At 38.7% G+C, this 72,089-nt stretch overlaps 1 protein-coding gene across 1 annotated transcript; it reads left to right on the forward strand.

Moving 5' to 3' along the window:
* Window positions 1-14,808: 14,808 nt before the first annotated feature.
* Window positions 14,809-48,471, forward strand: LOC149163022 (uncharacterized). Its single transcript, XM_089437502.1, has 4 exons — window positions 14,809-14,850; window positions 41,170-41,495; window positions 42,244-42,279; window positions 48,129-48,471. The coding sequence occupies exons 2-4, from the start codon at window positions 41,195-41,197 to the stop codon at window positions 48,260-48,262; spliced, it is 471 nt and encodes a 156-aa protein (XP_089293628.1). The 5' UTR covers window positions 14,809-14,850; window positions 41,170-41,194; the 3' UTR covers window positions 48,263-48,471.
* The last annotated feature ends 23,618 nt before the right edge of the window (window positions 48,472-72,089 follow it).

Here is a 72,089-nt window from a genome sequence, read left to right on the forward strand (position 1 = left end):
AAAATGGGGTGTTCGGATCCTCCTCTACAATATGAGGTGCTTCATGATCTGGAAGAGTTGGGTAGGAAGGGAAATCAGGAGGTTCATCGTATTGAGAACTATGAACCAAGCGTTCAAACTCTTCTCTCAAAAAGTCAAAGATCACAAGATGTTCATGAATTTCGAAACAGAGGTGAAGGAAGTGATCAACAAAGTGCTCAAATTATTCGTCAGGTTCCATACTTAAACAACATATTTTTTCATGGAAATCACGGTGGCTATACTTATTTAACATTTTAATCATCATTTCGGCAAGCTAAATATATGAATCAATCGAGGCAAAGGGTAAGGTGTAACACCAATGTTGATCATGACCTTCGAATGTGAGGGTGAGTAATACGGTCTAGACATCTTCATACTCTATCTTGTGGAATAGGAAAAAGTTTATAACTTGGCACACATGTGCAAGAAAAGATGGTTCACCCTCACCACTGAACTTTAACTTGGACAGGTCATGGATAACTGTAGTGGGGATAGTACATTCTAACTTTGTAAAAATACATCCCGGGATTATGATGTCAGGAAAAGCCATTTTTAAATAAGAGATTCAAACCATACTCTATGGGCGCAACTTGTCATTTGGCCCACCTTGTAGCGCCATTTTGTTGATGGTGATGGACCCTCCAACAAAGGGAATCTCCCCGATGTGAATTCCCAACTATACCTCACACTGTTTTGTGTCGGAGTCTCATCCAGTATGAAGTCTCGATTTCCATATACTTAGATATTTTCCTTGGCTCTAGCTGTCAGCACATAAGAATGTTATGTTGGTATCTTTAAACAACAAGGTACGTATGCCAGGTGAGTGTGTAATATAACTGTGTCAAGGTTCTCTTACTACAAAAGGGAAGAGTAAAGTGAGCCTCTAAATGAGAGGTAGTAGTACCACCCAAGAAGAGACACATGCAAACCAGAAAGGTCTGTCCAACACCCAACGGAATGGTCCATAACGGATGTGGTAGTCATTAAAATTGAGGTGAAGGGGACAACATGTACACCACCCAACGGAGTAGTCCACATGGATGTGATGGTCGTTATAGCCAGAAAGCAAATATGGTTTATCGAGTATCCCGTAGAGTAGTCCACTAGGATGTGACAACAGGGATAGCCAATACATAAAGGTGGTATGTCTAGTATACCACAAAGCAGTCCATAGGGATGAAACATCGGTGATAAGAAATACAACACATATTCAACAATGTAACTAATAAAATAACCAAAGTAGTTCAACTATCTTAGTACAGGTTAAGAAAACATCCATTGCAAATGTTTAAAAAGTAGTCTTACAAACATCTACAAAATATGTGTGAAAACATGCTGGTATTAACATGCTTTTGAATTAAGAAAAAGTCCCAAGACACATATGTACACCATACATCACTAATCCTAATAGTGGGAAATTTGAGCCACTCCTCGTTCCTCAAAGAATAGACTATTGACTCTTAAGGCTATGTGGGAGGATCCAAGGTGAAAATTCCTTGCTCATACAATAAGGGGTGTATATATAATAAAGGGTGATGCTTGACCCTTGTGACTCTTGGACTACCCTCATGACTGTTCAACTTCCCATGACTTTTCAACTGACATGACTCTTCAAATTCTTTTATGTGTCCATTGGACTTCTCTTTACATTACATTCAATGACAATAGATATGGCCCATGGTGGTGATGTGGCGAAGATAACTCGACATGACACTGCTGACATGTACTGGCTGACTGTGGTGTCCATGTCAAGTTGTTGCGCTATTGAGTGATGGATGTACTCTTGGTGTGTTCTGTCTTCTCCTCCACATGGCATAGTGTTGCAGGGTCTTCAATGGTCTTGGTCTTGCATGATGGTTGAATGCCTGTGTTCCTTTTGCTTGTTGCTTGATATTCTTTGTATGTTCATCCAACTGCAAGTAAGTCTTCTAGCATGTGTGCTCCTTCTTCATCCCGTTCATCGTCTTGCCATGATCCATTGGTGTACCTATTTTTGCAATTCATTCATGATGGAATGACATCAAATCCAAAACCTCCTAGTCTAGCATGATGCATTTTTCTCATGTTTCGGTGACAGGGAGGGAGGACAACTCACTGAAATAGCACAGAGCGCAACTCAAGATGGAGTGAGGAACTCCAATAGGATAGCCTGCATTTTCGGGAAAAAATGTGCAGTGGTCATTGGGAGGCAGAATTGCGCACTGAATAACACCAGTGGTAGCTACAATGTGGGACCTTGCTGGGAAGTTCTATGCAATTTTTGGAGGGAAGACAAGACAAGGTTGCAGGGGACTAGCTGACCAGTTCTTGGGAGGAAGACAGGATAGAGGAACATGATATTTTTGCATAGTTTCCAGCGGGAAGACAGAGTGGGGCAGCAGGACAGTTCTATGTAGTTTCTAGTGGGAAGACAAAGCAGGGCAAGAGAGGAGCAACTGTGGAATTTTGTGTAGTTCTGGGGAGCCATGAGTCCCGAATGAGGGAGCTCACTAGGAGGACATGTATGCACAATTTATGAGAGAAGTGCAGGCCAGACAATAGAGGATCAGCTGGGCATGTGTGAGCAATTCCTAAAAGCAGCACATGACAGGGCTGCAAGGGACCTGCTTAGCATGACTATGCAATTTTGGAGAAAAGTACAAGACAGACAATGGAGGGCCTCATAGACATGTCTGTGTAGTTTCTGAAGGCAGTGCCGAGCAAGGCAGTAGAGGATCAATAGGACATGTCTGCTCAGTTTTGGAGATCAATGTAGGCCCAGGACTTGGTGCAGTGCAGGATTCCAACAAACTAGAAGGAGGTTTGATGACTGTGCTTGAGAAATGCGTAGTTTAGTTTGGACATGGGGGCAGTCTTCTGTGTAGTTCTAGGAGGCGGACACGCTACTCACCTCCTAGATTGCACAGTGTAGTTGACCTAGAGGAAAACCTCAAGCACTGCGCAATTCTGGGCAACAAAGCAGGGTCACTGAGGGCTAAGATTGGGTAGTGCAGGTCAATTAGAGTTCGATGGAAGAAGGTTGTCTGGTTGAACATATTTTTAGGAAAATGGCTAAGTGTTGAAATCAAGGGAACTTGTGCAGACTTGACATTGTGAACCCACACTTAGCATACTTTGATGACAAGACAATATAGACCACCAAGACAACAAGACAAAACATGCCCTCGGCGAGACTGTCTTAGAGTAGAGAGTGACAAGCGTGACACTTGAAATAGACCTTTGGATGACCGTGACGACACTTGCGCGATAATGCTTACAACTTTGTGTGTGATTACGACATATGTTTACATAGAGAAGACAACCCAAACACACAAAAACAAACCTTCTAACTCACCAGAACAAGATCGCAAGCATGACAAAGCAGTCAATATGCCAAAATACGATCGCTAGTCAAACAAGTAGATGGGTGTAAAGAATTCACAAGAGCTCATGTGGTGAGCTCGAGTGTTTGCAACCATCAAAGGAAAAACCAAGAAAGGCTCCGAAATTTGGATGCAAGCCAAAATTTTGAAAAGTATTCTAGCCAATACAACAAAACTCCAATACACAATGTCATCATATAAGTATGGCCTAAGTTCCTTTGCCTAGAATTAGTTATTTCTTGAAATAGAAATAACCCTCTTGTTTAACCAGATCTGCTGTGGTTCCAGCTCTGTGGTAGAATGGTTTGCATCTGCGGTAGAATTTTTCTGTGGTTCGTATCTGCAGTAGAATTTTTCTGTGGTTCCAGACCTGCGGTAGAATGGTTTTCATCTGCCGTGTGTTTCGAATTTGTGGGCGAAGCATTTTTATCTTTGCGGCCTCCAACATTATATCTTTGCGGAGTCCAACAACTTAAATCTAATATCTCTGTGGTGGAAATAAAATAACTCTGCGATCTCAGTGGTGGAAATAATATACATCTGTGGTGTTTTGTATATGATCTGTATTTGATATCTCCGGTGGTTCGAGGTACATTCAAGGTGTATCAGTTGTATAATTCAGAATTCCCTGCGACTCTTGTGAAAGAATTCTAGATCTGCGGCTCTTCTTCGATTTCTTGTGGTTGCCGGAGATCTGCGGCTCGTAACCAAGGCGTGATATAGATCTGCGGCTCTTCACTTCTCTTCTCATTGATTGGGCCTTCTGCAGTTTATAGATCTTCGACTCTTCTTTATAGATCTGCAGTTTTTCATTTCTCTTCGGCAATATTTTATACTCAGCAGGAGAGCATTCTCTAGATGGCTCCCAGCTTCGTGAAAATAGTTGCTGGCTCAGTTTCGTCCGCCTTTGGGGGGCAATTTCCTACCCATATCGTCAGTGAAGCGCCAGCTCCCACTATCCAGGTGGTCCAGGCCTCACTCGATGAGGCTTTGAAGTTCTCTGAAAGTTCCCTAATCTGTCGATTCAATGGATTTCGGCTGTGGCTGATAGCGCTCCACAGTTGGATCTCGGAGGTATGGAAGCCTCTAATTCCTGATGCAATTAATATCTACCCCTGTGCTAGGGGTTTCTTTATAGTAGATTTTGAAAAACTTGAAAGCATACAATGTATTCTAGATTCCGGCCCTTGGTTTTGGGAAAAATCAGGCCTATTCATGAGGCCATGGAACCCATCATTTGATCCCTCAACAACAGTCATAACCTCAGCACCAGTTTGGGTGAGATTGCCAAACCTATGCTTGCATCTCTGGAATTTCTCTTCGTTAAAAGCCATTGGAAATGCAATTGGGAAATTTTACTCCAGGTGCCTAGAAACAGAGGAATATGCCAGAACCACATATGCACGCATCTGTGTGGAAATGGACTTCAGTGTCGGATTCCCAGCTGAAATACACCTAACAAGTAAAGACTATGTGTGGAACCAGAAACTCAATTATGAAAGTGTCCTCTTCAGATGTCGATCCTGCTTTGAGACATGCCACCTAGCCAAAAATTGCCCAAAAGCCTCCCAGAAAAATTCTGCTAGAAAAAATCACCACAGATCTACATGGTGGGAAGGAGCACAAAAACAACATTACACTGTCATCTAAGAAGAATACTCTCGAGAAAACTTTGAATCACAAGAAATCGGGCAAGAAAGAAACAACTCTCAAGACAAGTAGGGGGAAAGCCCCGCCCAACAACAAAAGAGTGAACTCGAAAACCCCTCAAGCATCAACAGTTATGAGGATTCGAATACCACACAAAATAAATCTTCATTTAATAGCAAAGCAGATCTCCTAGACCAAACTTCTTCTCTGACTATCTTCAAAAGGACGAACACAATAGATCGCGAAGCTAAGACACCAATGTCCCAAGAACCAGAAGAGATGAAGGAGATGCAAGATAAAGAAAGTTGGAAGACCGTAGAGAAAAAAAAGAAAGCTACAACACCAATCTCGCCAAGAAAGATGAGGAGCCAAACAATTAGAAACTAAGAAAATTATAGGTCCGATAGACCAATTTTGGTCTTAATAGACGTTAACCACCACCACCACCATCATCATCATCAAAAACTCATTAAATCTACACCATAATCTTCAATATATCTCTTCAATTTTAACATATAAAATTTCCTTTCCTTTTATTTATATAGATTTAATTTATAAATAATTATTAAATTATATATATATATATATATAATTCAACCTTAACTTATATAAAAAGTTAAATGGTGAAGGGAGACAAATGCATAGATAAGAGTTTAAATGAATAAGCTTTCGCATCAATCATATCCAATATAAAGGGATGTATTTCAAACATAAAATAATGGTCTTCGGTGCCCACTTGATCTGCTTCTCGAGAAGAGATATTATAAGGCATTTAAAAAACGTTGTACATTATAACAGGATATTCAGGTTTTTATACTTCAAATAATTCCAAGTTTTGGTTTTTAATTTTATAATTGAGAAATATTTATTAAAATTTAAATAATTTAAACGTCTTAAATTTTTTTAATATTAAAATAATTTATTTATAAAATTAAATTTAAGACTGAATTTATTTATTTATATAAATATATTTTGTGATTTTGAAGAATTTAATAATTTGTTTGACACATAATTATTAATAAATTTTACATATCTCCGATTACCCATTACATTATCTAAGTAATTTATTTATATATTTTAAATAATAATAAAAAATCTAATTTTATTAAAAAAATATTATTAGTTTTTTTCCATTTTCTTTTATAATATCTTCCCACTCAGCTAGCTCAAACTATGGAACCTAATTTTAATAATGGAATCTTTGTACGGGTACATTACAACTCAATTCATGTAACCTAACTCTAATAATGGAGCCTTTGTAGGGGTACATTACAATGGGATATTCACTTTTTTTATATTTCAATTATCCCGTACATTACAACTCAAACCATGGAGCCTAAATCTAATAATCTAGCCTTCGTAGGGGTACATTACGATGGGATATTCATTTTTTTATATTTCAATTATTTCAAAGTTTTGGGGTTTTAATATTTTTTAAAAATTTAAAAATATTTATTAAAAGTATAAAATTTAAATAATTTAAATGTTTAAAATTTTGTAATATTGAACTTATTTATATATTTCAAATAATAAAAAAATATGTTAATTTTATTAAAAAAATTATTATCAGGTCTTTTTTTTTCCTTAAGGTTAACCTTGATGGACCCAAAAGTCTTTACATTCAATTGGCTCAAACCAAGAACCCTAACCTTGATAGACCCAAAAGAAAATTGAGCCCACGCCTATAAAAGAGGGGTAAAGACTTGACGAGAGGTTTGAACTAACTCAATCACCCATCAAAACTATTAAATTATAACTTAAAAAAGTTACGACGTGCCTTTATTTTTAACACGTAATTTTTTTATTTTTTTTTACAAAAGAAAAAACCACCATCTTTCATTAATCAAAACAAAACAAAAAAACGACCCTCTTTCATTAATGAAAACAAAAGGGGTTACATAGTCAATACATCTGTTTTGGAAAACACAAATATTACCACATAACAGAAAAAAAGCAAATATTACCACCTAACATAAAACACTTAATAAACACAAGAGAACATGTCGGAGGCAACAACAAAATCAGGAAAGGGGGCGGAAAAAAAGAGTCCCCTACATACTGAAAATGACCAATACAAAAAAAAATTCAACATATCGACGGATCCAAAACGCCACATACACCGAAAACGAAAAAACATGTTAGATCAGACAGGGGATAAATCTAAAATCCACATGTGAATGTAAAAGATCTCCCACCAAATATCACTGCAAAAAAGAGACATAGGAGGTAGATCAACGAGACCACACCAGGCCTATACTAAATGCAAAAGACCCCGATCCACATGCAGCTCCATTGAAAAAATAGTCAATTGCATTTTACTTGGCAACATGGAAGCCTCGCGTTTTGAGAGGGCATCTGCCAAAGAGGCCCCACTTTTTGAGAGGGCATCTGTCAAAGAGTTCTGCTTTTGGTAAACATGTGAGAAAGAGATATCAAGGAAAGAGACTATCAATAATTTAATATTCTAGATCCAGTGAAATAAAGATGGAATGTCTAAAAAAATTCCAAGCTTGTGGCTACTCAATAACCGTCTTGGGATCACCCACAATCAGAATACTTTTAATGACCGTCTTGGAATCACTCATAATCATAATAATTTTAATGGCAACTACATCACCCTATAGAGCCACCACCCCATAGAGCCACCACCTCTACCCTGTAACTAAAACCAGATCTCTAACACCAAAAAAATTGAAAAACCTGAAAAAGAAACACCACATCCATACGGGCCAGAAGAAAAATCCCATCAAAATACCCAATGAGGAAAGAGCTCCCAAAATCCTTAACGGTAACACAACGTCTACGAATCTTTGGTCTCCATGGGCCAATCTCCCATGAGATAAAAGTAACTCAGTTACCTTATCTCATAGGGCACTTGACTGTTGTTGGAAATTTTCTGGTAATTTCCAAAACACAAATAATTCGAACAGAGAGTAATACTCTGTTTTTGAACGCACAGGATCTTAGCACAGCGGAAACAACAAAAAAAATTGTTTTGCAGGAGAACAGGGTTTTCAACAACACACACATAAAAACTTGTATTCATTAAAAGATTGCTGTTACAAAAGATTTGTCTTCCTCTATCAGAGGGATTACAACAACACTGCTGTGTTCTCTTTTCTTTACGCTGTTGCGTTCTGCACTGTTGTGCTCTAACTCTCATCCGCTCTCTCTCTCTCTCTTTTTGTTACATTGCTGTTCTGGGTATATATATCATCTATTACAAAAAAAATCTCTGCTAGGTTATGCGTGGAGGTGTCTTGATGAACCACCAACCACATTTACAATCTAAGATGGGCCTCTAACACAAATCGGCCCTTTCTGGTGCTCTGCTGGGGTAGACGCAGTAAACAGTAAATGAAACCCATAATCTGTTAATGCTTTTAGCTGCTCAAGATGCGTCCTTCTTAGTCTCGACCATTCTTCTTCTTTAATGCTGTTGGAGAGCAGTTATGGCGTAAAGCTTTCTTTCTTCTTTGGGAACACAAAAGGTAAGTTTAAAACATAAATGGGCATGGCGGACGCGTGTTCAAGGCGGGAACAAAAATGGCCCATTGGTAAAAGAAAATGAATGGACGGCGATGATCAACTTGGTGAATGGTGCAATGTACGATGATATCGCATCGTAATATCGCAGTCGGCGGATGCAGAGTGGAGGGCTTTAACGCGCAAAGGCAAAAGTTTGCGATCTGCGATTACATCGCATCGCAGGAAAACAAAGGGAGCAGAATAAGGTAAGGGGATCAAGGATGCGATCTGCGATCAGATCACATCACAAGGGAAAAACTGTGTGGTTTCGACCTGCAGTTGGAAATTACAATTTCAACACTCCCCTTTAATTTCAACTGCTGGGTTATCAGTCATACCCAGACTTTTCCTCAAAAGTTCGAAACTTTTCTGATCCAATGGCTTGGTCAGAATGTCTGCAACCTGCTCCTGAGTCCTGCAATGTTGTAAAACAATTTCACCATTGTTCACCAATTCCCTGATGTAGTGAAATTTTGTATCAATGTGTTTCGTTCTCTTATGAAACACAAAATTCTTGGACAAGGCAATAGCTGAGAAAGTTGTCACAAAAGATCATTGTTCCTTTTTCTTGCCCTAGGCATAAGCTTCTTAGCATTCTTCTCATCCATACTGCTTGACATGCTGCTGATGTAGCTGCCACGTACTCTGCTTCTGCTGTAGACAAAGCTACAATAGGCTGTTTTTTAGAAGCCCATGAAATGGCTCCTGAACCCATGTGAAAAACATAATCGGATGTGATTTTCCGATCATCTACGCTTCCAGCCCAATCACTATCAGTGTATCCAACTAAATCTAAACATTCTGAAACAGTATATAAAATGCCAAACCTTTTAGTACCTTTAACGTACCTAAGAATTCTTTTTGTTGCCTGTCAATGTGCGTCGTTTGGCCTCTCCATGAATCTGGAAATTAAACTAACAGAAAACATTATGTCCAGCGTAGTTGCAGTTAAATACATTAGGTTGCCAACTATGCTTTTGTACAAACTAGGATCGAAATTCTTGCTGCTGTCCTCTTTGCTGAGTTTTAATCCCATCACCGTGGGAGTGATAGTTGCCTTACTGTCGTGCATGTTAAATCTTTCCAACACTTCATTTACATACTTTGCTTGTGAGATAAAAATTCCATTTTCATTTTGATCTACTTCTATTCCTAAGAAGTATCTCAGCAAACCCATGTCAGTCATCTCAAATTCTTCTTTCATGACTGCTTTGAAATTTTCAATAAGGCAATCATCATTCCCTGTAAAAATTACATCATCAACATATAACACAACAATTAAAATTTTACCATCCTTTTCTTTGATGTAGACGGTGGGTTCTCCCTCACACTTCACAAATCCATTTTCCAATAGATAGGAATCTATTCTACTGTACCATGCTCTTGGTGCTTGCTTCAGCCCATAAAGATCTTTCTTCAATCTGCACACTTTGTGCTCTTGGCCTTTCTTCTCATAGCCTGGAGGTTGTTCAATGTAAACCTCTTCTTTTAACACTCCATTTAGGAATGTTGACTTCATGTCCATTTGGTAAACTTTCCATTTGTTTTTTGCTGCTATGGACATCACTGCTCTCACGGTTTCCATTCTTACAACCAGTGTGAAAGTCTCCTCATAGTCTCTCCCATACTACTGCAGGTATCTCTTGACAACCAGCCTTGCGTTGTGTCTTTCTATTTTGCCTTCAGCATTGCTCTTAGTCTTGTAGACCCATTTGACTCCAATGACTTCTTTTCCTTTTTGTAGCTCAACCAAATCCCATGTCTTGTTTCTTTCTATGGCATTAATCTCCTCATCCATAGATTCTATCTATTTCTTATCATTGATTGCATCTTCGAAATGAACATGGTCATCAACATGACAATATAAAGCAAACAAGGAATTCATACCTTCATCATATATGTCACTTAAGTTTCTGAATTTCTTACCTCTTTCATTTGGTGTGCAAGTGTTTGAAGAAGCACTTGAATTTCCTCCTTGTGGTGTGCTTGGAGAAGCACTTTCATTTCTCCTCAAGGGTGTCTCTTGCTGTCCTTGTGTTGGCGTTGCTGTTTGGGGATGTATTTCAACCATCTCCTCATCATCTTCATCACGAGACAAGCAGTTTTTAACATTCACTGTTTTCTCTATGCTTCCATCTCAAGCTTCCTCTTCAATGAACTGAACATCTCTGCTCACAAGAAACTTCTTGGTAGATGGGATATACAACCTGTAAGCTTTGGATTCCTCACTGTATCCAATGAAAATACATTTCTCCCCTTTGCTGTCCAACTTCTTCCTTAGCTGATCTGGGATGTGTGCATAAGCCACACATCCAAAAACTTTCATGTGGGTGACTCCTTGCTTTCTCCCACTCCATGCTTCTTCCGGCACTTTGTTCATCACTGCTTTTGTCGGGAATCTATTCAAAATGTATACTGCACAATGTACAGCTTTAGCCCAATAATCATTTGGAAAATGCTTTGCCTTCAACATGCTCCTCGACATATCCATGATTGTCCTATTCTTCCTTCAACAACTCCATTTTGCTGCGGGGTGTCCCTAGCTGTAAACTGCTTATGGATTCCATTTTCTTGACAAAACAGTAGAAAGTCTTTGGAGATATACTCACCTCCTCTATCAGTTCTCAGAACTTTGATATGCAACCCGCTTTGATTTTCTACAAGTGCTTTGAATTTGCGAAATTTTTCAAACACTTCACTTTTGTTCTTTAAGAAATAAACCCAAGTCTTTCTGGTGAAATCATCAATGAATGTTAAAAAATATTGGCTGCCTGCAAGCGATGGAGTTTGCATTGGTCCACATAAATCTGAGTGGACAATTTCTAAGGGTGCTTTTGCCCTTATGCGTTTCCCTGATGGAAATCTTTCTCTGTGTTGTTTCCCCAAGATACAACCTTCACAAAGGCTGTCTGGTTTCTCTATCAATGGTAATCCTCTTACCATTCCTTTTCTACTCAACAAGTTAAGACCTCCAAAGTTGAGATGTCCGAATCTCAAATGCCACAACCAATTTTCATCTTTTGGTTGGCTTTGGAAAGCCTCTTGGGTAACTGCTGCAATTTCTTCTTTGTTTTTCAAATTTGCCTTTATTCTGAGAGGGAACATCCTGTTCCTCATCATCTTCACTTCAGCAATACATCGTTTGCTGGGTGCTCTATCCATGATGGTGCATACATCGTTCACAAAGAAAACATTGTAACCTTTTTGAACAAGTTGTCCAATACTTAAGAGGTTACACTTCATTCCAGGAACATAATAGACATCTGCTATGGTTTTCTTCTCTCCTTTCTTTGTAAATATTTTTACTTCTCCTTTTCCCATAATAGAAATTTTAATATCAGTCCCAAGTGTGACTTGTGACTTCACACTTTGATCTAAAGCAGAAAACAGGGCTATGTTTCCTATCACACGGTTGCTGCAACTGGAGTTTAGAAACCATATATCTTCATTGTTTGTTTCAGCCATGTTACAAGCTAACAGAGCATTATCTTGGCTGATATTTTCTCTAGTGATATTCGCACTAGATCTATTACTCATATCATGCTGCTTCTTCCTACATTCATTTGCATAATGCCCATATTTTTTACAATAATAACATTGGACATTGGATTTTTCATACCTTTGTCCTTGAGCATGATGTTGTCCACTTTGTTGGCTACTGCCTTGGCCTTGGTACTGATTTGGATTGCTGCCTCTTCCTTGAGCATTTGCTGGATTGTTCCATCCACCTCTGTTTTGGCTTCTGCCTCTTCCTCTCTTGCTTCCTCTGCCTTGACCTCTTCCTCTTCCAAAGGACATCTGGGTCTTGAAGGCTTGCTTTAGAGATGAGTTTTCATTTCTACTCAATCTCTGCTCATGTGTTATCATTGATGCATGTAGTTCAGCAACTGAAAAATTTGAGAGATCCTTTGTCTCTTCTATGGTGGTGACTATCACATCAAACTTTGAGGGTAGGACACTCAATAGTTTCTCTACTATCCTTCTTTCTTCAAGAACTTCTCCATGAGATCTTATTTGTTTGACCAGACCAATCACTTGTGTGAAGAATGAGTCAATATTGTCTTACTCCTTCATGCACAGATTCTAAAAATCTCTCCTCAGCTTAGCTTTGTTGTCTTCACTTTCTCCATGCCTTGATAGGCTGTCTTAAGAGTTTCCCATGCTTCTTTGGATGTCTTAGCTGCTGCTAACCTGGGAAACACGCTTCCATGCACTGCTTGATACAAGAAGAATAGGGTTTTTGAATCCTTCTTGTAGCTCTTCAACAGATCCTTCTCTGCTTGAGTTAGATTATTAAACTCATTTTCATCTGCTGGTTCTTTAAAACCATCTTCAACTATTTCCCATAAGTCTTGGGAAGCAAACAAGGTTTTCATTGTTATTGCCCAATAGTCAAAATTTTTGCCATCAAATAGTGGGAGCTGCATACCCATGCTACTGCTGGTGTTGGCCATTCTTGCACTCTAAACTGTGCTTCAAATATAGTCAAGTATTTAAATAACTGGCTTGAGGAATACCTTGTATTTTTGACTGAGTTTTCACTCTGCTGGAGAAGTTGTTGCAACAAGAAATCATTCCTTCAGCTTCTTTGACGCCTTCAAAGAGCCTGGACAAGCTCTGATACCACTTGTTGTTGGAAATTTTCTAGTAAATTCCAAAACACAAATAATTCGAACAGAGAGTAATACTCTGTTTTTGAATGCACAAGATCTTAGTACAGCGGAAATAACAATTTTTTTTTTTGCAGGAGAACAGGGTTTTCAACAACACACACATAAAAACTTGTATTCATTAAAAGATTGTTGTTACAAAAGATTCGTCTTCCTCTATCAGAGGGATTATAACAACACTGCTGTGTTCTCTTTTCTTTACGCTACTGCGTTCTGCACTGTTGTGCTCTAACTCTCATCCGCTCTCCCTCTCTCTTTTTGTTACATTTTTGTTTTGGGTATATATATCATCTATTACAAAAAAAATCTCTGCTAGGTTATGCGTGGAGGTGTCTTGATGAACCACCAACCACATTTACAATCTAAGATGGGCCTCTGACACAAATCGACCCTTTCTGGTGCTCTGCTGGGGTAGACGCAGTAAACAGTAAATGAAACCCATAACCTGTTAATGCTTTTAGCTGCTCGAGGCGCGTCCTTCTTGGTCTCGACCATTCTTCTTCTTTAATGCTGTTGGAGAGCAGTTATGGCGTAAAGCTTTCTTTCTTCTTTGGGAACACAAAAGGTAAGTTTAAAACATAAATGAGGCATGGCGGACGTGTGTTCAAGGCGGGAACAAAAATGGCCCGTTGGATAAAAAAAATGAATGGACGACGAGGATCAACTTGGCGAATGGTGCGATGTACGATGATATCGCATCGCAATATCGCAGTCGGCGGATGCAGAGTGGAGGGCTTTAACGCGCAAAGGCAAAAGTTTGCGATCTGCGATCGCATCGCATCGCAGGAAAACAAAGGGAGCAGAATAAGGTAAAGGGATCAAGGATGCGATCTGCGATCTTCGATCAGATCGCATCGCAAGGGAAAAACTGTGTGGTTTTGACCTGCAGTTGGAAATTACAATTTCAACATTGACTTGGGTTTATCCCTACAGTGCCATAAAGCTAATCTTGCAATAATCCAACTATAGTGCAAACGTTTAAATTTAACATAAATAATATACTAGCTGTTATCATTTCAATATTCCTGAGATTTTTACTCGAACTTATTCTAAAGTGGACAAATTATCACTTTTTAGGTGTTGGATAAGATTCCAGTCAAACAAGGTGACGGGTATAATGTCTGATCTAAATTAAGATTTAAAGCCAACAAACCGAATCCAGCGCACATTTTGTTTTTCAAAAGACAAATGTAGTCAACTTATCTTTCAACCATCTAATTTGGATCTAAGAAATAATGGCAAACCTAAAAATTGAAATTTGTTGTAAGGTCACTATATATATAAGCAAGCATGGAATTCCAAGGGTTGCAAGAGAAAAAGACATTCCCACGACAAAAACATTCCCACCCCCAACAAATTCGGAGTATAGACAAAATTGAATGTATTATTCTCTTCTCTTTAAGAAAAGAAAAGAGAAGCGAAGAGCATATATCATTATCATAAGGAATAAACCGACCTCAACGAATTCCAACCACATAAATCTACTTCACTTTACTCCACAGGTATTTTCAACCGACTTCACGTATATAAATACATGCAGAGTGAACGAATGTTATTCACTACAAATTGCTCAGTAGCAGCAATATAGCAAAGAGATCGAGCTGGTTGAGTCAATTAGAGTGAGGTCTCACTGCTCCTCCTCTTAGTATCTTAGTTATGATACTGTTGAAGTTAAATTGAAAAATATTCCATTTTTTTTCACATTATGCACTAAACTGAAAATTATTTGTACCATGGATCAGAATATTTGGTGAAGAAGAAGAAGTAATGGCAGGTGTGACTAAACGACGTGAGCCACCTCCTGGATATCCAAGTGGAGGAGTAGCAGTAGAGGAGGAACAAGTTCCTCAAGTCGTTGATGAAGCCCAACAAGATGGGGAGGATGATGAAGCAACCGATCAGGGAATAAGCGCAGGCTTCACAATCGGTCGCTCTAAGCGTCGCGTATATCAAGGCGGTTACCCTGCCCCTGTCCTTTACAATCCTTCTCTCTATGATAGTTCTCAAGGCGGTTAACCTGGCCCTGTCATTTACAATCCTTCTCGCTATGATAATTCTCCTCAGCAGAGTAAGTAGTATTATTATGGTAACGTTCTTGAATTGGGTTAAGTATTTTGAGTGTTGTAAGTCGAGTGGTGGGATCGATTGTTGTAGTCCTCTCTACCTAGTTTCGATTCCCGAGTTATGACATGTTTGCTGGATTTAGTTTGTTGGATTATTGTTGTATTTCCTACTTAGTTTTGATTTTCAAGTTGAGTTTCTTGGATTGTTGTTGTTTTGACATGTTCGGTGGATTGAGTTTCTTGGATTGTTGTCGTCTTCCCTATCTGGTTTCGATTTTCAAGTTATCCCCCTCCCTACCCAGTTTCGATTCTCAAGTTTCTTGGATTGTTGTTGTTCTCCATATGTAGTTTCTAGTTTGAGTCTCAAGTTATCACCCTCCTTACCCAGTTTAGATTCTCAAATTAGGACATGTTTACAGTTTCGATTTTCGATTTTTATGTTATGACATGCCTATTCCATCTGGTTTTTTGGATTTTTATGGTTTTCTTACCTAGTTTTGATTCTCAAATTATGACATTTCTACTTTTTAGATGATTGTCATTCTTCCCATCAAATTTCCATTTTCAAATTATTACATACCTGCGGACTCAATTTCTATTCTCAAGTTATGACATGTCTGCTCAATCGAGTTTCTTGTAATGTTACAATGTTACTAGATTACCTCGATTTCTCCGTAGCAACAGGAAGGTGTTTATTGAAAAAATGTATTTTGTCGGTCGTTGGCATCAGCGCATGGCCATCCTGGTTACCATCCGCATCTCTATGGTAAGGCTCTGTTCACAATGCTTTACGCTCCGGTAAAATTTTACTGTAATACTAGAATCAGGGTATAACACTTTGGTATGATAATTATATTTTGGACTGTGTCAATGAAGGGGACGATTATGATGGTGGATATCAAAATCGAATCCATGCCTACATGAATAACAGGCCTCAGCAAATGTATGGACAACCACCTCCTCCATTTCCTCGTGGGCGTTACTATTATAGGAATGATTATGGGCATTAACTCACATATTAGTGGTATGGACGCAGCGCTAAGGTGGCGACTAGACCGTAAACAAATAGATTGAGATAGGTTAAATATGTGCATGAGCAATGGCCCAATATCCACCTAGGTCCGCACGTGTCAGCGTGATCTGTAATGTTGATATTTGCTAATATCTACGTAAACAGATTTTACCTTTTTAGTATTTTTTTCCTCCGTATAAACAAGTGTATTTAAATATAGCTAAATTAAAATAAAAGATCATAAAATAAGTTGAATTTGTGTATAGTTAAAGATGAATTTGCCAGATACAATATTTATTTTTTAGAAAATGTATATTTGTTAATTTAGTTTAATTAAATAAGACTTCTACTTTGGTGGTATTCTTTTTAATATCTTATTGGTTATCTCTTTGCTATTTCATTTTGTCAAATATGATTAATAATTTTTAGATAAGCGTATAAATCAAGACAACATTCATATACCAACATTTCCAACCCTCCAATTTCAAAAGAACAATAGTATTGAACTTTAAGGTTCAAGTAATTGACGCGCTGTGTTGTTCCCGCCTTGGCGATTTCAAACTCTAAGCGTGCCTCCTTCCCTAGGCTCCCGGGGCTTGCTGCCTTTGACTGGACTACGATGGCCCATACAGAGCCTCCCTTTGTGGGTGCATCGATTCCTGCCATAACTCCTGAAACTATAGCTCAGTTGGGAGAAAATGCGGAAGATTTTGCCTCTCTGATCTCCTCCCTTGGACCTTCACGACCTAGGCTGTCAATATCAAAGTTTGTTAAGAAGATTGATGAAATACCTGAAATAATCCTCCCTCACTCCCTTGCTTGTCGCGCAACACTGTCTTTCTCTGAACGATGATTGGTTAGACAGTTTACTGGACTTTGGCCCTCCCCCCAATCAGTTCTAAAATGGGTGGAAAGAAATTGAGCCTCCTCTATCATGGGGAAAATCTCCATTAGGTTTTGTGGAAGAGGCTATTTCACCTTCCACTTTGAAAAAAAAGAGGACAGAGACTTAATCTTTAGAAATAGACCACATTTCATGGACTTGAGAGGGCTCTGTTTGAATAGATGGACTCTGGACTTCGATCCAGAGTTAGATATACCAAATGCAATGCTAGTGTGAGTGAGGCTTCCCCAACTTCCTCTGCACTGTTGGGGAGATGAATATGTTAAAGAAATTGGAAACGCAGTGGCAAAATATATCGACAGAAGTGAGCCAAAGGAAAACATACATGCCTGCACGAGAATATGTGTGGAAGTAGACCTAGGGAAATGACTACCAGAAGCAGTCAAGATCAAAGTTGATATCTCAGTTCACATTCAACAACTAAACTATGAATAAATTCCGTTCAAATGAAAGGTATGTCATGAATATGGTCATTTTTCTAATAAATGTGTTAAAAAACAAAAACCAAAAGAAATAGAAAACCAGGTGCCAAAATGGTAGCAAGTCAAGAAGAAAAAATTTGCATCCAAATCCTCTTTCCATCCTTCTTCTGTCTCCATTCACTCCTCTTCGACCCTTCCTCACCTCTCCCCTTCCTCCTCGGCTCATTTTCCTATTCCTTCCAAAGATCCCCCTCTCCTTCCTCGTCTTTACCTCCTTCTACTCACGGGGGCTTCACTCAATGAACTTTTGACATATCACATGCGTTTGTGGCAGATTAAACAATACCCTTAATTTGACTACATATTGGAAAATACCTCTAGAATTCACATTATTTAAACCCCTACCAATATTAACCCAATACACCTTCCCAATTTAAAAACCCCTACTTTCACTAGATATTGTAGGTATCCATTTTTTCATTAACATTTTTTATACCCCTTTATATTTTTTCATTAACTTTGAGCTCCAATTTTTATACCTACCAATATAAAAACCCTTTACCCTTTATATATCCCCCAATATAATATGTCATTTTTTCCTCAATATATATTCCCCAATATGAACCCACTTGGTATGGTATTTCTCCGCCAGTGAAGCCCTTGTGCTTCTATTACCCCTTGTTAGCTTTGTTGGCGTTTGGCCCAAAAATGGATCCAAAATACTCCCAAAGTCTCCAGAGTTTGCTTAAAATCATGCAAAAGGATCCAAAAATGCTCTTCAAATCTTCAAAAGTGTTTAAGATCATCCCAAGATCAAAACAAGCAAGAGAGGAGAGCCCTTGGAAGGGAAAAAATGCACTATCGGGAGGCTAAAACACTTCAAAATCAGTCAAAAACCCTTATCACAGGCTTAAAACCCAAGAATGCACAGCTATCGTTAGATCTGGCCGATCAACGATCCAGATCTAAGCGGAAAATAAAAAATCGGCGGTCCTAGGTAGTGGCAATTGGAGCTGGACATTGCCAATCAGCAATCGCCGATGATCGCTATCGGCGGGTCGCATCAGTAGAAGTATCAACAGAGGTTTCGGTGGAGTATCGACGCAGGTTGTGTGGAATGAGCGATAGCGATTGTTGATTCAACATGGATCGTCAATCGCACGCGTAGATCAATGGCCCACATTGCATCGGCAGATCACTATCGGCAGAAACCATGGGGCAGGGCCTTTGCATATGTGTGCCGATTGCGATGAGACTCAGACCCGATGGGTTTTGGAACCAAAATGTATAATCTTTCAGGTTCGCGCCAAAGCCATTTTTCAAAGAATTTTAGTGTATTTTGTTATATAACAAAATGCAACGGGAAGCAGGGCAGCGCCGATTGTGATGTTTCAGGTCCGGGAAGTGAAATACATAAAATTTGAGGTCCGCGAAGGGCCCATTTTCAATGTTTTTTTTTTTGCAGTTTTAATGTATTTTCGTTGTTCAACGAAATACAAAGGGCGCAGGCCAAATGCGACTTGCGATAACCCAAAGGGCGGACCCGATAAAGGAATTAATCATCTTTGAGGACTGTTGAAGTCCGGAAAGGACAGAGAGGGGCCGGAATTCTCAGCGCTACTATGTTTTCTGTTTAAAGCAAAAATATTCATTATTTTAACAGACGTCCACAAGAGGGAAACGTTGTTCTGCTTTAACAGAATGTACGCATTGTTAAATCATAGAAAGGGCCACAACACGTGCAACTCCCCCCAAACTAACATAGAGGCCGAGAATAAGCACAACGCATCAATAGCCCAGCATAGCTCATCAAACAAACATCATGGAGCATCAATAGTCTTACCAGCGCAGCCAAAATATCTGAATGCATTTACTCTGCTGTCCGAAGAATGATCCTCCAAGCCATGCTTGCTTATAGAGGGAATCAAATTAGTTAACAATGCAAATTAGACAGATTAAGCCTCAAGCCTCTTAAAGTTCAGGAGCATTGTAAAGAACTATAAATAGTTGAAAGTAGGATGTAATACAGGTTCAACTTCTGGAGACTAATGATACTTTGCTACTCAAGCTTCTCATCTTCATTCATTAGTAATATAAGCTTCTTTTGTTGTTATATGTTCAATGTCCATTTTCTCTTCTATTCTATGCTTGCACTTGAACAGGTTGTTTATGTTCCTTCTGTATCTAATTCCAGATAACTATCATCTTATCTCTGCGTTAATAAATTAGATTTGCAAGTTTCTTTTACTGCCTGTAGCTAGCCATTCATATGTGTTCATATATGCATCTACTGGTACAATTAGTATTCTCATTTGCTACCTGTAGCTAGCCATTCATTTATGTTTATGTATGCATCTGCCGGTATGGTCAGTATTCTCCATCCATTCATTGAATCTACAAACTATTGAACATTAGTGGTCTAAAGCCTTGTAAGCTGAGGGTGTTCATGGATGTCTTGAGTAAAAGCATAGTTGAAATGGTTATCTGGCTTGATCCAAACCATCATTTATTCCAATAGTTCAGAGAACAATATTGAAGATTACATGTTACCAGGAATCTCTGGTCTATAATCTAGGAGAGTTCCCTGGAATGATAACATAATTGGCACCGCTGCCGGGGAGAGGAAACTGAGGCTCAGCCTCCCTGGGAAATGACACAGATCCAACTTTGATGATAGACAAAGTCTGGCACATTTTTTGTTGTAATCATCTATCTGGCAACTCTACTGGAGGTTGAACCTCTTGGTGACTCCACTTCATAGTTCTAGCTTAGTTTGTGAGGCATACTTGGAGAAATCCTCAAAAGCTACATGCTAACCCAATACCTGATCCTGAAAAAATCATCAAAGAGAGAAAGGTATTGTAAAAAGAAGCACCAGGTTCAGGTAAACCTAAACAATCTCCTATATCTCTACAAGAAAGGCTTGTAATAGAACAAATACATGTTGAAAGTATAGCATCTAATACTAGCAGTGAAGAAAAACTCTTAGAGATTCATAAAGCTCCTTATTCTTTAGGTTCTCCTTTTGTTGTAAGCCCAAAGGAAACCACACCTCCTATCCATCATACTCCTTTAGTCCTGTCAGTCACTCCTCAACCCTCTATCATTCAGACTACCATTACTCTTTTAGCCACCATAACTATGGCAGGTCCACAAGCACCTACCAAAATGGAAAGAATCATAGATGCTAGGTATGGACCTCTAATACTTCCCACTCCTTTGAATGCTATGCTTACCGGAGAGTATCAGAAGTATATGCCTAAGTTCACTGGGACTGAAGTTGTTTTAGCTGAAGAACATCTTGAGTCATTCTATAGCTATGCTGATAACCTGGACATTAGTGAAGATGATGTCTGGATGAGAGTTTTTGTCCAAAGCCTAGATGGAGAGACTAGAAAATGGTTCAAGGAATTGACCCCAGCAACTATAGCATATATTGAGGCCTTATATGATGCATTCCTAAAGCATTGGGGGGTAAGAAGGATCTCCTTTACTATCACACTAAGTTTGGGAACTTACAAAGGGAAAATAGTGAGCTGCTGTTTGATTTTAATAAGAGATTTAATCGCATGTACAACAAGATACCAGCTGAAGTGAAACCCACCACTACCCTGCTAGACTCATCTATGCAACACCTTCGATTCTGACTTCTGTTTACTATTGAGGGAGAGGCGATGTGCTTCTTTGGCCGATATGCAAGATGCAACCCTGGAAATGGAATAAACATCATGGTTGCAGAAAAACTCAAAGGTAATGATGATAGAAGAAGACAGAGGGATGAGCCTTCATCATCTTTAGATCCCAAGATTGAGAAAATGACCAAGATGATAGAGTCATTAGCCTCTAAAGTTTCCAAATTAAAGGTTGAGTAGCATTCTCGGAAAGGAAGGTTCCTAATACCTTTGCTCCTCCAAATCCAAATCCATATAGAAGAGCAAATGAGCAATTGCAGATTTTGCAAAGAAACAAAGATTCCAATGAATACCAAAGGGTGAAGACCCCTTTTCAAAATGCAGTCATGGAAGAAGAGCAGTTTGAGGAAGATGATGAGATCCATTGTATGGAAGACAAAGGCAGCACCAATTTTTTAACCAAAGCTGCCTATGAGAAGTCATTATTCAATGGCCAGATCAGCCAAGAATGGGATGGTGAAGCTATTCTACAAACTGTAGATCAACACCAATATAATCTGAGGTCTATGATGAATAATGTCAAAGAAACTCCTGTTCATAAAGTTGTTGTCCCTGCAGAACAACAAGCTAATAAGCAGAAGCAACCAGCAGTTGATCCTATCATCCTCAAAGCTCCAGCCATAGAGGTAAGAGGCCTTGACAAGTCCCCTTCTTCTTTCAGTTTTCAATCAGAAATCCAGAAGCCAAGAATACCTATGCCCCTGATTGAACCAGTGAAGAATGAGTCCTTCAAGAAATCTATCCTTGAGGCTCTTGAGCCTAAAACCATCCAAGCTTCCACTGACTATGTAAATCTGCAAGATGACCAACCAGTTGTTATTCTCAGCCCAATGATTGAAAATTGTGAAGACAACTCCCCATCATTCTATGTTTCTCTATCTATTCATGATGAAATCATTCACAATTGCCCTCTAGACACTGGAGCCAGCCATAATTCAATGCCAAAGGCTGTCATGGATAAGCTCGGTCTTGACATTACCAAGCCTTATCAGTTGGCCTCTACGCAACTTAAAAAATCAGTTTGCCAGATCACAAAGGAAGAAGGCCCACAGATTTGGGACATGTTCTTTGATGGGGCTTGCTCTGAGGAAGCTGTAGGAATAGGTGAAGTCCTTGTGTCCCCCACACAAGAATTCATTGATTCATCTTTCATATTAACTTTTTAGGTCACAAATGACATAGCAAAGTATGAAGCAGACCTTATTATTCAACAGGTGTACACAACCTCCCTATCAAAACATCGAAGGCTGAAATAATACAGAGAGGAGGTGAAATATAGACCATCTCTACCTAATAATATCAAATGCTGGAAAGATTTTGAAGTAGAGGATCAAATCAATAGGCTTTTGCAAGTCTTTGATGAATTGGCTGATATACACATTGACCAAGAGAAAGAAACCTTTCATAGAAAGGTAAAAAGGGTCAATTTTTAGTTTGGTGATTTTTTTCTCAAAAGGAATGCATCAAAGGAAGGAGGAGATGTTTTTGATGGCCCATTCAATGGGCTGTTCTTCGAACTTTATTTCAGTTAAGGCTTTCAAGCCTTGGTATTGTAAATATGTTGTTTTCAAGTTTTTATTTCATGCTAAATAGAATCCATGCCCAATGCAACACTAGGAGGAAGATTTGATCTTGTTTTTTACAGGAAAGGCATTGATATGTAGTTCTTGAAACCTCACAGGGAGGCTTTCATCCCCAGAAGGAGCCAATGTTAGCTTTGTTGGCGTTTGGCCCAAAAATGGATCCAAAATACTCCCAAAGTCTCCAAAGTTTTCTTAAAATCATGCAAAGGGATCCAAAAATGCTCTTCGAATCTTCAAAAGTGCTTAAGATCATCCCAAGATCGAAACAAGCAAGGGAGGAGAGCCCTTGGAAGGGAAAAAATGCACTATCGGGAGGCTAAAACACTTCAAAATCAGTCAAAAACCCTTATCGCAGGCTTAAAACCCAAGAATGCATAGCTGTCGTTAGATCTGGCCAATTAACGGCCCAGATCTAAGCGGAAAATCGCAAATCAGCGGTCCCAGGTAGTGGCAATCAGAGTTAGACATCGCCGATCAACGATCGACGATGATTGCTATCGGCAGGTCGTATTAGCGAAAGTATCAGTGGAGGTATCGGCGAAGTATCAACCCAGGTTGTGTGGAATGAGCGATAGTGATCGCTGATTCAACGTGGACCGTTAATCGTGCATGTAGATCAACGGCCCACATTGCATCGGTGGATCGCTATCGGTAGAAACCATGGGGCAGGGCCTTTGCATATATGTGCGTCGATTACGATGAGACCTGGACCCGATGGGTTTCAGAACCAAAATGTATAATCTTTAAAGTCCGTGCCAAAGCCATTTTTCAATGAATTTTAGTGTATTTCATTATATAACAAAATGCAACGGGAACTAGGGCAGCGTCGATTGCGATGAAGCCTGGACCCGAAAGGGTCCGAGAAGTGAAATACATAAAATTTGAGGTTGGCAGAGGGCCCTTTTTTTTTTTTTAAATGTATTTTTATTGTTCAATGAAATACAAAGGGAGAGGGTCGAATGCGACTTGCGATAACCCCAAGGGCGGACCCGATAAAGGAATTAATCATTTTTTAGGACTGTTGAAGTCAGGAAAGGACAGAGAGGGGCGGGAATTCTCAACGCTGTTGTGTTTTCTGTTTAAAGCAGAAATATTCATTATTTTAACAGAGGTCCACAAGAGGGTAGCGTTGTTCTACTTTAACAGAATGTATGCATTGTTAAATCATAGAAAGAGCCACAACATGCGCAACTCCTCCCTAAACCGACATAGAGGCCGAGAAGAAGCACAGTGCATCAATAGCCTAGCACAGCTCATCAAATAAACATCATGGAGCATCAACAGTCCTGCCAGCGCAACCAAAATATTTGCATGCATTTACTCTGCTGTCAAAAGAATGATCCTCCAAGCCATGCTTGCATATAGAGGGAATAAAATTAGTTAACAATGCAGATCAGACAGATTAAGACTCTGAGCCTCTTAGAGCTCAGGAGCATTGTAAAGAACTATAAATAGATGAAAGTAGGATGTAATACAAGTTCAACTTCTGGAGACTAATGAGACTTTGCTACTCAAGCTTCTCATCTTCATTCATTAGTAATACAAGCTTCTTTTGCAGTTATATGTTCAATATCCATTTTCTCTTCTGTTCTAAGCTTGCACTTGAACGGGTTGTTCATGTTTCTTCTGTATCTAATGCCATATAACTGTCATCTTATCTATGCATTGATAAATTAGATTTGCAAGTTTCTTTTACTGCCTTTAGCTAGCCATTCATCTGTGTTCATATATGCGTTTGCTGGTACAATCGGTATTCTCATTTGCTGCCTGTAGCTAGCCATTCATTTATGTTTATGTATGCATCTGCCGGTATGGTCAGTATTCTCCATCCATTCATTGAATCTACAAACTATTGAACATTAGTGGTGTAAAGCCTTGTAAGTTGAGGGTGTTCATGCATGTCTTGAGTAAAAACATAGTTGAAATGGTTATCTAGCTTGATCCAAATTGTTAGACAATTATATATTACAGAGCAATGGAACACATAGAATATTGCATAAATATAAACACAGAAAACACATTAAAACAAGAGAGACACAGATATACACGGTTCGCCTAGTTTTGGCTACGCCCACCCCAAATAGCAGTCCTTCCTTTCTATTATCTAGCAAAATGAAGAAACACAACCTACAACATATCTGTTGTAATATCCTCTGTTTTCTCTCACAGTCTCACCTCTCTGTTTTTTGCTTGGAGAATACACATATATTACACAGCCTCAATACAATGCCCTCGTGCAAAGAGAGGGGTTTCCTTCTAGGGAAAAAATCCCTAAACTAAACATAAGTTCTATTGTTAGGTCATCTGCCTAATGAACGACCCAGATTGATTAGAGTTAATATACTTTTACAAGGCAATTTTACATCTGCCCCCAAAACCCCTGCCAGGGGACCACTGGTCCCCGGACCTCGGAAAACGGGGGGGATGGGCCCCCCCGAACCCCCGCGGGGGGGACAAGTCCCCCCCCACACCCCACCGCATGGAGGGGTGTACAAACTTCATGGGGTATACATCCGGCTGAAACAAAGACCTCTAAATAATCATGCTCCACAGCCAACAATCTTCCACTTGGAGAATGATTGTAGCAACTCCACTGCTGCTTCATTTGCTAGATAATGACTCCTCTTTGGACCTGGCTGTTTCTCATATTCATCGTCATCCATGAAGACCAATTAAAACTAAGCATATTCTTAGTTTCTCCCTGGTTACAACTTTTGTTAACATATCTGCAGGATTCTGGCTAGTGTGTATCTTTTTTAGCTTCAACTCTCCATCTTCCAACACTGATTGTATGAAATGGTACTTGAGCTATATGTGTTTAGTCCTGGAATGAAATGTTGAGTTCTTTGCAAGATGAATGACAGTTTGGCTATCACTGTATAACGTGCCCATATCATGCTTCTTACCGAGTTCACCCATAAACCTATGTAACCAAATCATTTCTTTACTAGCCTCTGTAGCAGCAACATACTCTGCTTCTGTTGTTGAAAGTGCAACAACACTTCGGATTTTTGAAACCCAACTGACAGTTGTTTCACCTACAGTAAATACATATCCTCTAGTGCTCCTCTTGTTATCTCTGTCACCTGCCATATCCCTGTAGAGAAATGTTTGAACCACCAAAGCATAATGCTTGATTTGTGGTACCTTTCAAATATCTGAGAATCCATTTCACTGCCATCCAATGTTCCTTTCCTGGATTGTTCATGTACCTGCTTACAACTCCCACTGCATGTGCAATATCAGGCCTTTTGCAGACCATTTCATACATTAAGCTTCCAACTGCTGATGCATATGGAACTTTATACATATAATCCATGTCTTCTTGGGTCTTTGGGCACATTTCCTTACTAAGTTTGAAATGGCTAGCAAAAGGTGTATTAACTGGTTTTGCATTGTGCATATTAAATATTCTCAACACCTTTTGTATGTACTCATTCTGAGACAATGTTAATTTGTGGTTTTTCCTGTCTCTAGTTATTCTCATACCAAGGATTTGTTTTGCAGCTCCCAGATCCTTCATTGCAAATGAATTTGCCAATTTTCTTTTGAGCACATTTATTTCGTGAATGTTAGACCCTACAACATGCATGTCATCCACATACAATAACAATATAATATAGTTGCCTTGGAGCCTGTTCTAAGCCATACAAGCTCTTCTTCAACCTGCACACTAGTTTCTCCTTCCCGTTTACCTCATATTCGTGTGGTTGCTACATATATGTCTTTTCCTCCAAATCCCCATGGAGAAAGGTTGTATTTACATCTAACTACTCAAGATGCAAATCTTCAGCTGCTACTAGACTTAAAATAGTTCTGATTGAAGTCATTTTAACTACAGGAGAAAATATTTCATCAAAATCAATACCTTTCTTCTGTGCCAACCCCTTCACCACAATTCTAGCTTTGTACCTTTGTTTTCCTCCATCTTCTTCCTTCAGCCTGTAAACCCATTTAGTCTTCAATGTAGTTTTTCCTGCAGGCAACTTGACTAAGTCCCAAGTCTGGTTATGCATCAAGGAGTCCATCTCTTCTTCCATGGCTAGCTCCCACTTCTTCCTGCTTTCAACCTGCATTGCTTCTTCATAACATTCGAGTTCACCAGAATCAGTCAACAATAAATAATATAATGAAGGAGAGCATCTTTCAGGGGGTATACTTATCTTGGTAGATGTTCTAACACCACTTTCAGGTGTTTGGGGTGCCTGTTGCTATTGTGGTGGTTGTTGTTGTTGTGGTTGTTGATTATTATTATTTTCAGGCACCTTTACTTTTTCAGTGATCTCATCAAGAATTATGTATTCCTTGTTTTGATTTTCCTGTTTCTTTTCCTGAAACTAATTCTTATACAAGACCTTTTCATTGAATATTACATCTCTGCTCCTAATGATTTTGTGATTTTCATAGTCATATAAGTGATAACCATAACCATTAACACCATATCCAATAAAGGTACATTTCTTTGATTTTGCCTCAAGCTTTTTTCTATTTTCTTTATTAATATGGACAAAGGCCTCACAACCAAAAGGCTTTAAAAAGGAGTAGTTTACCTTTTTACTTGTCCATGCTTCTTCTGGAACACCACCATCCAAGGAACTTGAAGGCCCTCTATTTATTAGATAAATAGCAGTATCTACAACATCTGCCCAAAATTGTAAAGGCAATCCTGCATGCAATCTCATGCACCTTGCACACTCCATGATTGTTTTGTTTCATCCTTTCTGACACACCATTTTCTTGTGGTGTTCTTGGAACTGTCTTCTCTCTACGATTTCCATGCTCTGAATAGTACCTATCAAACTCTTTGCTGCAATATTCACCTCCATTGTCTAATCTGAGACACTTCAATTTCTTTCCTATCTCAATCTCAACCAAAGATTTCCATTTCTTGAAAGTATCAAATACATTAGATTTATTCTTAATACAATAAATCCAAGTTTTTCTAGTTGCATCGTCAATAAAAGTAACATAATAACGAGAGCCATAGAGAGATGATACTTGAGCAGGTCCCCATACATCTATATGCACAAGCTCTATCTTTTCGCTCTTCTTTTCTTTCCCAACTCTAATAAATCTGACTCTCTTCTATTTTCCATAAATGCAATTCTCGCAGAAGTCCAAATCAACATTCTTCAAACCCAACAAAAAATTCCTTGAGTGAAGAATCTTCATCCCCTTCTCACTCATGTGTCCAAGCCTATGATGCCATAATGCTGCATCTGCTCCTTTGGAAGTTAAAGCATTAACAGAGTTAGAAATACCATTGCATAAATACAATGTACCAACCTTTTCGCCTTTTGCTATTACCAAGGCTCCTTTGGTGACCTTCCAATATTTATCTGTAAAAGTTGTCACACAACCTCTATCGCCTAACTGCCCTGTTGAAATGAGATTTTTCTTCAGATCTAGAACATGCCTTACCTCCTTTAGTAGCCATTGGTTTCCATTCTGCTGTTTTACAAGAACCTTACTCATTCCAACAATTTTACGAGGTTTATCATCACCCAAACAGAGTTGTCCAAAATCTCCTTGAACATAGTCATGAAAATATTTCTTATCAGGTGTGGCATGGAATGAGGCCCCTGAATCTACCACCCTAGAATCAATAATATTTTTGAAAGAAAGAATCAAAGCATCTTGTAACACCTCACCTGTCACATTTGCTTCATGATTGTTTTATTGTTGTGCATCTCCTTCTTTTCCCTTCCGAGATCTATAGTCTTTCTTTAGGTGTCCTTTCTTTCCGCATTTCCAGCACACTATCCCCGATCTGGACTTGGATTTTCCTTTCCTTGATTTACTGTGATATCCTAAGCTCTTTCCTCTTTTCATTTTTCTTCCCCTAGACTCTGCACTCAAAGCATTACCCGATGTCTCACCGGAGCTTTTCCGTCACATTTCCTCGCTAAGGATAGCACCGACAACATCATCAAACTTTAAAGTACTAGATCCATAAATAGAGTTACTAATAGCCATTGCTAAACCATTCCAACTTTCTGGCAATGAGCACAAGAATAACAAAGCTCTAACTTCATCATCAAAGTTTACCCCTACAAAACTTAACTGACTTGTAATAGTATTAAAATCATTTAAATGGTATGCAATAGATCCACCTTCCGACATCTTCATATTAAATAACCGTTTCATAAAAAATACCTTGTTTGAGGCCGAGGTTGTTTCTTCAGAGAAGCATATAAATACCTCTGATTCAGGTTTGCTCGTTTAGATTTCCCCTTCTCCGTTTCTACTAGTTGGATAAGCTTGAACACACTTGAGCATAAAACTAAGTATAGGCATGAGGTTTCCCAAACTGGACAAGGGTTCATGGTTCGACCAAAACTCTCCTTACAGACAGATCATATTTTCCGTCAAGACTTCATAAACCAAAAGTTAAATCCAAGCACAAAGAATACTAACAAAGGACTGGCCAAGCACTGCAGTGGCACAAGAATCTTTGAACTTCAACCACATACCAATTTAGAAACCAGAACACATTGCAGGCACATGCTTATTCGTATAGTGAAAACAAACAAAAAACTCAACATGAAAGGAAAAATAAGACGAGAGGAAAGGCGTACACAACAAGGAAACAAAACCATAAGACAAGAAATCAAAATGACTAAAACAACAGGATGTAAAATAAGAAAACCATGACTAAATACGAGTGCAAGATGAGTGCAAGGAAGGGAAAACTGAGATGCAACTAATCCTACTCCTATCCTAACAACTAAACGGTCGGGGTTATGTGAAATGAAATTTCCACTGAAGCCACCATAGTCACTCCTGACCTGCATCCACAAAGGCGCAAATGATTAAAACAGATAAAAATTTGTGTGCAACAAAAAATACAAAACTTGAACAAGTTACACACAGAAAAGAAGGTCTTTCCTGTAGGTAGAAAGATGTTTCACAACCACCCAATACACATGCTTACCTGTTTGATGGATATCACTTTTCAACAAACATCGGAAGCCTTTTTCGGGTGCATCCTCATCTGCACTGATCTTCTTAGCAAGCACGAGGAGGGATTGAAGCTTGTTACCTATAGCGGAGCTTGCCAAGTAAGATTGTTTGAGCCATTCAACAATTGGATTGTAAAATCCATAATGGCTATATTAAAAGCCTTGTGATATTTGAGAGGATGAATTCTCAATTTGACAAATGGGATCATGATGGGAATCTTGTATGCAAAATTAAATCTGATCATTCTCAACATTCATGCCAAGACAATGAGGGCCTTCCATAACCATCAGCGCAGGTTGAAGTGCCTCATTTGCTTGATGGAAATATGAAGGGAGAGATGTTAAATAATGAATATTAGAGAGCATGAAGCAACTGTAATCAGATATGTTGACGGGAAAATGATAAGCCAAATGACAGTCACCCAAGATAGAGAAATGATAAAATGAGTTAGTTGAGATGTCAAATTCCTAGTTTTCAATTTGAACAATCTTGTGAATGCTGTGCACAATCGAATCAAGTTCGCTGTGAGCTAGATATGCCGGACATATTTGTAGTGCAAGGTTCATAAGAAGGCCGAGGAGCTGAACATGAAGAGGGAAATTAGATAAGTATGATAGTAGGAAAAGAGAGTCTTTGAGATGATCAACTTCACAATCCCATGATTTCATGATGGATGAACATTCCCAATCCGAGTTTGACGTGAGAGATTTGCATGAATACAGATGCACTGTAACAGATTCGTGGATTGAGTCATAAGTAAAATCCTGAAAATTTGAAAGATCACATCCAAAATACCAAACACTTCTTACACGGGGATCCACACTGACTGAAACCATGTAGATAAATAGATAGTGCGTGAGAAACCATATCTGATTGGGTTCAAGGGGCTTACTAGAGTCGCGAGGTTCTGACATAAACATCAACAAACGTTGAAGTGCCTCGACTCCCTAGCAGGGCCCAAAAATTTCTAGAATTGCAGAATCACATTTTGAAGCTTGAAATAGATCATGCATGGATTTGTTGATTTCAACACTTCTCTCACGATGGTAGCCATTTCTGTCATAGCTTCACCAGATTTTTCAGCTTCAGCAAGCTAGTTTGAAGAGCTGTCTTCATGCAAAAGAAGAGATGATGGGGAATGGGAAGAAAACTCTATGATTAGACTATTTTCAACTTTATCATGGACAACCTCACTACCCTGTGTCAGTTGAGGAGATCACTCATCGGATGAAGAAACAAAAGAATGTGGAGTATCTCCAACGCATGTGGATGTGTTGTGCAGGGTAGGACACACATGCAAGTGAGGTGAAGAGGAAGTTTCTATATGAATGTCTTCTTTGACCGAAGCACATTCTAGATCTGAGTTAGAGTGTTCATGAGAAAAAAAATATCACGTGATGTGCTTGGGCGTTCATCACGACATATGGAAGCATGGGAGTGATGACTACCCAAGACTGGGGGTTGATCGAAAGAATTAATTGTACCAGATGTTTCACCGAGATTAGCAGATTGAGAATCGTTCAAGAATGGAAGCTCATTGTTTTAATGCACATAATTTTTAAACAGAGAGGGAAGATTGATAATGTCCTCACCTTTCTGCTCCTCTGCCTGTGTAATGTGACTTCCTTGCGCCTGATCGAAATCTGAGCCAACAACTTGAGAATCAAGAGAATACGAACAACTGGCTAGTGAAGTGGATTGATCAAGCGAGTCATGGTACAAGGAGTCATGGCTTGTAGATGATGGAGGATGGCAAAGATGCAAATCCGATTCGAGACTTGAGTTATGAACGGTGACATCCTCTAGCAGAATGGAGGAGTGAGTCCTCACTATAGGCTTCTTGAGCCATTATGGAACTTCCTCCATAGTAGCAAGAGACAGATGAAAAGATGAGCTCGGGACATGCTGCGCAAATTTCTCAGCTTTGTAATCAACACAAGGAGGCACCCACATCGAGATTGGAAAGGGAGAAGGATAAGGAACAAATGGGGTGTTGGGATCCTCCTCTACAATATGAGGTGCCTCATGATCTAGAAGAGTTGGGTAGGAAGGGAAATCAAGAGGTTCACCGTATTGAGAACTATGAACCAAGTGTTTAAACTCTTCTCTCAAGAAGTCGAAGTTCACAAGATGTTCTTGAATTTCGAAACAGAGGTGAAGGAAGTGATCAACAAAGTGCTCAACTGATTCGTCAGGCTCCATACTTGAACAACATATTTTTTCACAGAAATCCCGGTGGCTATACTTATTGAACGTTTTAATCATCATTTCGGCAAGCTGACCAAATGAATCAATAGAGGCAAAGGGTAATGTGTAAAACCAATGTTGATCACGACCTTCGAATGTGAGGGTGAGTAATACAGTCCAAACATCTTCGTACTCTATCTTGTGGCATAGGAAAAATTTTATTACTTGGCACACATGCACAAGAAAAGATGGTTCACCCTCATCATTGGACTTTAACTTGGACAGGTCATGGATAACTGTCGTGGGGATGGTACATTTGAACTTTGTAAAAAGACATCCTAGGATTATGATGTCAAGAAGAGCCATTTTTAAATAAGAGATTCAAACCAGACTCTATGGGCACAACTTGTCATTTGGTCTGCCTTGTAGCACCATTTTGTTGACAGTGATGGACCCGCCAATAAAGGGGATCTCCCTGATGTGAATTCCCAACTATACCTCACATCGTTTGGTGTAGGAGTCCCATCCGGTATGAAGGCCCGATTTCCATATACTTAGAGATTTTCCTTGGCTCTAGCTGTAAGCACATGAGAGTGTTATGTTGGTATCTTCAAACAACAAGGTACGTGTGCCAGGTGAGTGCGTAATATAATTGTGTCAAGGTTCTCTTACTACAAAAGGGAAGAGTAAAGTGAGCCTCTAAATGAGAGGTAGTAGTACCACCCAGGAAGAGACACATGCAAACCAGAAAGGTTTGTCCAACATCCAGTGGAATAGTCCATAACATATGCGGTAGTCATTAAAACTGAGGTGAAGAGGACAACACGTACACCACCCAATGGAGTAGTCCACATGGATGTGATGGTCGCTATATCCAGAAAGAAAATATGGTCTATTGAGTATTCCACAGAGTAGTACACCAGGACATGAAAATAGTGATAGCCAATACGCAAAGGTGGTCTATCTAGTATCATGTGGAGTAGTCCATAGGGATGAGACATCGGTGATAAGAAATACAACACATCTTCAACAATGTAACTAATAAAATAACCAAAGTAGTTCAACTATCTTAGTAGAGGTTAAGAAAACATCCATTACAAATGATTAAAAAGCAGTCTTACAAAAATCTAAAAAATATGTGTGAAAACGTGTTGGTCTTAACATGCTTTTGAATTAAGAAAAAGTCCCAAGACACATATGTACACCATACATCACTAGTCCTAGTAGTGGTACATTTGAGCCACTCCTCGTTCCTCAAAGAATAGACTATTGACTCTCAAGGCTATGTGGGAGGAGCCAAGGTGAAAATTCCTTGCTCATACAATAAGGGGTGTATATATAGTCAAGGGTGATGCTTGACCCTTGTGACTCTTAGACTACCCTCATGACTGTTCAACTTCCCATGACTTTTCAATTGACATGACTCTTCAACTTATTTTATGCGTCCATTGGACTTCACTTTACATTACATTCAATGACAATAGATATGGCCGATGGTGGTGATGTGGCGAAGAAAAATCATGACACTACTGACATGTACTGGCTTACTGTGGTGTCCATGTCAGGTTGTTGCTCTACTGAGTGATGGATGTACTCTTGGTGTGTTTTGTCTTCTCCTCCACATGGCATAGTGTTGCAGGCTCTTCGATGGTCTTGGTCTTGCATGATGGTTGAATGCATGTGTTCCTTTCGCTTTTTGCTTGATATTCTTTGTACGTTCATCCAGCTGCAAGCAAGTCTTCTAGCATGTGCACTCCTTCTTCATCCCGTTCGTCGTCTTGCCATGATCCATTGGTGTACTTGTTTATGCAATTCACTCATGATGGAATGAAATCAAATTGAAAACCTCCTAGTCTAGCATGCTGCATTGCTCTCATGTTTCGGTGACAGGGAGGGAGGAAAACTCACTGAAACAACCCAAAGCCCAACTCAAGCTAGAATGAGGAACTCCGGGAGGGTAGTCTGCACTTTCGGGAAAAAATGTGTAGTGGTTACCGGGAGGCAAAATTGCGCACTGAAGAACACCAGTGGTAGTTACAACGTGGGACCCTGTTGGGAAGTTCTATGCAATTCCTGGAGGGAAGATGAGACAAGGTTATAAGGGACTAGCTGGGTAGTTCTAAGGAGGAAGACAGGATAGAGGAACATGAGATTTTTGCATAGTTTCCAGGAAGACAGAGCGGGGCAACATAACTGTTCTACACAGTTTCTAGTGGGAAGACAAAGTAGGGCAAGAGAGGAGCAACTGTGGAATTCTGCGCAGTTCTGGGGAGTCATGAGTCCCGACTGAGGGAGGTCACTAGGAGGAAATCTATGCACAATTTATGAGAGAAGTGCAAGCCAGGAAATAGAAGGTCAGCTGGGCATGTGTGCGCAGTTTCTGAAAGAAACGCATGACAGGGTTGCAAGGGACCTGCTGAGCATGACTATGCAATTTTTGAGAATAATACAAGATAGATAATGGAGGGCCTGCTAGACATGTCTGTGTACTTTTTGAAGGCAGTGCTGAGCAAGGCAGCAGAGGATCAGTAGGACATGTTTGCTCAGTTTTGGAGATCAATGCAGGCCCAGGACTTGGTGCAGTGTAGGATTCCGACAGACTAGAAGTAGGTTTGATGACTGTGCTTGAGAGATGCGTAGTTTAGTTTGGACATGGGGGTATTCTTATGTGTAGTTCTAGGAGGTAGACAGGTTGCTCACCTCTGAGATTGCGCAATGTAGCTGACCTAGAGGAAAACCTCAAGCACTACGCAGTTCCGAGCAATAGAGTAGGGTCACTGAGGGCTGAGATTGCGTAGTGCAGGTCAGTTGGAGTTCGATGGAAGAGGTTTTTCTGGTTGGACATATTTTTAGGAAAATGGCTGTGTTGAAATCAAGGGAACTTGTGCAGAATTGACATTGTGAACCCACACTTAGCATACTTCGATGACAAGACAACATAGACCACCAAGACCACAAGACAAAACATGCCCTCGATGAGACTGTCTTAGAGTTGAGAGCGACAAGCGCGACACTTGAAATAGACCTTCGGACGACCGTGACGACACTTGCGCGATAATGCTTACAACTTTGTGTGTGATTACGACAGATGTTTACATAGAGAAGACAACCCAAACACAAAAAAACAAACCTTCTAACTCACCAGAACAAGATCGCAAACATGACATAGCAGTCAATATGCCAAAATACGACCGCTAGTCAAACAAGTAGATGGGTGAAAATAATTCACAAGAGGTCATGGGGTGAGCTCAAGTGTTTGCAACCATCAAATAAAAAACCAAGAAAGGCTCTGAAATTTGGATGCAAGCCAAAATTTTGAAAAGTGTTGTAGCCGCTACAACAAAACTCCAATACACAATGTCATCATGTAAGTATGGCCTAAGTTCCTTTGCCTAGAATTAGTTATTTCTTAAAATAAAAATAACCCTCTTGTTTACACATACTTATAAAAACTCATTAAATTTACACCATAATCTTCGATATGTCTCTTCAAATTTTATATATATTTAATTTATAAATAACTATTAAATGATATATATATATATATATATATATATATATATCAAAAGTATCTCTCTATTTTAACTAGCTCAAAGAAGAAAATTAATATAGTAAAGATTAGAACGAATTCTCATGAGCTCCATAGTGACACAGGTCGTTGGGTAGTTCCTAAAATGTCATGGATGGAAATGATTTGCTATATATGTGAGAATAGGAACATCGAGGATGAAAACCACTTCCTCTTAGAGTGCCCCACGGTACAACCACATTAGATCTCAGTGTCACAATCTGTGTTACAATATTGACCTTCCTAGCCTTTTACAATGTCAAAATTATAGTGAGCTCCAGAGGCTTCTCTCCAAACTTTTTGAGCATAAAAATTAAATCTTAAATCAAAATAAAAAAATTATCTCTTTAAGACCAATATTTAATCTCACCAGATGTTAACCACCATCATCATATATATATATATAGTTCAATCTTAACTTATATAAAAAGTTAAATGGTGAAGGGAGAGAAATGCATAGCTAAGAGTTTAAATGAATAAGCTTTCGCATCAATCATATCCACTATAAAGGGATGTATTTCAAACATAAAATAATGGTTTTCGGTGCCCACTCGATCTGCTTCTCGAGAAGAGATATTACAAAGCATTAAAAAAACGTTGTACAATATAACAGGATATTCAGGTTTTTATATTTCAAATATTTCCAATTTTTGGTTTTTAATTTTATAATTGAGAAATGTTTATTAAAATTTTAAAATAAATAATTTAACGTCTTAAATTTTTTTAATATTAAATTTATTTATTTATATAAAAAAATTTAAGATTGAATTTATTTATTTATATAAATATATTTTGTGGTTTTGAGAAATTTAATAATTTATTTGACACTTTATTATCAATAAATTTCATATATTTCTGATTACCAATTATACTATCTAAACAATTTATTTATATATTTTAAATAATAATAAAAAATTTAATTTTATTAAAAAAATATTATTAAATTTTATTTTTTCCCTTTATAATATCTTCCTATTCAACTAGCTCAAGCCATGGAACCTAATTCTAATAATGAAGCCTTTTTACAAATATATTACAACTCAATTCATGGAACTTAACTCTAATAATGGAGTCTCTAGGGGTACATTACAATGAGATATTCACTTTTTTATATTTCAATTATCTCATAAATTTATAAGCAGAACTTCCGCGTAAATTCCATAAAGAGAGACATTTGTCAACGCCTTTCAACCAATCAGTGTGGCTCATCGCCAGGACAAGTTGAAGAAACAAATCCAGCTATGCATGCTAAATAGTGTGAGCAGAGCTTCCAACGACTATCTTGATCAACTACTAATTTTGACTCAAGGCCTAAAAAGTCAAAATAATCAATTAATGAGAGTTAATTAAATTATAAAAGAAATAATTATATATGTTGATTCTGTTAATAGTTTAATAAGAATTGGTTAGATTAAGGACCTGATTTATATATATATTTATTAAATATAAAATATAAATTATATGTGAGGCAATTCTAGTTAGTTATAGTAACTAAAATTTATTAGGAAAAATATTTATATAGCTAAAAATAATAAAAGATAGTTGAAAGGTAGAATATAAAGGGGTATAAATAAAATATAAAGGGGCTAGTTAGTTATAATAACTAGTAACTTTTAAAAGAGATAATTTAATATAGTGGTAACTTATTGGTCGGTTAAAAAGTTATATATAAATTTAATGTAAATTAATTAGATGAAGGACCTTACTTTATAAAATATTCAGAAGGTAATTAGATATAGTAATTATATAGTATTAATCCTATAATATATATATATGTAAAAGTAAATAAATAAAAATAAATTAAATAAATGAAAATTAAATAAAAACAAATAAATAAATAGAATAATAAATTAATTAACTAATCAATTAATTAATTATAATAATATATTATAGTTCTGATATAGTTAAGATCATATTTATTAAAATCTAACAGGAAGAAGAGCACCTAACAAAAAAAAAGGACAGACCCAAACGAAAGCAAAGAAGATGGGAAGGGGGGGGGGGGGGGGGGGGGGGGGGAGAGACTAGGATGAAAGGGCAAGGATCCAACATCTACTGATCTTCCAACCATCATCTCTATTGAGATTGATTGGCCTTCTTTCAATCTCAATAGCTTCCATGAATTTACGATTATAGAACTGAGCAACTTTGGCGACAACCCTGGTCTCCTCTATACACACCTGATGCTTGGTATTTTCTACATGCTCTGCCAAAGCTGAAGACTTGGATCTCCCATGTCTTAGGTCAGCTGCATGTTCGCTAATCCTCTGATGGATGGAGCGCCTTGTCTCCCCAATATAGGGGGTCCCACAAGAACAAGGGATCAAGTAGACACCCTTCATGTCCTTAGGGTTAATGAGATCTTTCACCGATCAGAGGGAATTGCAGATGGTGCTGAGGGGCCTAAAGGTTGAGGGAATCTCATACCTCTTAAGGATCCGAGCAATCTTGTCTGTGGTTCCTTGGACATAGGGAAGATGGACACCTAGATGGCGTTCTTTAGGCTCTTTCTTAATTAACGCATTTTTAGAGGCTTTACGGAAAGCCTTCTGACCTAGGCATCTACTATATCCATTTTCCACAAAGACATCAAGGAGATGGGATTTCTCCTTATCAAAGCTCTCACTATCAGAAATCCTCAGGGCACGAGTGGCGAGGGTGTTAAGAACACCCATCTTCTGAGCAGGGAAATGATGGGAATCTGCATGAAGATACTGCTCAGTATGTGTTGCCTTTCGGAACACAGAGAGGGAGAGATAGCCATCCTTATTCTTGGATATAAGAATATCTAGGAAAGGGAGGCAACCCTTGACCTCTTTTTCCATGGTGAACTTAATGGCAGAGGACTGGCTGTTGAGATGATTAAAGAAGTGTTCCAGCTCCTCTGGGCCATGGGGCCAGATGACATTAATGTCATCTACATACCTTTTCCAAAGCTTGGGAAAGAGACGAGCCTCGATAGGGATAGGGGTACATTACGATGAGATATTCATTTTTTTATATTTCAATTATTTGAAAGTTATGAAGTTTTAATATTTTTTAAAATTTTAGAAATATTTATTAAAAGTATAAAATTTAAATAATTTAAATGCTTTAAAAAAATTTCAATATTAAATTTATTTATATATTTCAAATATATTTTAAATAATAAAAAATTATGTTAATTTATTAAGAAATTTATTATCAAAATTTATTTTTTTTTCGTAAAATTTAACCTTGATGGACATAAAGGTCTTTACATTCAATTGGCTCAAACCAAAAACTCCAATCATGATAAACCCCCAAAAAAAATTGAACCCACACCTATAAGAGAGAGGTAAAGACTTAGACAAGAGGTTTAAACTAACTCAATTACCCATCTAAACTATTAAATTATAATTTAAAAAAATTACGACGAGCCTTTATTTTCCACTTAATTACTTAGCGAAAAAACAACCATCTTTCATTAATCAAAGCAAAAAGAAAAAACCACCATCTTTCGTTAATCAAAACAAAAAGTGTTACATAGTCAATACATCTATTTTGGAAAAAGCAAATATTACCACCGAACAGAAAACACTTAATAAACACAAGAGAACACGTCGGAGACAACAACAAAATCAGGAACGGGGGCGGAAAAAAACAGTCCCCTACATACTGAAAATGACCAATACATAAAAAAAAATCAACATATCGACCGATCCAAAACATCACATACACCGAAAACGGAAAAACATGTCAGAACAGACAGGAGATAAATCTAAAATCCACTTGTGAATGTAAAAGATCTCCCACCAAAAATCACTGCAAAAAAGGACATAGGAGGTAGATCAACGAGACCACACCAGGCTGACAGAGGAGGTAGATCAAGGAGACCACACCAGGCCTACACTAAAGGCAAAAGACCCCGATCCACAGGCAGCTCCATCGAAAAAATAGTCAATTGCATCCAACTTGGCAACATGGAAGCCCCACGTTTGAGAGGGCATCTGCGACAGAGGCCCCACTTTTGAGAGGGCATCTGCCAAAGAGTTCTGCTCTTGCACTTTTTGAGAGGGCATCTGCCAAAGAGTTCTGCTCTTGATAAACATGTGAGAAAGAGATATCAAGGAAAGAGGCCATCAATAATTTAATATTCTACATCCAGTGAAATAGAGAATTCCAACCTTATGCTTATTCCATAACCGTCTTGGAATTACCCACCATCAAAATATTTTTAATGGCAAGCCATGACTCACACTGCAACACCCTATAGAGCCACCACCCCCATAGAGCAACCACCTCTGCCCTGCAACTAAAACCAGAACTCCAAGACCAAAAGAAATGAAACACCTGAAAACGACAAAGCTAGACCTAGACACCACATCCATACTGGCCAGAAGAAAAAACCCTGTCAAAATACCCAATGAGGAAAGAGCTCCCAAAATCCTTAACAGTAACACAACGTCTACGCATCTTTGGTCTCCATGGGCCAATCTCTCATGAGATAAAGTAACTCAGTTACCTTATCTCATAGGGCACTTGACTTGGATTTATGCCTACAGTTCCATAAAGCTAATCTTGAAATAATCCAACTATAGTGTAAACATTTAAATTTAACAGCAATAATCTACTAGCTGTTACCATTTCAATATTCCTGAGATTTTTACTCGAACTTATACTAAAGTGGACAGATTATCACTTTTTAGGTGTTGGATAAGATTCCAGTCAAACAAGGTGATGGGTATAATGTCTGATCTAAAGTAAGATTTAAAGCGAACAAACCGTATCCAGCGTACATTTTGTTTTTCAAAAGACAAATGTAGCCAACTTATCCTTCAACCATCTAATTCTGGATCTAAGAAACAATGGCACACCTAAAAATTGAAATTTGTTGTAAGGTCACTATATATATAAGCAAGTAAGCATGGAATTCCTAGGGTTGCAAGAGAAAAAGACATTCCCACGACAACGTCTAATCAGCCCTAAATAGGGTATTTAAGGCTCGGGGATATGCACGCAGGTTAGCCCGATAACACGCGAAAGCCCAAAAATTATTTAATGCCCAAACTCCCCGCTACCGTGTTATCGCGTTAACTTGCGTGCATATCCCCGAACATTAAATACCCTATGTATGACTAGTTAGACGGTGACAAAAACATTCCCACCCCCAAAAAATTCGGAGTATAGATAAAATTGAATGTATTCTTAGATAAAATTGAATGTATTCTTCTCTTCTCTTTAAGAAAAGAGAAGCAGAGAGCATATATCATTATCACAAGGAATAAACCGACCTCAACGAATTCCAACCACATAAATCTATTTCACTTTACTCCACAGGTATTTTCAACTGACTTCACACGTATATAAATACATGCAGAGTGAACGAATGTTATTCACTACAAATTGCGCAGTAGCAGCAATATAGCAAAGCGATCGAGCTGGTTGAGTCAATTAGAGTGAGTTCTCACTGCTCCTCCTCTTAGTATCTTAGTTATGATACTGTTGAAGTTAAATTGACAAATATTCCAATTTTTTTTTTTATCATTATGCACTGAACTGAAAATTATTTGTACCGTGGATCAGAATATTTGGCGAAGAAGAAGAAGCAATGGCAGGTGTGACTAAACGACGTGAGCCACCTCCTGGATATCCAAGTGGAGTAGTAGCAGCAGAGGAGGAACAAGTTCCTCAAGTCGTTGATGAAGCCCAACAAGATGGGGAGGATGATGAAGCAACCGATCGGGGAATAAGCGCAGGCTTCACAATCGGTCGCTCTAAGCCTCGCGTATATCAAGGCGGTTACCCTGCCCCTGTCCTTTACAATCCTTCTCTCTATGATAGTTCTCAAGGCGGTTACCCTGGCCCTGTCATTTACAATCCTTCTCGCTATGATAATTCTCCTCAGCAGAGTAAGTAGTATTATTATGGTAACATTCTTGAATTGGGTTAAGTATTTTGAGTGTTGTAGGTCGAGTGGTGGGATCGATTGTTGTAGTCCTCTCTACCTAGTTTCGATTCCCGAGTTATGACATGTCTGCTGGGATTATTGTTGTATTTCCTACTTCGTTTTGATTTTCAAGTTGAGTTTCTTGGATTGTTGTCGTTTTGACATGTTCGGTGGATTGAGTTTCTTGGATTGTTGTCGTCTTCCCTATCTGGTTTCGATTTTCAAGTTATCCCCCTCCCTACCCAGTTTCGATTCTCAAGTTTCTTTGGATTGTTGTTGTTATGTAGTTTCTAGTTTGAGTCTCAAGTTATCACCCTTCTTACCTAGTTTAGATTCTCAAATTAGGACAGGTTTACAGTTTCGATTTTTAGGTTATGACATGTTTATTTCATCTAGTTTTTTGGATTGTTATGATTTTCTTACTTAATTTTGAATTTTCAAATTATGACATATCTATTTTTTTAAATGATTGTCATTCTCCCCCACCAAATTTCCATTTTCAAATTATTACATACCTGCGGAGTCAATTTCTATTCTCAAGTTATGACCTGTCTGCTCAATCGAGTTTCTTGTAATGTTACAATGTAACTAGATTACCTCCTCGATTTCTTCGTAGCAACAGGAAGGTGTTTATTGAAAAAAAGTATTTTGATTGTTTGATTTGGAAGCAATGATATTAACCATGTCTGTTTGTTGGTCGTTGGCATCAGCGCATGGCCGTCCTGGTTACCATCCGCATCTTTATGGTAAGGCTCTGTTCACAATGCTTTACGCTTCGGTAAAATTTGTTGGATATTTTTCAATGGGAGAAAATACCAAAACCAACTAAATAACCAACACAGAGACAATGCTCTGTTTCCACTGTTCCAGGATCATTTGCAGAGAACCTCTTTCAAAAAAAATAACTCAGAACAGAGTATTACACAGCCACAACACATTTCTATTAATTTAAAACTGAAAGACTGATACAAATTCCATCCTCTGTGCAAAGAGGGATTCACAAAATAAAACTCTGCTGCTCTCACAGATTTTCCACTGCTGTGGATATTACATAAATTGTCCTCTGTTCTTCAATGGCTAAAAACAAAACATTACAGCCTTCAAACTCTATTCACACTGCTGTGCGTTCTATTCATTTCCATGACCTACTACACACACACATTACATTGTCAACTGCAGCACCATTCCAATGATATCTCGCACTGCTGTGCGTTCATTACAATCCCATGAGCTCTCGCACTGCTGTGCGTTTAAAAACTAACCCACACAACGCTATGCAGCGACCACTCTATTACAAAAAAAAACTACGACACAAATATACATCGTGCGAAGGCACAATACAAAAACTACCAAAAAAAAATTAACGCGCAGACACACAAAAAAAATACCACACGCGGGCTTTCATAGCCATATATAAAAAACATATATATAAAAATAACGTGGCCCATAACCATATTAATTGTCCTCACCAAATTCTACGTATGCCCATTACCTTATTAAAGGCCTCCACCAAAAATATACGTAAATGCATTAAAGCCATAAGTTCATCCATCTGGCGGTCAACACAAAAGTTGTTTACTCCACGCAAACATTGATTTGACGCAGGCGGGCAGCAGCTTCAATCGATCAACGGCAGAGGACGAAGAGGACAATCGGACGGCGGAGATGACATCAGAGGGCAGTTTGTCACCGAGCTTTAGCTTCCGATGGGTTTCGTTCGCTGATGTCATGCGGGTGACACGCGTCGCCTCCAAATCGCATCGGAGCTCAACATACGGAAACAACTTTTCGTGGGAAGGCGGTGCGATGAGGTCTGAGCGGTTTTGTGGTTTTCAGTCTGGCGGTTTTGGAGAGCGCAGTACGGCTGCGTTGAAATTATATTTTCAACACTCCCCTTTAATTTCAACTGCTGGGCATTCAATCTTACCCAAGCACTTCCTCACATGGAGGGATTCACTAACTGCTGTTACAAGAATATCTTCCTCACATAGAGGGGTTCACCAATCTTCCTCGCATAGAGGGATTCACCAACTGCTTCTGATGCAGTTCCACAAACAACAAAGTTGTCTTCCTCTTAATAGAGGGATTAACCTGAAACTGTGCTTAAGAGCACCTTCCTCATGACAGAGGGATTCACCATTACAATGTGCTGAAGAGCACCTTCCTCATGACAGAGGGATTTACCAAACTATGCTAAAGAGCATCTTCCTCTCACGGAGGGATTCACCAATGACTATGCTGAAAAGCATCATCCTCTTGATAGAGGGATTGACCAAATGACTGCTTCAAATGCAGTTCCAAAACAAACAATCATTGCACTGCTGTGTGTGCAAACTCATTACAATGTTCTCTTATGCTGATGCATATTCTCTGCTGCACTGTTGTGCCATCTTCTTTACTGTGTCTACTCCACACTGCTGTGTCTACACTTGCTGTTGTGTTGCTGCACTTCACTTACATTTCTTTGCAAACTCTGCATTGTTGTGCCTTCCCTTTCTCACATTCACACTGTTGTGTGAGAATTCTTTACTTGCGCACTTATGCGTGCTTCCCTTCTTCACAATGAGAAAACTTTTCTTCACGCTGCTGCGTGCTCCCCTTTACTCATTACAATCATACTTCTGCTGTGTCTCACTTGCATTTCAGATGCAACCAACACACTCACTGCTGTTGCATTTCAATTCAAATGAACAACAAATTCATTACATTTACCTTTACTGCTGTAAGGAAAATTTCTTTTGCATGTGCTGCTGTTCAAAACTTCTTGCTGCTGCATTTTTTATTTGCATTGCTGTGTGCTTCTCCTTCTTGTCATCATGTTGCTGTCCATAACTTGCTGTTGTGTTGCTACTGCAATTTGCACTGTGGCTGCTTTTTGTTTCATCATACTGCTGTGTGCCCATACACGAACTCTTTACTCTCCATTACTTGCACATAGAGAGAGATCATCCTCAGGCTGTTTTGCGCTGCATTCTCCACACAAAAAAAAGATTAACACGGGCTGCTGCCTTTTCTTTTTTTTTACATTGCTTCACACAATCTTCATCTTCATTTTTTTTATTTTCATAATGCACTGCTGTGCAATTCCTTTCGATTTTCTGCTGCCACACACATTCTTATACATCCAGTGTGCATTAAAAACTGCTGTCCCTGTTTTTATTTATGCATTTCTTTGCATGCTGTATTGCAAAAAAAAATTACATTTTTCACTGCTGTGTATTGTACTCACTTTGCTGTGAGTATGTTCTCTCACATTACATAAAAGAAAACTACATTCCATGCTATGCATTTCAATGCATGTGCTCCAACAAAAATTCAAGCTGTTGTTTTATGTTTTGTCCTCCCACTGCTGTGAGGGTCTCCATGCTCTGCATTTTTCTCTTATCTCGCTGCTGCTCTTTACATTTCAGCGCTGCCATCTTTTCTTCTTTATGCATTTCTGTGCATATTGCATAAAAACAAAGCAAAAAACATTGCTGATTTCATCACTGCTGCATATTTCCTTCTAGAGGGATTAACAAAGATTTCATTTGCAACTGCTGTGCTGCAATACATCCTCCATCAACAAATGACTGTTAATACAGTCCAGCAACAAAAATTACAAGCTCCCCTTTAATGTATGCTTGTCTTCTTTTAACAAGTTTTCTCAAAACAAACTTAGATCAGCTGCGTTGCTTAAGGGGCTTTCACACTGTATTTCTTTTCTTCTCCATACTTGTGTAACTTTCTTCTTTTGCGTGGGTCTAGCTTGCATAGGAGCCCATCTTAAGTTACAGTCACGTGCCATATGCCCAATGTTATGACACTTGAAGCATTCAACTTTTTTCATGAATAACATTTCATGATTTCTTCTAAAATTGTTTCTTAGAGGTTGTCGAAGACCACAAAATCTATCTCCATGAAATGCTCTACAGTCTTTTGCCATATGACCAAAGTTTGAGCAAGCATAACAATAACCATAAAATGAACTTTGGTACCTGGGAGATGGAGGTTTCCTTGATGTATTTCTGAAGCCTTGCTGCCTTGAGATCCTTTGATGATCATTGCATCTTGCCTCTTTGCCATCAGCTACATTTCTTCTTGGAGCTGGTTTTCTACTTGGAGCAGGATTTCTTCTATTGCAGCCTTCATTTTTCTCCTTGCCTTTGCTGGAACAAGGAGCATCACCATCTCTTTCTGGCTTCTTCACATCTTCTTTACTTAAAGCATCCTCATGCTTGTTTGAGGGTTCACCTACATACCCAAGTCCTGATTTATCATATGGAGATCTGTGATAGCTGAGCATGTCATCCAAAGCTTGAGAGCTCTTCATCATTTTGTTCATTCCTTCAACCTTCTTCCTGAGGAGGACAATCTCTTCTTCTAACTTTTCACATTCATTATTTTTCTTTGCTAGTTGTCCCTCAGTTTCTTCCTTGCTATGAGTAGCTTCAGCTGCTACTATTTTGAAGGAGATAATATCTGTCTTCATTTTGGAGATTTCTTCATCTTTTGCTTGACTGCTCTTCATTTTCTTTTCAGCTCCTTGTGCCTGCTTCTTGGCTTCTTGTAGTTCGGACTTAAGGGAGGAGACCTCTACCTTGTATTGCCCAATCTCTTCTACAAGCTTATTCAATCTCATGTGCCTTTGTTCAAGCTGACTTGTCAAGGCATCTTCCTGCTTCTTTGCTTCATTCAGCTGATTTGTCATGGATATGACTTCTTCATGGTGTTTCCTCCTGCATTGATCAAGCTCCTTCTTGAGCTTGGCAAGCTCTTCATCCCTTTCTTTTACTTGAAGCTTGATGAGATCAAGCTTTTCAGTCTCAGCTTCTATGATGGGTTCTTCTTGACTCATTGTCATGGTCAGTGCTCCCTTTGCATGAAGGTCATGCAGTCTGTCCCATATATCTTTTGCTGATGTATATTTTCTTAGATTCCTCTTCATAGAATCAGGGAGTCCATCCAAGATTAGTTTTGCTGCTTGTGCATCATACTCCATGGATTCTTCATCCATCTTGCTGTCATCAATCACTGACTCCCAGACTTCAATCCCCTCAGACATTAGGAAAGCCCTCATCATTATTTCCCATACATCAAAGTTTCCATCAAACTTTGGAACCTCAAATACAATGCTTTCAAATAGATTCCCTTCTAGTTTAGTAGAGGAGGGAGACACATTTTTAACAGCCCTGGAGGCTTTCTTCTTTGACCTTGCCATTTTAACTATACTCCAAAATACTTGACTGTGTTTTTAAAACACTGACTGTTTCTTTCACAGTAACAGAAAGAAAAGCTTTGAAAAATACCTTCACTGTTTTGGCTGTGGCTTCACACTGCTGGAGAGGTTTGACTGCTGCAACGACACCTTCCTTCAGCTTCTTTGAGTCTTCAAAGAGCCTGGACTAGCTCTGATACCACTGTTGGATATTTTTCAATGGGAGAAAATACCAAAACCAACTAAATAACCAACACAGAGACAATGCTCTGTTTCCACTGTTCCAGGATCATTTGCAGAGAACCTCTTTCAAAAAAAATAACTCAGAACAGAGTATTACACAGCCACAACACATTTCTATTAATTTAAAACTGAAAGACTGATACAAATTCCATCCTCTGTGCAAAGAGGGATTCACAAAATAAAACTCTGCTGCTCTCACAGATTTTCCACTGCTGTGGATATTACATAAATTGTCCTCTGTTCTTCAATGGCTAAAAACAAAACATTACAGCCTTCAAACTCTATTCACACTGCTGTGCGTTCTATTCATTTCCATGACCTACTACACACACACATTACATTGTCAACTGCAGCACCATTCCAATGATATCTCGCATTGCTGTGCGTTCATTACAATCCCATGAGCTCTCGCACTGCTGTGCGTTTAAAAACTAACCCACACAACGCTATGCAGCGACCACTCTATTACAAAAAAAAACTACGACACAAATATACATCGTGCGAAGGCACAATACAAAAACTACCAAAAAAAAATTAACGCGCAGACACACAAAAAAAATACCACACGCGGGCTTACATAGCCATATATAAAAAACATATATAAAAAATAACGTGGCCCATAACCATATTAATTGTCCTCACCAAATTCTACGTATGCCCATTACCTTATTAAAGGCCTCCACCAAAAATATACGTAAATGCATTAAAGCCATGTCATTTCCTCCACGGCGGTCAACCCATAGTCTTCCACTCCACGCAAACATTGATTTGACGCAGGCGGGCAGCAGCTTCAATCGATCAACGGCAGAGGACGAAGAGGACAATCGGACGGCGGAGATGACATCGGAGGGCAGTTTGTCACCGAGCTTTAGCTTCCGATGGGTTTCGTTCGCTGATGTCATGCGGGTGACACGCGTCGCCTCCAAATCGCATCGGAGCTCAACATACGGAAACAACTTTTCGTGGGAAGGCGGTGCGATGAGGTCTGAGTGGTTTTGTGGTTTTCAGTCTGGCGGTTTTGGAGAGCGCAGTACGGCTGCGTTGAAATTATATTTTCAACAAAATTTTACTGTAATAGTAGAATCAGGGTATAACACTTTGGTATGATAATTATATTTTGGACTGATAATTATATTTTGGACTGTGTCAATGAAGGGGACGATTATGATGGTGGATATCAAAATCGACTCCCTGCCTACATGAATAACAGGCCTCAGCAAATGTATGGACAGCCACCTCCTCCATTTCCTCGTGGGCGTTACTATTATAGGAATGATTATGGACACTAACTCACATATTAGTGGTATGGACGCGCTAAGGTGGCGACTAGACCGTAAACAAATAGATTGAGATATGTTAAATATGTGCATGAGCAATGGCCCAATATCCACCTAGGTCCGCACGTGTCTGCGTGATCTGTAATGTTGATATTTGCTAATATCTACGTAAACATATTTTAGCTTTTTAGTATTTTTTTTTTCCACATAAACAAGTGTATTTAAATATAGTTAAATTAAAATAAAAGATCATAAATAAGTTGAATTGGCGCATAGTTAAAGATGAATTTGCCACACACTATTTATTTTTTAAGAAATGTATATTTGGTAATTTAGTTTAATTAAATAAGACTTCTATTTTGGTGGTATTTTTTTTAAGATCTTATTGTTTATCTCTTTGCTATTTCATTTTGTCAAATATGATTAATAATTTTTAGATAAGTGTATAAATCAAGATAATATTCATATACCAACATTTCAAACCCTCCAATTTCAAAAGAACAATAGTATTGAACTTTAAGGTTCAAGCAACTGAGGCGTTGCGCTATTCCCGCCTTGGTGATTTCAAACTCTGAGCGTGCCTCCTTCCCTAGGCTCTCAAGGCGTGCTGCCTTCGACTGGACTGCGATGGCCCATACAGAGCCTCCCCCTGTGGGTGCATCGATTCCCGCCTTAACTCTTGAAACTACAGCTCATCTAGGAGAAAATGCGGAAGCTTTTGCCTCTCTGATCTCCTCCCTTGGACCATCACGACCTAGGCCGTCAATATCAAAGTTTGTTAAGAAGATCGATGAAATACCTGAAATAATCCTCCCTCCCTCCCTTCCTCATCGCGCAACTCTGTCTCTCTTTGAACGAGGATTGGTTGGACAGTTTACTGGACTTTGGCCCTCCCCCCAATCGGTTCTCAAATGGGTGGAAAGAAATTGGGCCTCCTCTATCATGGGGAAAATCTCCATCAGGTTTTGTGGAAGAGGCTATTTCACCTTCCACTTTGAAACAAAAGAGGACAGAGACTTAATCTTTAAAAATAGACCACATTTTCTGGACTTGAGAGGGCTCTGTTTGAATAGATGGACTCCGGACTTCGATCCAAAGTTAGATGTACCAAATGCAGTGCTAGTGTGGGTAAGGCTTCCCCATCTTCCTCTGCATTGTTGGGGAGATGAATCTATTAAAGCAATTGGAAATGCAGTGGGAAAATATATCGACAGAAGTGAGCCAAAGGAAAACATGCATTCCTGCACGAGAATATGTGTGGAAGTAGACCTAGGGAAATGACTACCAAAAGTAGTCAAGATCAAAGTTGATATCTCGGTTCACATTCAACAGCTAGACTATGAATAAGTTTTGTTCAAATGAAAGGTATGTCATGAATATGGTCATTTTTCTAATAAATGTGTTAAAAAACAAGAACCAAAAGAAATAGAAAACCAGGAACCAAAATGGGAGCAAGTCAAGAAGAAAAAGTTTACATCCAAATCCTCTTTCCATCCTTCTTCTGTCTCCATTAACCCCTCTTTGACCCTTCCTCACCTCTCCCCTTCCTTCTCATTGCATTTTCCTATTCCTTCCAAAGATCCCCCCTCTCCTTCCTCGTCTTTACCTCCTTCTACTCACGTGGGCTTCACTTAATGAACCTTTGACATATCACGTGCATTCGTGGCATATTAAACAACACCCTTAATTTGACTACATATTGGAAAATATCTCTAAAATTCACATTATTTAACCCCCTACCAATATTAACCCAATACACCTTCCCAATTTAAAAACCCCTACTTTCACTAGATATTGTAAGTATCCATTTTTTTCATTAAGATTTTTTATACCCCTTTATATTTTTCATTAACTTTGAGCTCCAATTTTTATATCTACCAATATAAAAACCCTTTACCCCTTATATATCCCTCAATATAATATGTCATTTTTTCCTCAATATATATTCCCCAATATGAACCCACGTGGCATGGTATTTCTCCGCCAGTGAAGCCCTTGTGCTTCTATTACCCCTTGTTAGCTTTGTTGGCGTTTGGCCCAAAAATGGATCCAAAATACTCCCAAAGTCTCGAAAGTTTGCTTAAAATCATGCAAAGGGATCCAAAAATGCTCTTTGAATCTTCAAAAGTGCTTAAGATCATCCCAAGATCAAAATAAGCACAGGAGGAGAGCCCTTGGAAGGGAAAAAATGCATTATCAGGAGGCTAAAACACTTCAAAATCAATCAAAAACCCTTATCGCAGACTTAAAACCCAAGAATGCACAACTATCGTTAGATCTGGCCGATTAACGGTCCAGATCTAAGCGGTAAATCATAAATAGGTGGTCCTAGGCAGTGGCAATCGAAGATGGACATCCCCAATCAGTGATCGCCGATGATCGCTATCGGCGGGTCACATCAGCAGAATTATCGGCGGAGGTTTCGACGAAGTATCGGTGCAGGTTGTGTGGAATGAGTGATAACGATTGCCGATTCAACATGGACCATCGATCACACATGTAGATCAACAACCCACATTGCATCGGCGGATTGCTATCGGCAGAAACCATGGGGTGGGGCCTTTGCATATATGTGCGCCGATTGCAATGAGCCCTGGACCCAATGGGTTTCGGAACCAAAATGTATAATCTTTCAGGTCCGCGCCAAAGCCATTTTTCAATGAATTTTAGTGTATTTCATTATATAACGAAATGCAATGGGAAACAAGGCAGCGCCGATTATGATGAAGCATGGACCCTTCCACAGAGGGCCCATTTTCAATGTTTTTTTTCACAGTTTTAATGTATTTTCATTGTTCAACGAAATAGAAAGGGAGCGGGCAAATGCGACTTGCGATAACCCCAAGGGTGGACCCGATAAAGGAATTAGTCATTTTTTAGGACTGTTCAAGTCCGGAAAGGACAGAAAGGGGCGCGAATTCTCAGCGCTGCTATGTTTTCTGTTTAAAGCAGAAATATTCATTATTTTAATGGAGGTCCACAAGAGGGCAGCGTTGTTCTGCTTTAACAGAATGTATGCATTGTTAAATCATAGAAAGGGCCACAACATGTGCAACTCCTCCCCAAACTAACATAGAGGCCGAGAAGAAGCACAGCTCATCAATAGCCTAGCGCAGCTCATCAAACAAACATCATGGAGCATCAATAGTCCTGCCAGCGCAGCCAAAATATCTGAATGCATTTACTCTACTGTCAGAAGAATGATCCTCCAAGCCATTCTTGCCTATAGAGGGAATCAAATTAGTTAACAATGCAAATTAGACAGATTAAGCCTCAAGCCTCTTAGAGCTTAGAAGCATTGTAAAGAACTATAAATAGCTGAAAGTAGGATGTAATACATGTTCAACTTCTAGAGACTAATGAGACTTTGCTATTCAAGCTTCTTTTGCTGTTATATGTTCAATGTCCATTTTCTCTTCTATTTTAAGCTTGCACTTGAACAGGTTGTTCATGTTTCTTCTATATCTAATGCCAGATAACTGTCATCTTATCTCTGCGTTGATAAATTAGATTTGCAAGTTTCTTTTACTGCCTGTAGCTAGCCATTCATATGTGTTCATATATGCATCTGCTGGTACAGTCAGTATTCTCATTTGCTGCCTGTAGCTAGCCATTCATTTATGTTTATGTATGCATCTGCCGGTATGGTCAGTATTCTCCATCCATTCATTGAATCTACAAACTATTGAACATTAGTGGTCTAAAGCCTTGTAAGATGAGGGTGTTCATGCATGTCTTGAGTAAAAACATAGTTGAAATGGTTATCTGGCTTGATCCAAACCATCATTTATTCCAATATTTCACAGAACAATATTGAAGATTACATGTTACTAGGCATCTCTGATCTATAATCTAGGAGAGTTCCCTGGAGTGATAACATAATTGGCGCCGCTGCCGGGGAGAGGAAACTAAAGCTCAGCCTACCAGGGAAATGACATAGATCCAGCTTTCATGATAGACAAAGTCTAGGCACATTTTTGGTTGTAATCATTTATCTGGAAACTCTACTGCAGGCCGAACCTCTTGGTGACTCCACTTCATAGTTCTGGCTCAGTTTGTTAGGCATACTCGGAGAAATCCTCAAAAGCTACATGCTGACCTAGTACCTGATCCTGAAAAAATCATCAAGGAGAGAAAGGTATTATAGAAAGAAGCATCAGGTTCAGGTAAACCTAAACAATCTCCTATATCTCTACAAGAGAGGCTTGTAATAGAACAAATACATGTTGAGAGTATAGCATCTAATACTAGCAGTGAAGAAAAACTCTCAGAGATTCATAAAGCTCCTTATTCTCTAGGTTCTCCTTTTGTCGTAAGCCCAAAGGAAACGTCACCTCCTATCCATCATATTCCTTTAGTCCCGTCAGTCACTCCTCAACCCTCTATCGTTCAGACTGCCAGTACTCTTTTAGCCACCACAACTATGGCAAGTCCACAAGCACCTACCAAAATGGAAAGAATCATAGCTGCTAGGTATGGACCTCTAATACTGCCCACTCCTTTGAATGCTATGCCTACTGGAGAGTATCAAAAGTATATGCCTAAGTTCACTGGGACTAAAGGTGTTTCAGCTGAAGAACATCTTGAGTCATTCTATAGCTATGCTGATAACCTGGACATTAGTGAAGATGATGTCTGGGTGAGAGTCTTTGTCCAAAGCTTAGATGGAGAGACTAGAAAATGGTTCAGGGAACTGACCCCAGCATCTATAGCAGATATTGAGGCCTTAGATGATGCATTCTTAAAGCATTGGGGGGATAAGAAGGATCTCCTTTACTATCACACTGAGTTTGGGAACTTACAAAGGGAAAATGGTGAGCTACTTTCTGATTTTAATAAGAGATTTAATCGTATGTATAACAAGATACCAGCTGAAGTGAAACCCACCACTACCTCTGCTAGACTCATCTATGCCAGCACCTTTGATTCTAACTTCTGTTTACTGTTGAGGGAGAGGCGACATGCTTCTTTGGCTGATGTGCAAGATGCAGCCCTGGAAGTAGAATCAAACATCATGGTTACAGAAAAGCTCAAAGGTAATGCTGATAGAAGAATACAGAGGGGCAAGCCTTCATCATCTTTAGATCCCAAGATTGAGAAAATGGCTAAGATGATAGAGTCATTAGCCTCTGAAGTTTCCAAATTAAAGGTTGAGCAACATTCTGGGAAAGGAAGGGTTCCCAATACCTTTGCTCCTCCAAATCCAAATCCATATAGAAGAGCAAATGAGCAGTTATAGATTTTGCAAAGAAACAAAGATGCCAATGAAGACCAAAGGGTGAAGACCCCTTTTCAAAATGCAGTCACGGAAGAAGAGCAGTTTGAGGAAGATGATGAGATCCATTGCATGGAAGATAAAGGCAGTGCCAATTTTTTAACCAAATCTGCCTATAAGAAGTCATTATTCAATGGCCAGATCAACCAAGAATGGGATGGTGAAGCTATTCTACAAACCGTAGATCAACACCAATATAATGTGAGGTCTATGATGAATAATGTCAAAGGAACTCCTGTTCATAAAGTTGTTGTCCCTGCAGAACAACAAGCTAATAAGCAGAAGCAACCAACAGTTGATCCTATCATCCTTAAAGCTCAGCCCATAGAGGTAGGAGGCCTTGACGAGTCCCCTTATTCTTTCAGTTTTCAATCAGAAATCTAGAAGCCAAGAATACCTATGCCCCTGATTGAACCAGTGAAGAATGAATTCTTCAAGAAATATATCCTTGAGGCTCTTGAGCCTAAAACCATCCAAGCTTCCACTGACTATGTAAATCTACAAGATGACCAACCAGCTGTTATTCTCATCCCAATGATTGAAAATTGCAAATATAGCTCCCCAACATTCTATGTTTCTCTGTCTATGCATGATGAAATCCTTCATGATTTCCCTCTAGACACTGGAGCCAGCCATAATTCAATGCCAAAGGCTGTCATGGATAAGCTTGGTCTTGACATTACCAAGCCTTATCAGTTGGCCTCTACGCAGCTTAAAAAATCAGTTTGCGAGATCACAAAGGAAGAAGGACCACAGATTTGGGACATGTTCTTTGACGGGCTTGCTCTAAGGAAGCTGAAGGAATAGGTGAAGTCCTTGTGTCCCCCACACAAGAATGCATTGATTCATCTTTCATAATAACTTTTCAGGTCACAAATGACATAGCAAAGTATGAAGCAAACCTTATTATTCAGCAGGTGTACAAAACCTCCCAATCAAAACATCCAAGGCTGAAAAAATACAGAGAGGAGGTGAAATATAGACCATCTCTGCCTGATAATATCAAATGCTGGAAAGTTTTTGAAGTAGAGGATCAAATCAATAGGCTTTTGCAAGTCTTTGATGAATTCACTGATATACACATTGACCAAGAGAAAGAAACATTTCATAGAAAGGTAAAAAGGGTCAATTTTCAGTTTGGTGACTATTTTCTCAAAAGGAATGCATCAAAGGAAGGAGGAGATGTTTTTGATGGCCCATTCAATGGGCTGTTCTTTGAACTTTATTTCAGTTAAGGCTTTCAAGCCTTAGTATTGTAAATATGTTGTTTTCAAGTTTTTATTTCATGCTAAATAGACTCCATGCCCAATGCAACACTAGGAGGAAGATTTGATCTTGTTTTTTTACAGGAAAGGCATTGATTTGTAGTTCTTGAAACCTCACAGGGAGGCTTTCATCCCCAGAAGGAGCCAGTGTTAGCTTTGTTGGCGTTTGGCCCAAAAATGGATCCAAAATACTCCCAAGGTCTCTAAAGTTTGCTTAAAATCATGCAAAGGGATCCAAAATGCTCTTCGAAATTTCAAAAGTGCTTAAGATCATCCCAAGATTGAAACAAGCAAGGGACGAGAGCCCTTGGAAGGGAAAAAATGCACTATCGGGAGGCTAAAACACTTCAAAATTAGTCAAAAAGCCTTATCGCAGGCTTAAAACCCAAGAATGCATAGCTGTCGTTAGATCTGACCGATCAACGACCTAGATCTAAGCGGCAAATCACAAATCAGCAGTCCCACGCAGTGGCAATGGGAGCTGGACATCGCTGATGATTGCTATCAGTGGGTCATATTAGCGAAAGTATCGGTGGAGGTATCGGCAGAGTATCAGCGCAAGTTTTGTGGAATGAGCGATAGCGATCACCGATTCAACATGGACCGTCGATTGCGCGTGCAGATCAATGGCCCACATCGCATCTGTGGATCGTTATCGGCAGAAACCATGGGGCGGGGCCTTTGCATATATGTGCACCGATTGCGATGACACTTGGACCCGATGGGTTTCAATTCCAAAATGTATAATCTTTTAGGTCCACGCCAAAGCCATTTTTCAATGAATTTTAGTGTATTTCGTTATATAACAAAATGCAATGGGAAATAGGGCAACGCCGATTGCGATGAAGCCCGGACCCGAAAGGGTCTAGGAAGTGAAATACATAAAATTTGAGGTCCGCGGAGGGCCCATTTTCAATGTTTTTTTTGCAGTTTAATGTATTTTCGTTGTTCAATTAAATACATAGGGAGAGGGTCGAATGCGACTTGTGATAACCCCAAGGGTGGACCCGATAAAGGAATTAATCATTTTTTAGGACTGTTGAAGTCAGGAAAGGACATAAAGGGGCGAGAATTCTCAGCGCTACTATGTTTTCTGTTTAAAGTAGAAATATTCATTATTTTAACAGAGGTCCACAAGAGGGCAGCGTTGTTCTGCTTTAACAGAATGTATGCATTGTTAAATCATAGAAAGGGCCACAGCATGTGCAGCTCCTCCCCAAACTGACATAGAGGCCGAGAAGAAGCATAGTGCATCAATAGCCCAGCACAGCGCATCAAACAAACATCATGGAGCACCAACAGTCCTGCCAGCGTAGCCAAAATATCTGAATGCATTTACTCTGCTGCCAGAGGAATGATCCTCCAAGCCATGCTTGCCTATAGAGGGAATCAAATTAATTAACAATGCAGAGCAAACAGATTAAGACTCCGAGCCTCTTAGAGCTTAGGAGCATTGTAAAGAACTATAAATAGCTAAAAGTAGGATGTAATACAGGTTCAACTTCTGGAGACTAATGAGACTTTGCTACTCAAGCTTCTCATCTTCATTCATTAGTAATACAAGGTTCTTTTGCTGTTATATGTTCAATGTCCATTTTCTCTTCTGTTCTAAGCTTGCACTTGAATAGGTTGTTCATGTTTCTTCTGTATCTAATGCCATATAACTGTCATCTTATCTATGCGTTGATAAATTAGATTTGCAAGTTTCTTTTACTACCTATAGCTAGCCATTCATATGTGTTCATATATGCATCTACTGGTACAGTTAGTATTCTCATTTGCTGCATGTAGCTAGCCATTCATTTATGTTTATGTATGCATCTGCCGGTATGGTCAGTATTCTCCATCCATTCATTGAATCTACAAACTATTGAACATTAGTGGTCTAAAGCCTTGTAAGCTAAGGGTGTTCATGCATGTCTTGAGTAAAAACATAGTTGAAATGGTTATCTAGCTTGAGCCGAACTGTTAGACAATTATATATTACATAGCAATGGAACACATAGAATATTGCATAAATATAAACACAGAAAACACATTAAAACAAGAGAGACACATATATACGTGGTTCACCTAGTTTGGGCTACATCCACCTCGAACAACCAGTCCTTCCTTTCTATTATCCAACAAAATGAAGAGACATAACCTACAACAGATCCACTGTAATATCCTCTGTTTTCTCTCACAGTATCACCTCTCTGTTTCTCGCTTGGAGAATACACATATATTACATAGCCTCAATACAATGCCCTCATACAAAGAGATGGGTTGCCTTCTAGGGCAAAAAAACCTAAACTAAACATAAGTTCTACCGTTAGATCATCTGCCTAATGAATGACCCAAATTGACTAGAAATTACTATACTTTTACAAGGCAATTTTACATATGTTTTTAGCTTCAGGGGTGTTGCCCCCGAAACCCCCCCCCCCCCGAACCCCCGCAGGGGAGAAAAGTTCCCCCCCATACCCCACTGTGTGGAGGGGTGTACATCCGGCTGAAACAAATACCTCTAAATAATCATGCTCCACACCCAACAATCTTCCACTTGGAGAATGATTGTAGCAACTCCACTACTGTTTCATTTGCTGGACAATGACTCCTCTTTGGACCTGGCTATTTCTCATCTTCATCGTTATCCTTGAAGACCAATTAAAACCGATCATATTTTCAATTTCTCCCTAGTTACAACTTTTGTTAGCATATCTGCAGGATTTTGGCTAGTGTGTATCTTTTCTAGCTTCAACTCTCCATCTTCCAACACTGATCGTATGAAATGGCACTTGAGCTGTATGTGTTTAGTCTTGTAATGAAATGTTGAGTTCTTTGCAAGATGAATGGCACTTTGGCTATCACTGTATAACGTGCCCATATCATGCTTATTACCCAGTTCACCCATAAACCTTTGTAACTAAATCATTTCTTTAGTAGCCTCTATAGCAGCAACATACTCTGCTTTTGTTGTTGAAAGTGCAACAACACTTTGGATTTTTGAAACCCAACTGACAGCTGTTCCACCTACAGCAAATACATATCCTGTAGTGCTCCTCCTGTTATCTCTGTCACTTGCCATATCTGCATCAACATATCCCTGTAGAGAAATGTTTGAACCACCAAAGCATAATGCTTGATTTGTGGTACCTTCCAAATATCTGAGAATCTATTTCACTGCCATCCAATGTTCCTTTGCTGGATTTTTCATGTACCTGCTTACAACTCCCACTGCATGTGCAATATCAGGCCTTGTGCAGACCATTTCATACATTAAGCTTCCAAATGCTGATGCATATGGAACTTTAGACATATAATCCATGTCTTCTTGGGTCTTTGGGCACATTTCATTACTAAGTCTGAAATGGCTAGCAAAAGGTGTACTAACTGGTTTTGCATTGCGCATATTAAATCTTTTCAACACCTTTTGTGTGTACTCATTCTGAGACAATGTTAATTTGTGATTTTTCCTGTCTCTAGTTATTCTCATACCAAGGATTTGTTTTGCAGCTCCCAAAACCTTCATTGCAAATGAATTTGCCAATTTTCTTTTGAGCACATTTATTTCCTGCATGTTAGACCCTGCAACAAGCATGTCATCCACATACAATAACAATATAATATAGTTGCCTTGGAGCCTGTTTTAAGCCATACAAACTCTTCTTCAACCTGCACACTAGTTTCTCCTTCCCTTTTACCTCATATCCTTATGGCTGCTGCATATATATCTCTTCCTCCAAATCCCCATGGAGAAAGGCTATCTTTACATCTAACTTCTCAAGATGAAAATCTTCAACTGCTACTAGACTTAAAATAGTTCTGATTGAAGTCATTTTAACAACAAGAGAAAATATTTCATCAAAATCAATACCTTTCTTCTATGCAAACCCCTTCACTACAAGTCTAGCTTTGTACCTTTGTTTTCCTCCATCTTCTTCCTTCAGCCTGTAAACCCATTTATTCTTCAATGTAGTTTTTCCTCCAGGCAACCTGACTAAGTCCCAAGTCTGGTTATGCATTAAGGAGTCCATCTCTTCTTCCATGGCTAGCTCCCATTTCTTCCTGCTTTCAACCTGCATTGCTTCTTCACAACATTCGGGTTCACCAGAATCAGTCAACAATAAATAATATAATGAAAGAGAGTATCTTTCAGGGGGTATACTTATCCTGGTAGATATTCTAACACCACTTTCAGGTGTTTGGGGTGCCTGTTGCTATTGTGGTGGTTTTTGTTGTTGTGGTTGTTGATTATTATTATAGGCACCTTTAATTTTTCAGTGATCTCATCAAGAACTATGTATTCCTTGTTTTCTTTTTCCTGTTTCTTTTCCTGCAACTAATTCTTATACAAGACCTTTTCATTAAATATTACATCTCTGCTCCTAATGATTTTGTGATTTTCATAATCATATAAGCGATAACCAAAATCATTAACACCATATCCAATAAAGGTACATTTCTTTGATTTTGCCTCAAGCTTTGTTCTATTTTCTTTATTAATATGGACAAAGGCCTCACAACCAAAAGGCTTTAAAAAGGAGTAGTTTACCTTTTTACTTGTCCATGCTTCTTCTAGAACACCACCATTTAAGGAACTTGAAGGCCCTCTGTTTATTAGATAAATAATAGTATCTACAGCATCTGCCCAAAATTGTAAAGGCAATCTTGCATGCAATCTCATGCACCTTGCACGCTCCATGATTGTTCTGTTTCATCCTTTCTGACACACCATTTTCTTGTGGTGTTCTTGGAACTATCTTCTCTCTGCGATTTCCATGCTTTGAACAATACCTATCAAACTGTTTTCTACAATATTCACCTCCATTTTCTGATCTGAGACACTTCAATTTCTTTCTTGTCTCAATTTCAACCAAAGATTTCCATTTATTCAAAGTATCAAATACATCAGATTTATTCTTAATACAATAAATCCAATTTTTTCTAGTTGCATCATTAATAAAAGTAACATAATAACAAGAGCCACCGAGAGATGATACTTGAGCAGGGCCCCATACATCTGTATGCACAAGTTCTAAATTTTCGCGCTTCTTTTCTTTCCCAACTCTAAGAAATCTGACTCTCTTCTATTTTCCATAAATGCAATTCTCATAGAAGTCCAAATCAACATTATTCAAACCTGACAACAAGTTCCTTGAGTGAAGAATATTCATCCTCTTCTCACTCATGTGTCCGAGCCTATGATGCCATAATGCTGCATCTGCTCCTTTGGAAGTTAAAGCATTAACAGAGTTATAAATACCATTGCATAAATACAATGTACCAACCTTTTCACCTTTTGCTATTACCAGGGCTCCTCTGGTGACCTTCCAAGATTTATCTCTGAAAGTTGTCACACAACCTTGATCGCCTAACTGCCCTGTTGAAATCAGATTTTTCTTCAGATCTAGAACATGCCTTACCTCCTTTAGTAGCCATTGGTTTCCATTCTACTATTTTACAAGAACCTTACCCATTCCAACAATTTTACAGGGTTCATCATCACCCAAACGAACTTGTCAAAATCTCATTGAACATAGTCATGAAAATATTTCTTATCAGGTGTGGCATGGAATGAGGCCCCTGAATCTACCACCCAGGAATCAATGATATCTTCGAAAGAAAGAAGCAAAGCATCTTGTAACACCTCACCTATCACATTTGCTTCATGATTGTTTTATTGTTGTGCATCTCCTTATTTTCCCTTCCGAGATCTATAGTCTTTCTTTAGGTGTCCTTTCTTTCCGCATTTCCAGCACACTATCCCCGATCTAAACTTGGATTTGCCTTTCCTTCATTTACTGCGAGATCCTGAGCTCTTTCCTCTTTCCATTTTTCTTCCCCTAGACTCTGCACTCAAAGCATTACCCGATGTCTCACCTGAGCTTTTCTGTCGCATTTCCTCACTAAGGATAGCACCGAAAACATCATCAAACTTTAAAGTACTAGATCCAGAAACAGAGTTACTAACGGCCATTACTAAACCATTCCAACTTTCTGGCAATGAGCACAAGAATAATAGAGCTCTAACTTCATCATCAAAGTTTACCCTATTATCACCTAGGTTGTTCCCAAAAGTTGTAAGAAAGGGAATACTGCCAAGGTAACCACAGCCCAATCTTTTAGATACAGACTCTAGCCAATATGTATCCAGAGAGGGCTCTCTCTTTTTTATTTAGCTTTGTTTTTTAAAGGTGTTAGGCTAGTTATAAAGTTCAAGGGTTTTGTTTTGAGTTTGGGTGGTGAGATTCGATAGAACAACGAGGTAAAACTGAAGAGTTCAGTCCATTGGGCATGATGGAGTCAAAAGAAGATGGCCTCCTGGATTTGGTTTCTCACAGAGGATGGCATCACAGAGCAAGGTAGTCAAACAGGGAACAAATTAAAAAGCTGAAAATAGATGGAATGGATTCAAATGGGTGAAGGGCAGTTAAGAATCCTTCAACATATTGAAATAGGGAAAGTGAATGGTTACTGATAAGGAGTAGTTAATAATTCCTTAGCAAATACTCAACATGAGAGAATCAGGAAACAAGAGCAATTAATAATTCACTGTTTATATGAATTCTGAAGAAAACACAGAGAATAATAAAGACTGAAAACAAAGTGCAGTCAAGAAAATTCTGAATTAATCTTTTTCTTTATCATTTAGATTATGAAACACAGATGATATAAAAACTCAGAAACCTATAAAACATAAGATATAGGGGACTTATTGATGCAGAGTTTGATTCAAGAATTCTGTGACAAGTCCTCTGCATCAATTCTTCATCCAGTAGGCCAGACAACAGATGTTTCCAATAGCTCTTTATTCCAGAGTTTAGTATTACGACAAAGTCTAAGAAATCTACACAGACCCAACCTCTTCAAAATTCTTATGAAAGGGGTATTTATACAACAAAATATGTACAAAAAATATCTCATAAAAGCTGTTAGATAATATCTAGATTTTAACCTAAAGTAATTTACAAGTACCATAGAAGCGGCTCGAGAAAGATAACTGATGTTGTGCTGGATGCAGGCCTTTGGGGTTCGGCTTGCAGCTGTCTTCTGAAGTAGCTCTGTGCCAACTATTTTTCTTAACTACTCTTTAAATTTTGATCTGCTTCACTTTGTCGGCTCTAATACTCTTTAATTCTGATTTGATTTGCCTTTAATTCCGCACTGATACTCTTTAACACTTGATTTGATACTCTTTAATGTGTTTTGACTTCTCACCACTGTTCGGAAAAAAATAAGATTGCAACGTGTCTTCTGATCATCTTTCCTCTAGCAATTCATGTTTCTGCAGGGTTCCACTGGCTAAGGTAGCAAATATGTTTGTATATCCCTTTATTTCTTTGTTCTGCGGGCTTGGAAGTCCCTTGGCGCTGGTTTGAACTGTTTGTACTATGCAGGCTACGGAGCTTGCTGTGGCCTTTCTGGTTGGAGGTGGTTGAAACACTGGAAATGCGACCTCGACATATACCATACCCGGAGCGCTGTTCGCAAACAAAAATATAGCAAAAATGACCCTTTTTCCCTTTATTTGACAAAATGAAGTTTGACGGGAAATTTTAATTCAAAAGACGGATGACGTAAGCTTGAAATTAGCGGGAGTACGGGATAGACTACATGGCAGGTGACATGGCGGGTGATGTGGCAAGTGACGTCAACAAAGGACAGCTGACGAGCGGATGACGTCAGCAGGGGGAGGGCGGTAAATGGTTTTGCTTGCACTGCTTTTGGGCTTGCGCAGTTTCGGGTGGAGGGGCAACGAACATAGCGGGCGCGCGACACGTGGATTTGGTACAGCACCAAAACCACCGTTTCCCTGGGAGTTAAATAGCGGCAGATGGGGGGGTCGCGAAATGATTTTGGACCATCGGATGGATGGGCCGAGATCTGACGGTAGACGCTCATAAAAAGTGGCGGGAGGTTAATGCTGAAGGCCTGATGTAATTAACACTTAATAAATCATATCGCGATGGTTTTGATTGGTTCACGGGGTGGTTATAAATTAACCCGGATGGTTAATAAATCCCATGTTGCGCGCGGGGAGAGCTTTTTTAATGAATTTCAAACCAATTCATTAATCTTTTTAAAACAACAACTAGGGTTATAATTAACCGGGGGAGGGAATATTAATATGTGGCGTTTTTGTTATAAATAGATAATACGAGATAAGGGTAACTATTTTTGTACGGGATTTATATAATAAGTGAGAGTTAATATGAAAAAATTATTTGAAAACAAGCGATAAGTTATAATGTTTAAAAACTTAGGCTATAGGGAAAAGTGGTTTTATATGAGAAATATGACTATTCACTAAGTAAAACAAAGTTCTACGTAGGCAATCATTTTGAAATGGAATGAGTGATTTTGGGATATTAAGCAGATCTTAATACCTTTGGGGGGAATTAGCAAATGATTTGGGGAAAACATGAAGGGAAGTTAGTTATGTAATCTGCCTCGCTTGAGCTGCATCAAAAATATTTGCCTTGCACTTGTGATGGGAATGAAAGTTAACACATTGAGAGATCTGATCCATCACAACTGTCATTCTACAACAACAATCTACCTACCCTGCCTACTTTGCCTAACATTTTTTCTTCTTTCTTTGGGTGCATTTAGACTGGCAAACCCTCGTAAATCTTCTTTTTCTTTTCATGGGAATCCTACTTAAGTCTGCACTTATTACATCCAAGGGCTCAGATTAAACTGTTGAGCTCCTTTTATTCTCTACCTATCTACTTATTTGCCAAGATTAAACAATTTGGAGAGATTTTGTTCTCTGTCTCTAAAACATGAAATTCAAACATGAACTGGCCAAGATTAAGCTGTTTGGACATTCATCAATTGTAGCAAAAAGTTTCAACAAGTTGTACATGATGCTCTATTTACAGCAAATGAAAAAGTAGTGGCATTTGGACTTGCACACTTTCCTGGTATTTTTTATTGGGGTTCATTTCTTCTCATTTTTTATTTTGACCATCTTTATTCTTTTTACCCTTTTATTTTTCTTTTAGGGCATACCCTCTTTACATTTTTTAGATTTTTTTTTTTAATTTTTTTGATAATATGGAAAACTTTACAGCCAGGAAAGGATGAACATATTACAGAGCTCAATCAGTCAATCATGAAATATGACACATATAACTATAGGAGTATAACATTGGCTCCACTTGGGGATGGCTTTCCCTGGAGGAAAGTCAAGAACAGCAGGTCAGATGGCCTTATAAATACTTTTTACTGTGCTCTAAAATCTTCCTTTTTTGAATGTAGAAACTGTACAAAAGGATGCTATAAAATATATACACTACTCTTGAGCTGATTCAAACAACTATATATCTGTGCTGGACAATCTACTTGGATTATTTGACCTTATGTTTTCTACTCCCAAGTCTTATTCTGCAATCTCTGATAAACTGAAATGAGGCAAAACAAAATGGTAAAGTTCCTTCACTGATTTCAATTTTTTTTGCACTTCCCTCCTCATTCTTATTGCAATAAACAAGCCGATCACTTCTTTCAGGCTATTGAATCTGAATTTCCTTATGTACATGTTAGAGTCAGAATATATCAACAAACTAGATCAAAGTAATGTTTCAGCATTCGACCATTCACTGGTCCATCTTCTGTTTCTGTACCATCCAGGCTCTTTAGAAAGTAAGTATTGTTCCCTTGCAGTGCATGGATGATAAATGGTCCTTTCCATAGGAAGTAAAACTTCCCATGCTTTCCTTTGTCTTCTCTCCTGGAATCCCACCTTAGAAATTTGTCTCGATTGTAGAAGTCTTCTGCTTTGGTCCTTTTGTCGAATATTTTCTTGAGTTTTTCTTGTAATACATGGGATCTTTTGTGCACTTCTTCTCTGGTCTGCTGCAAATTGATGGTCTGATTTATTCTTCTTTGAATTTCATTTGGTTCCACTTCATCTTCTTGCAGCAATTTCATTATAAGAACTCCTAAAGATGAAGGAAACAAAACCTCCATGCCATAAACTAACTCATAAGGGCTAGTTCCAATAGATCTCTTTGTAGTAAGTTTGTCTGCCCATAGTGCATTTGTAAGATTTTTGTGCCAGTTTTTCTTGTTCTCTTCCAGCGATTTCTTAATGATATTGATCAGGCTTTTATTGGAAGACTCAGTTAGACCATTACCTTGAGGGTAATAAGCTGTGGAATGGCCTAAAGTGATATGGTATTTGCTGCAGAAATTTATCAGTTTTTTGGATTTGAAGGCAACATCATTATCGGTTATGATCTTTTCAGGACAGCCAAATCTAGACAATATATTGGTTTCTAAAAATCCTATAATCAATGTATCATTGGCTTGTCTAGAAGGAATGGCTTCATTCCATTTTGTGAAATAGTCTGTGTCATTAAGAATCCATTTGTGTTGGCCAGAAGAGGAAGGGTGTATTTCTCCAATGAAGTCTAAAACCCATTGTTGAAAGGGTTTTTCAGTGGAAATTGGTCTCAAGGGTAAGGGCAATAGTTTGCTTTTGCCTTCAAAAATTTGGCATTTGTGGCAAGTAGTGACAAACTTCTTTACATCAGCGAACAAGGTTGGCCAATAAAATCCAACCCTTAGGATTTTGTCTGTAGTTGATTTCCAGTACAGGTGTCCACCGCAGTCCCTTGCATGAAATTCTTTAAGAACTTTGTTAGCTTCTTCTTTTAATAAACAATTCAATCAAATACATTCATGATTTTTCCAAAAAAGAACATTATTTACAATACAAAATTTTGAAGCTTTCATCTTTAAAAATCTTTTGTTTGTTCTGGATAACCCTGTAGGAGCCTGCAGGTTTAATAATACATGAATTATATCAGCATACCAAGGTGATTCTAAGAAGGCCTGGCTGATTTGTGGAGTCACCATCTCCTGTTCGTTATCCAGTTCATTGATATCCAGGGCTTGAAAGTTTGTTTCAGTCATGAGTTTAGCTAATCCCTGTCCTTTTATCAACTTTGTAGGTTTTATTTCAATGTCATATTCCAATATTTTAGCTATCCGTTTACCTCGTTTGCCTTCAATTTCATCCTAAGTCAAGATATCTTTGACAACAACATTTGGCACATAAGCTACTATATGTGAGTACAGTATGTAGACCCTGAAGTCTTGAATAGATTTCACAAGTGCATAGGCCTGTTTTTCCATGATTTTTTAATTCATAGGTGCATCTCTAAGTGCTCTACTGAAAAAGGCTATGGGTTTTTCACATCCTTGATCATCTTTTTGAAGTAAAACAACTGCTATAGTGTGTTTTGATGCAAATGAGAAAATTATGAAATCTCTGTCAAATTTCGGACTTGTGAGGACTGGTGTTCTGGTCAAAGCCAATTTAATTTCTTCAAATTCTTGTTTGGCTTTTGTTGTCCATTTAACCTTTGAATCATTTTTTAACATGTTGTTCATTGATCTGATTAATTCAGCCAAATTAGATATTAATCTTCTCAGAAAATTAATCTTCCCTAGGAAAGCTTGAAGTTCTTTGACATTTCTAGGGTGGGGTATTTGCAGAATAGCTTCTATCCTAGTAGGATCAATTCGGATGCCATATTTGGAAATGATATGGCCTAAGAGTTTACTTTCTTCCAGACCAAACAGAGATTTTTTAGGATTCAGTGAAATACCATATTTTTTGCATGGTAGAAACACTTCTCTCAAATGATCTAAATGTTGTTGGTCTGATTTGGAAAACACAGTGAGGTCATCTAGGTATACAACCAGAAAATTGTGGATTTCTTTTGCAAAAGCTATGTCCATTGCTCGTTGAAAGGTTGCCCCTGTGTTTTTAAGTCCGAATGGAACTTTAACATATTTGAATGTACCCTGTTATCACTCAAGTTGTTCCCGAAAGTTGTAAGAAAGGGAATACGGCTGAGGTAACCACTGACCAATCTTTTAGATATACATTCTAGCCAATATACATCCAGAGAGGGCTCTCTCTTTATGATTTAGCTTTGTTTTGAAATGTGTTAGGCTAGTTATGAAGTTCAAGGGTTTTGTTTTGGGTTTGGATGGTGAGATTGAATAGAACAATAAGACAAAATGAATAGTTCATAGTCCATTGGGCATGATGGAGTCAAAGAAGGATGGCTTTCTAGATTTGGTTTTTTAACAGAGGATGGTATCACAAAGCAAGGTAGTCAAACATGAAACAAATAGAGGCTGAACTCAAATGGGATGGACTCAAATGGTAAAGGGCAGTTAAGAATACTTCAACCTATTGAAAGGGGGGAAAGGATGATTACTGGTAAAAAGAAATTAAGAATTCTTTACCAAATGATCAACATGAGAGAAACAGAAAAACAAGAGCAATTAAGAATTCACTATTTATCCCAATTCTAAATAAAACACAAAGAATAATAAATACTAAAAACAGAGTGCAGTTTAAGAAAATTCTGAATTAATCCTTTTCTTTACCATTCAGATTATGAACACAAATAATATATCAAACAAGAAGACTGTAAAACATGAGATATAGGGGACTTATTGATCCAGAGTTTGATTCAAGAATTCTGCAACAAGTCTTCTACATTAATTCCTCATCCAGTAGGCCAGATAGCCGATGGTTCCAACAACTTTTTATTCCAAAGGTTCAGTATTACAGCAAAATCTAAGAATGCCCACCAACCCCAAATACTTTGTTTGGGGGGTATTTATACAAAATATCTTACAAAATATCTGATGGAGATAATATCTAGTGATGACTAATCATTTTTTACAAAATATAGAGACAAATAGTCTCGAAAATAGGGAAAAGATAAATTGATGCCGTGTTGGCTGCTCCATTCTTATCGGATGTGCTGGAGGAAGGCTCTGCGAGTCGGTTTACAACTGTCTTCCACTGATACTCTGTGCTGGCTACTCCGTCCTTATAGGATATTCTTCAATACTGATTCGATACACTTTGACCAGATTGACCCCCATTTATCTCTGTTTATATTATCATGGAAAAATAGCCCGAAATCCACGTTTTACCCAAGAGAAATTTACAAAATCCCCAACATGTCTTCCCACCATTTTTGCTCTGGAAATTTATGCTTCTAAAGTTTCCTCAGGGTTTCATTAGTTTTTGTATATCTGAAAAAATTAGGCTGGAGATGAAACAGATGTTTTACCTCATGCTCAATATAAAATAAGTTCTCTAAGTTATCATAGAGAACTTGGCCCGTGTGGAGTGATTTTACTCCTGAAGCACTTGTTGATGAACTAACTTGATCAGTAGCATATTTGTTCAATTTATGTACATAAACTATGTGTTTCATAAGCCGGTCATTATTTCCTAAAAGACTTGGTAGCCCTTTATCCTGCAAAACTGTAAACCTTTCCATGAAAGAATTAATTTCTACTTGTATATCCTAGCATCTTCTTTCCAAATTCTGGATTAAAGTTCTCTTGGTTAGAACTCTTTTGATTTCCAAAATGGTGCCTGTCTTATCTGGGATCCCGAGTTGTTCCAGCTGTTCCCTATTTCTGTTATTCAGAAAATGTATGAGCCGGTTGGCTTGATCACGTATTTGTCCTAATAAAGCTCTTGATTTTTGAATTTCTCCATGTGCTGCATTCACTAAGTCAATCTGCTCATAAATAACTTGGATAGATGGCCAAACATTATTTAAGGATTGATTGATGTTGGTCCAAAGAATTCCTTTGATTTTTGCCAGAGGATTATCCAGAGTGAGATCCTTCTCTAATGTTCTCACGTTATTCTCTAATGCTTTAACCGCTCTTATTTTCTTTGCAACATTTATGTTGGATTTGTCATAATTCTTTTCTACTTTTGCTAATTTTTCCTTTACTTGTTTTAGCTCTGACACTTGAGTCTCAATTCTTCCATGGATTTTATCAATTCTTCTGTGCTCATATTAGTACTACTGCCTGGTGCTGTTGCTGTTGTTTCTGTACCTGTAATTACTTCTACCGTAGCTGCTGGGACATTAGGAGCCAATGTTGTTCGAAGTGTTGGAGGGACTGTTGTTGAGACTATGGGGGTTACTTCGGGAGGCTGGGAGGTCGACTCTCCCTGCTTCTATTTTAGTGCTTTTTCCAATGCCTGCTCTGTATTAGTTAGTCTTTCGTTGAGTTTCATGAGAAGGTCCATCATGTCTTCTTCTGATTTCCGCTCTATAATTTCTGCAGTCTGAGGGTGCATGGCAGGAGGTAGTTTCAGCTGTTTCCTCAGGGTAGCAATGTTTTCTTCTTTCTTCTTCATAAGTGCCTTTATGCCTTTAGCATCTTTGGGATCATGTCCCAGTTCAATGATGATTTCTTCTAAAGATTTCATCCTATTGTCCTTGGCCAAAGAAGAGGCTTTCTCCAAATGTAATTGAGCAGAGGTATTGTCTAAGGAGTTCTGTAACTGATGGGCCAACATTGCTTTGTCATCTAGTGTAGAATAAACCATTTCTCCAGTCTGCTTGTGAAGTTCAATCTGGTCCAATGGATGAATGTCTTTGGCTAGGACCTCCATGTTTATTCTGATGTAATCTGCTGCCAACTGGGGTTGTTGTACCTTTGGCTTAAAATAACTCATTAACATTTTGCCTTCTTTAATGTCATAGGTAGACATTAACCTTTGTTGGTTTGAGGGGGTCATCTTCAAGTATTGATTGTACATTTGAATTCTCACAAGATCATTTTTAGCCTTAATTTCTATGAAAGTTCCTTTAATGTCAGAGACCTATTTTCTTTGTGGCCTGGTAGATGATACTTCAACACTGTGCTGTCTTTCTAACTCTTGCCTATGTGAGTGAGTTGATGTTTCTACCACTGGGGAAGTCTGTTGGTTGACTGCCCTTTCTATCCTCTGGTTGTCTGTGGTTTCTTCAATAATTTCACCTTCTGATGGAGGATTCAATCTTTGCCTCTTTGCACCTGGATATTCTACAGGTCCACTAATAGGTGTGGGCTCTTCTTTGTCTCTCTTCTTGGTTCTTTCCTCATTTAAAGGAGTTTGCAGTGCTAGACTTTTTGGTGCTCTAGTTTGGGCTGGAGGAGTTTGCCCCTGATTCTGTTCTTTTGACATTGTTGGCTGATCTGTCATTATAGGATGCTCTGTGGTATCTACCTCTTTACCCTTTGAAGTCCCTGTGACTGATGTGCTAGTTTTCTGTGCAGGCTGCTGAGAAGTTCCAGCAGAGGATGTTCCAACTCCTGATTGTTGAGGTAGCTTGAAGGATACCTGTACAAAAGAGTCCAGGTCAAGGGTTTTTTCAAGAATTTTCATAGCTTTTTCCATCTTTTCCTGTTCACTAAATTTCTTCTATTAAGGTCCCTTCTACCCATTCTTCCTGATTTGCATACTGTTCAATTTCTGGGATCCTATGATGTACATACACTGAAAACCTGTTTCTTACCTTTCTGTCACTTATGAAACTATATGGGTCATATGGCACCCACCAAAAAATATTCTTCAATCTAAGGTGTTCTTCTAATATCTTCTCAGCATCGTTCCATGCATCCCTAGAATTGATGACATAAGGGCCTAACTGGTTTTTTATTCTCAGCTGAGCTTTCTTCTTTGCATTACAAAAGTGGGTTACGTCTACATTGATGATCTGCCTTAAATATTCTAATGCAAATAACCTCATGGGCACATATCTAGGCAACTTGAGGGCAAAGTTAACATCCATACATTCTGATTTCTGTGTGATTCTGGTAGAGGTACTAGTCACCTATCCTGTACTATTTAGAAAGTTGCAAAATCTTCTTCATGTCACCAGAGATCCTAGGACGAGGAGCTCCTATCAACAGAGTGGAGGCTGGATGTAGAAATAAGTTGATGAATTCAAAATAGGTATAAGGGGAGTCATAGGTATCATGGAAGATGAGCTCCAAAAGATCACAGACTTTCGATCCCTTTTGAGTCTAATTTCCTAATTGGAAATGGAAAGTTGTCGCGCCGATAATATAACAAGAGATGGTATATAAAAGTTGTGTATTTGAAGACTCCTTATCTATCCAAATTTATAAATTGATCATGGATTTTGTTGGCAATAAAAGTGGCATAGTCATACTTGACAACAGGGGGCTGTCCTGGAGTAAAGATTGATAATAGAACGAGGGTGATATCATCCACATATTCACTGGACCTAAATCCAAATATCAAGGATATCATGTCAAGAATGAGTTTTCCAGTTTCAGTGAACTAGGTATGAAAATAGGGAGGTGGGCATTGGGGCTGGCAGTATGGTTTCATGAACATCTGAGCAATATGGGTTATCTCTGAGTTGTGCAATTGAGAAGCTTTTTCAAGAAAATTTTCCATGGAATGACGAGCAAGGGGCTCAGTGGAATGGAAATGAATCATCTCATTGATGGATTCAATAGTTGTAGAAAAAAGGACAGTTTGGGAAGGAGACATAACTGCTCTATGGACAGGGTCATAGTTGGCACAACATTGGTGAATGATGTCTGGGAAAACATGGACTGAGGGAAGGAAGTACATGGGAAGGTTGGATTCCCACAGTCCAAAAATATCAGAGTTTCTCAGATAACTATCCCTAATTTGGTAGAAGGTCTGAAGATGGTTCCTGCCACCAAATAAGTCTTTTATTTGGAAATCTCTGTCGCCCAAGGCTAGATAATTTAAATCTTTATGAGGTGCATTTATGGGCACGACATTCAGGGCTATGGGGGCTTCCATGTTTGGTTCTTATGTATTCAAACTAGAATTTGGGCTTTCTGTGGAAAATTGGACTAAACAACAGGTTTAGGAGTCTTTTTATGGACTAAACAGACTGTTTTCAACTCGAATTTGGCTTTCTCAAGTAGAATTTTCAGTGGAAAAGCGAAATTGCAGGTTTGCAGGGCAAAAATGGATAAATACCTGGATTACAGAGGTAAACTGTGTATTTGCAGGTCGAATGGCAGACTGTAGAGCACGACGCTGGAGTTTCTTGGCCGGGTGACAGGCTAACTGCTCGGACAGTCGACTGGACGTATTTTGCATGGAACACAGTATGTAGAGAATCAGGGTGAAAATGACATTTTATCGTTTATTTAACAAAAACTGATTTGGTGGGTATTTTTTGTCATTTATTGAACGGATGACATCATAGCGATGGGACATCTTGTTGTTTATTGGAGGGTGGTAAGCGGTTTAGCCTGCACTACTTATGGGCTTAAGTGGTTTCGGGCGGAGGGGCCGCGAGTAGCGCGAGAGTGTGATGCATGTCCACTGTACGAGATTGAAAATGCCAGTTTCCCGGGCATTAACTTTTAGCAATGGAGGAGGGTGCGATATAGATCTTGGCCGTCGGATGCGAGGGCCGAGATCGGATGGTGGGCGCTCTCCTAAGATGGCGTGTACTTTAAGCTG

This window comes from Pinus tabuliformis, chromosome 5_2, assembly GCF_031772625.1.
Source record: "Pinus tabuliformis cultivar Carrire ecotype Pingquan chromosome 5_2, CPIR1, whole genome shotgun sequence".
NCBI lineage: Eukaryota > Viridiplantae > Streptophyta > Pinopsida > Pinales > Pinaceae > Pinus > Pinus tabuliformis.

Excerpts from the sequence above, each read along its gene's own strand:
- LOC149163022 (XM_089437502.1), top strand. The coding sequence starts at position 41,195 with ATGGCAGGTGTGACTAAACGACGTGAGCCACCTCCTGGATATCCAAGT. Across the intron at positions 41,496-42,243 it reads TGATAATTCTCCTCAGCAGA|CGCATGGCCGTCCTGGTTAC; the intron begins GTAAGTAGTATT and ends CGTTGGCATCAG. Across the intron at positions 42,280-48,128 it reads TTACCATCCGCATCTTTATG|GGGACGATTATGATGGTGGA; the intron begins GTAAGGCTCTGT and ends GTGTCAATGAAG.